This window comes from Populus nigra, chromosome 4 (assembly GCF_951802175.1).
Source record: "Populus nigra chromosome 4, ddPopNigr1.1, whole genome shotgun sequence".
NCBI classification, from domain to species: domain Eukaryota; kingdom Viridiplantae; phylum Streptophyta; class Magnoliopsida; order Malpighiales; family Salicaceae; genus Populus; species Populus nigra.
The window spans coordinates 4,897,364-4,969,452 of NC_084855.1; the positions used below are offsets into that span (position 1 = coordinate 4,897,364).

Consider the following 72,089-nt stretch of genomic DNA (forward strand, 5'->3'; position numbering starts at 1 on the left):
AAGTGAATGCAGACATGTTAAAATTGTCTCTTATCTGAAAACTGTTGCCTTATAACTAGAATTAACTTGCAGCAATTTGAGTAACCATTACAGGATATAGTATATATCAACTAAGGCTTTGTATATTATTGCAGCATATGTCTCATTTTTTAGCTGCACAAAAATGTTGCAGATCACTTGACCGTTCACTTTCTTGTCAATTCAGTAAATTTGAGTGTCAGATGCGGTTTGTGCATGTGTATCCACTTATTTTTTTTTTTAAGAGATAAAACATATATTCTAATGAGCTTTGCAATGCATGATTGTTGGTTTGTTCCACCAAGCAATCCTTCATAAACAATTTACTTTTGGATCTCGTTGTTCAGCCTTGTGGTGTTCCATTAAGAAGATGTAGCAACCCTCTCAATTCTTGAATGCTGACTTCTGATACTTCTTTGTACTGCTGATGCATTTGGTGTTTATGATGGAACTAAATATCTTAGTGTAAAACCCACAATCTGATAGTCAGATGAAGTTGCTGGCTGTTACTGAATGTAGAAGCTGTGCTGATTTACTATATTAAAGGTTAACGTAATTTAGTTTAGAGAAGCTTAGTTTAGAGCTTCTCTTTGCAGTGCTTGTAGGAATTTTTTTTTTAAAAAAATCATATCAATGGAGTTTTTGAAATTAAATTCCTCTCCATTCCTGACTTATCGAGGAGATCTTGCTCCTCTTCTTGTCTCTAAGCTTTTGCTTTGCTGTCACCATTTGACTACTGTAGACTCCCAAATCTTAAACTTGCCCAATCCTTTTCTATTGCATGGGTTTTTATTCTCTGCATTTGTTTCACTAAACAATGAATAAAATATTCTGACTATTCTCTCTGGAAACACAGGGTTCATGGTCTGGTTCTTCACATCCTCGTTCATCTATAGATAAAGCATTAGCAGCTGGTGCAAAACCTGGAGATTGGGAAATAGATAGAAGGTTATTGAAGATAGGAGAAAACATTGCATCTGGTTCTTCTGGAGATTTGTGAGTTGGGCTTTTCAGATTTAACTACTTTTCTTCAAGTCTATTTTTTGGTTGTCGTCTCTTTCTCATAAGTTATCTTCTGATAATTTGAAGGTACCGTGGAGTTTACCTTGGTCAAGATGTTGCCATTAAAATTTTTAGATCTGAGCAATTAAATGATACTCAAGAAGAAGAGTTTGCACAAGAAGTGGCAATTCTAAGGTGAATAGGCGGAAACTGTAATATTGAAGTTCACTTTGTGCCTTTTAAATTGATTCTTGCTAAATACATCATGTAAAAATGCTTAAGAATTTGACTTCACACTTCAATCATGCCAACTCAATTATCTTCCTTAAAGATTCTTTAAATCAAGTTTTATTAATAGAGAGAGCGAAAGTCATTGAACTTTGCTGTATGGGTTGTCCACTCATTCATCAACTCTCATGTGTCTGTCATGTTAACCTTTATATTTGCAAGGATACCTGAGAATGACATAATCTGACACCAATGAAGCTGCCAATAATATTACACTTGGTTTTATGTAATGTGCTTGAGAGCACATCTTTGCTAGTCTGTCTTAGTAATTAAAATTTGGCTTATGTTTTATTGTTTTTTAATAATTTATTCACTGAGAAATTTGCAAAACAAAATCCAGTGGAACTTTTCTTATTTTTTTTCTTTTTGCATTATTTTTTTTCAATGCTAGATATGCTGGAGGCGAAATGTCATTGAAAATTAAAATAGAGTATATATCATGCGCTTTGAAGTCTCCATTTTCTTTTCCTCTTTCCTTTTCTTAAACATGCATTTCCAAGTGAAGTGCATTTTTTTGATGCAAGCATTGCACCATGCTGCCGATATAGAAAACAGATTTTGTAGTTAATATGCCCTACTGTATGATTTTGACTTAATTGACACTTAAAACACTTGCATATTTCCTGGAAGAACCTCTACTTTCTATACCAAGTTTGTCACATAAAGGAATATTTTGGCGAGAACATTTTTTTTCAGGAGAACATTTTTTCCAGAATTGACTTGTCCATTATAGCTTTGTTTTTGGATTCTAAAAATTTTGTTTTCTTTGTTAAGGGGTTTGAGATTGTGGTTTTTTACATTAACGACTCTTTAAACTTTCTTTTTGTTGAATGCATTCTTTTTCCGTACAAAGGGCTATTCATATCCTTTTACTCAAAATGCTTTTATTTTATTTGAATTAAAACAAATTATACCAGAAGCATTGGTTCAATCCAGGGATTTTGATCTTCTTCCTGTTCTCATTTTGACTAATCTCTGTTATTTGATTAACCTGTATTTATTTGTCCTTCAAGCAGCCATGGAATCGACTTTTGTTTGACCTTTTCAGTCATTTCTTTATTCATTCAATGCTGTTTTATACAATTTGAACAGTATTGGGGAAAACCATGAAAAAGAGGGATGACATTTAACCCTGTTCTGTGTCCAAAGACATGGCTCTTATTTATACATCCACATGGTAGTTAAGAATTCCTCTTTTCTTTGTAGTGGAAATCTCTTCCCTTTCAGTTTAGTAATGTAATTTAATAGTGTAGTCTGAAAGTTCTGGCACTTAATTGAGCATGAATTTCTTTTCAACTAGTCCATTTGAGTTAATATTCTGATTGTTCTACCTTACCGTCATTCAAAGCATTTTTATTGTTTAATTGTTTTACATTTGTACCTGAATAGCTATCCAAATTAAATATCTTCTTTTGGGATTTTCTTGATGCAGGGAAGTCCAGCATAGAAATGTTGTTCGTTTTATTGGTGCATGCACAAAATCACCGCATTTGTGTATAGTAACAGGTACAGAACTCTACAGCAAGCAATATTCCCTTCACCTTTCTTTCCTTTTTCCAGTTTTATTTGATCATGAAAACATAGAAGAAGAAAACAAATATTCTCTCTTACTTTTACATTGATCAATCTATCCCTTGTATACAAGATAGGAACCCTATATAGGAAAGTAGACTAATTAGAATCCTTACAATTAGGACCCTATATTAGGAAAGTAGACTAATTAGAATCCCTACAATTAGGCTCTACATTACTTCCTAATTATGTGCTATTTACAACCTGTAACACTCCCCCTCAAGCTGGAGCATAGATATTTATCATGCCTTGTTTAGAGCTTTCGTGAAAAAATCCCCCAATTGTTGTATTTTCACATACCCTGTGGAAATCAAACCTTGCTGTATTTTCTCACGGATGAAATGACAATCAATTTCAATATGCTTAGTTCATTCATGGAAAACAGGATTAGATGCAATATAAAGAGCTGCTGGGTTATCACACCACAATTTTGCTGGTACTGAAGCCTTGAGACCTACTTCAGTCAAGAGCTGATACATCCACATTATTTCACACAGATTGTGCCATGGCACTGTATTCTGATTTTGCACTTGATCGTGACACGACATTTTGCTTCTTTCTTTTCCACGAAACCAAATTGCCTCCAACAAAGACACAATAACCTGATGTGGATCTTCTATCTACCTAGGAACCTGCCCAATCTGCATCTGAAAAATATTCAATATGAGCGTGTTCATGATTTTCATACAAGATACCACGTCTAGGTGCTCCTTTTAAGTAACACAAAATCTGTTCTAAAGCTGCCCAATGGTGAACTGTTGGGGATGACATAAATTGACTTACAACATCGACAAAATAAGCAATATCTGGACGAGTCACTGGAAGATAATTCAACTTCCCAAGCAGTCTTCTATATATCTCTAGATCTTCAAATAATTCACCATCTTTTGTAAGTTGCGAGTTAGGAATCATCGGGACGCTACATGGTTTTGCCTCTAATTTCCCTGTCTCGGTTAATAAGTCAAGCACATATTTCTTCTGAGATAGGAAGATACCTCTTTTGCTCTTATTTACTTCAACACCCAAGAAATACTTTAGCATCCCTAAATCTTTCGTGTGAAACTGAGGGTGAAGAAAGGACTTAAGAGATGAGATTCCTGTAATATCACTTCCAGTTATGACAATGTCATTTACATACACAATTAAAAGAATGATGTCAGCTTCAAATTGTTTGTAGAAAACAGAGTGGTCAGACTTACTTTTTGTCATGCCAAACTTTTCAACTGCCTGACTAAATTTTTCAAACCAAGCACGAGGACTTTGTTTCAAACCATACAAAGATTTGCGAAGAAGAAGTTGAGGGGAAGATACACTGCCCTAAAGAGAACTTAAGGAACTTAAGGCTTTGCTCTTCTATTTAATGATTGTGCTTCTTTATGGTGCTCTCTCTTTTAAGTAATTGATACGAATCTCTGTGTCATTTTCTTTTCCAAATTAGAAGCTGGAAACCTCTGGGGCTTATTATGAGTATCAAGTACCAGTGCAAATCTATTTTTGACTATTAGTAGTTGATGAGACCACAAAGTGGATTGTGGAGGGTTTGCTTTCGTGGCATACCTACAATATTATGTATTGTTGTGAAATAATGTTAGGTTTTATGCTAGGGTTTAAGTTCCTCAAGTTGTTTTGGCTGGGAATATTTTTACTGTCATTTCATTAAGTTAATATCTAAGGCATAGGCCTCTGTACCCATCCTCTTTGTGGGAGTCTACTAAAGTTGAAGATCGTGCTCATACTTGTGTTAATATCTAACATGGGATACAAAATATCAATTTTCATCTTTGTTCCTTTGGCATACATGACTTCATTTTTGTAATGGAGTCAAATGCAATTGTAATTGGGTCTGTATTTGTTTGTTTGCCTGTTTTCTGTTTCATTGAATCCTCTGTAAGGATGATGTTCTTGCTTGCAGAGTTTATGCCTGGAGGAAGTCTCTATGATTACTTGCATAAGAACCATAATATATTGGAGCTCCCTCAATTGCTGAAGTTTGTGATTGATGTTTGCAAAGGAATGGAGTATTTGCATCAAAACAACATCATTCATAGGGATTTGAAGACAGCAAATTTGCTCATGGATACTCAAAACGTACGAGTTCTTATTTTGATTGATTGAAGTGAGATCGTATTGTTGTGGACCTCGTAAACATAAATTATTTAAAAATGTTCATCATATTCTAATGTTATTAATTCTTCTTCTTCTTCCCTTCTGTTTGGCTGCGATTGAAGAGTTTGCTTTTCAATCCTTCTTAGTTTAAGGAGTTCAAGTTTGTTGTAAAAATGTTATTAATCTGTATGTGGCACCATCTAGAAACTCCTTTTATGTATGGGTCACACAGTTAATGGATGGAGCATGAAGATCCGATGTTGTTATATTTTCTTCTGCTGAGTAGTGGCTAATTTGGGTTATAAATCATCAATTTAGTCGACTATAAATGTGATAGGCTGTCATTCCAGTTTGCATCTTTATTCAACTTGTATTATTCAGGATAGATTGACCAAGTCTTGTGTTAATAATTCAAATTCAATATAAAAATCTTAATTCAACTTATTGTCATTTTTTCCTCAAGGTTGTCAAGGTAGCAGATTTTGGGGTTGCTCGGTTCCAGAATCAAGGGGGAGTAATGACAGCAGAGACTGGAACCTACAGATGGATGGCACCTGAGGTTTGAATTTTTTAACTTGGCTGTGTGGTCTTGCTTCATTACTATAAAGAGATACAAGCTGTCAATTGCCACCGGTTCTTCAACTCAACTCCTTAATTGATTAGCTGCTTATTAAAAAGAACTGTCACTATCCGCAATTCTTTGGCAGAGATCGTGTTGTAACTTTTCTTTTAGGTGAATTGTTGAGAATTCAGACTTGGTAAATCTGACAGCCATAACTATAGATCAGTGTTTTCCCTTCCAGGAAGAAATGCAAATGTTCTTTTTCTAAACTTTCCAGTTACTGTACTCTCGCTCCTCAGCTGTACTGAACATTAGATTGAAAGATATACATCCACTTTTTCATCCTCTTTTAAGACAAAAGAAATGGACCCGGGTTTTGTATGTTTTTCTTAAGTTCATGTTCCTTGTGAACTTTTTCATCTTCTGTGCAACATCATGGGCTCTATTCTTTTTGAACTTGCATCTGATTGATTTTCTTATACTGTAATTTGTCTGATACAAGGTCATAAACCATCTGCCATATGATCAGAAAGCAGATGTATTCAGCTTTGCTATTGTGTTGTGGGAGCTAGTAACTGCAAAGGTATTTCCTAAACTTACTCCTAGCACTCGTGCTTTTACAAAAAGAATCAAAGTTACAAATAGATAAAAAAAAAAAAAATTGGCAGTGAAGATAATCCTCACGAGACATTTTTATTGGTGTTGTAGGTTCCATATGATAGCATGACTCCACTACAAGCTGCCCTGGGAGTGAGACAGGCATGAATTCTACATACTGTTTTATATTCGAAATATATTATTCTAGGCTGCCTTTGAATTGGATGTAGAAGGACACAGTAATCGTCTTTGTATCCTTGTTCTGTGATATGTCCCATCTTGCGCATTTTTACACTGTAATTGCGAGTGTCAGTGTTCTGGAAAGGAGTGTGGCATTAGGAGCTTTCTGGATTGCGTTACAGATTTGCTGCATTCAATTCTAGTATGATGAAAGCTGCTTCTCAGTGTTTATGTCCTGTTACTGAAATTGCCAGTTACAAAGTAACTTAAAATAGTTTCAAGATTGCATTTCCAAGTCACAGAGTAACTAGTTTGTGCCAGATCGACAGTGCTTTCTCTATTGCATTGTTAAAGCATTCTAGGTTTGACATGCAATAAAAGCTTGTGTAGTTAATAGTTCCACAAATTTTGTGTAATATTTTCCAGGGGCTGCGTCCTGATCTCCCTCAGAATGCACATCCGAAACTATTAGACTTGATGCAAAGATGTTGGGAAACAGTTCCAGACAAGCGGCCATCCTTTTCTGAGATAACAGTTGAACTTGAAACACTTCTGCAAGAAAGTCAGGTGGGTTTCTAAACACTTCTTTTCCTCCTTGGTTAATACAGAAAACCATTGCCTAACTCAATGATAGACCTGTCAGGAATCTGCGGAAGCAGATAACAGGAACTGACTATTTCCGCACGCAACATTCTAACAGGCGCGTTTTGATGATTTGCTCATTTGTTGTTCCTTCTTCAACATACTTGTGGTAAAGATTAAAAAAAAGAAAACATAGCTATTGAGGTTTTATTGTACAACCGAGGGAAAATGATTTTAGGCTATCCGTTACAACACAAAAGAAACAAAGAGTAAGGTTTAGTTATTCTTCTGGGTCCAATGTTTATAGAAGGATTACAACTGAGTTTGTAAAGCATTTAAGTAGCAAAATGTGTATACTGTCCTCCATATATCTGTTAGTTCTTATTAACCATGCTTGATATTTGTTGTCTATGTCGATACGCCAATTTTTTTTTTTTTCCAAAACATGAATTACGAAGATTGTAGCCATTATACATTATACAAGACTCTAAAACGCTTATGGAAATTACTGTGAACGCTCACGGATCACTAGATTTTAACAGTGAAATTATTTTTTTGTCCTTGTAGATAAAATTTGATGCCTTTGGTTCGAGAGACTTTTTCAATGAGGATTATTCAAGATATACATGTTGTTTCAGTAAAATGTTTTTAGTTATCTTATAATTTTAAAAAATAGAACCGTTCTGAATTATTTTTTTTCAAAACAATCAAATGGCATTTTTGGCTCTTGATTATAAAAGAAAGGCCATGCACACGAGGATATTTTTATCCTTTCATAAAGTTCTTTTTAATATAAATTCTAGATCAATTAAGGTTATTTTAGTATTTTTATTGCTAGATAAATTAATATTTAATTTTAAAAAGCTAATGGTGTGTGGGGTTTACGCGGCGTCTTTAGTTCGACAAACTTTGCTTTACCATCGAGTCTTTGAAAGTGTTATCATGTGTTTCTTTATCCTGTACGGTGCGTGTCGGCGGATGATGGTTTGTTTGTTGTCGGTGATTATTTATTTATTCTCTCTTTTCTTTCGCCAACAAAAAATGTATGTTGATCCTCTTTGTTTTTTGAGTTTCAATTTTAGTCTTTATTGATATGTAATTTTTTTTCTTGGTTATTTTTTTTAAAAAATTATTTGTTTTTTATTTAGTTTTCCAATTACAATTTGTCTTATGTTATCCTTTTTAATTCGTTCTTTATTATTTTGATTCATAATTTCTTTTCTTTACTTTTTTGTTAAAGTTTTATTAGTTTTCAATTTCATCATTCAATCAAAGTTATGGTTTATTTTTCTTTAATTTCTTCCTCGTTCTTTTTAATTTTTTTATAAAGTTATTTTTCTTTTTAATTTAACTCCCTAATTAAAAAATTTTTGATTCCCTCTGAATTTTTATTTTTATTTTATTTTCACCCCATTCTTTAAATTAAATATATTTAAAAATGACCAATGGATGGTGTGGGAAATATTATACTGCCCCTTATAAAAAAGGTTGATTTTTTTATGAAATATAATACCAACCCCTTATAGCAGGGTTGATAAAGTGAAGTTGAAAAAAAGAAGACACATGACACTATTCTAACGAGTTGTGTTTTATGGGTGTGATGGCAATGACTTAACCATACCTTTTAGTGTTTTGTAGATTCAAGAAATAACATATACTTATCTTCTTTTTTTACTTGAATTGATGACGTAATTGTATGCGTTTTAAATTTAAAAATCAAACTGTATCTAATTACTTCTTTAAAGGTTGCACGAGTAAAACATAACAATATGGTAAATTTCTTATTTATTGAAGGACTTGTTTGCACAATTATAAACTCTTAGGACTTGTTACTTACGTTTGTGTAACAAAAAAGTTGAAGTGAGTAATTGCTCCATACTATGCTAACAACGACCCAACTTTTTCATCTCTTTTCTAGCAGCAATCGCAGACCATGCATGACAGAATAAAGAATCTAAGGAGCGGCTAATGATGTGTTTCATAGCGATGTAGCGTTTTTTTTAAGTGTTTTGTTATTTAAAAATATATTAAAATAATACTAATTTTTTTTTAAGTTTAATATATCAAAACAATTTAAAAATATAAAAAAATATATAAAATATTATTTGAACCGGGTTTACCAACGGTGCAAAAAATAATATATCCAAGCGACACGAAGTCAATGTGTTGCCAGAGTTGACGGATGCTATTCATATGATTAAAGACAGCGTATATTATGTACGTTGACGACGACGATGATGAAGGTACATTCCCCGGGGAAAGGAATAGAAAACCAGAAAGACACGTGATCAAGTGACGCGGAATGTTGAAAAACTTGTGTGTGTTCCCCACCACTCACCCCTCCAGCGAAAAATCTGTCTTGTTCGTAATTTCCATTTTATGTTTTAATTTTATAATTAATTAAATGGGACCATTTTCTTTTTTTCCGTCGTTACATGTGCCATTTCAACGGAGACCCAGCAGTCAGACACTTGCATGTGGGAGCCAGTTCACTGATTGCATGCTGGGGATTAAAAGAACAAAGGCAAAAACATAATCCATCTATGCTTTATAATATTTTTTAAAATTTATTTTTTATATTAATATGTTAAGACGATTCAAAAAAATATTTATTTTTTAATTTAAAATAAAAAAATTATTTTCATACAAGAAAAAATCTCACAATGTGTTGAGGAATACTGTATGTATAACCATGTCAACCCCCAAAAAAAAAAAAAGGTAATATGTATCCTATATATCATTATTCGGTCTAGATTCAGTTTTGTATATAAAAACGATAGCCATTCCAATACGCATCTTATCGTCTATTATCCTACCAATTTCACAATCTTCATTATTTCCCTCACATTCCACGGTAGTGTTTGTTTCTTTGCGTGTCACCGTACTATTAAAATAACTAGATTTTTTTTAATTTATATTTTTAATTTACTTTAACATGTTAATTGTCAAAATAAATCTTATAACATAAAAAATACTATTTTAATACATTTTAAAATAAAAATTATTTTAAATGACAATCTTAATCACAATTCTGAGCTAAATAGTGGTAATTGCGATATAATAAAGTTAACAGACATTGACCTGTTCTTAACAAAATCTCGATCTACCTAATCCACGTTATAATATAATAGAATAATACATCTTGTAATATTTTAATTAAATTACGCAATAGATTCTCGAATGCGATGCATTGAGAGGCTGCTACACGAATATTTAAGTAACGTCTTGTCATATTGTCATATTCCAGGGATAGTTATTAATATAAATGTAATAACGATTATTTTTTAAAATATTTTTATTTAAAATTATATTAAAATAATATTTTTTTATTTTTTAAAAATTATTTTTGATATCAACACATTAAAATAATCTAAAAATATAAAAAAATATTAATTTTAAGTTAAAAAAAAATTTACTTATAAAATACTTTTAATTTTAAAAAATAAACAGACAATAATAGAAAATTAATAGGAAACCAGGTCTTCATTCGAGTAACCATATTAACTCTAAGGGGTGTAGCTTACTGGTCAGGCCCTAGATTTGTTTTCTAGAGTTCACCTGTTCGAGTCTCACAAATCTCAGGGCCACTGGAAGCTTACATTATCGTTAACTTCAAGATCCGTGGGATTAGTCGAGATATGCACAAACTAACCCGGACACCCATATTAATAAAAAAAAAAGTGAAAATTAAGTACATTGGGTGAATTAACCTAAAATTAGAATTAAAAAAAATAATCGAGTCTTTCGTTCGACCTCTTCGCAAAACTTTATGAAATTATCAACAAAATTTAATGGCTTGGATCCAACAGCTTCATAAGCTTTTATGTTTGCGCTTATTTTTCTTTATCCATGGTTTATTAATTTGTGGCCATTCTACCATCTATTATTAATCTTAAGTTAATAGCGTTAAAATTAAGCACATCCATCAATGAATAAATAGCTCAAAAGGGTTACAATGAGACGATTTGAATGGTTATCTCTCAACCTTAATTCATACATGGAAGAGATGACAATTAATTAAGAAACAATGTCAAACAAGGAAACAAATTGTAATGGACAACTAAAAAGAAGATTGACAAAGTATGATGATGACAAATTTTCTTTGAATATTTGTGGGGATGCTGCTGGGGATGGTGAAATTAGCTTTTCGCTATTTACGCGCAATATAATCAAGGTGGTGATATCGAGTACAGATAACAATAAATAAAAATTGGGGGACGGCTAGCTGAAAAGAATTTTTGTCAAATATGACAGCCAGCAAAGAGCTAATTAAGTTGGTACATGTGGAGTTGGAGGGGGCACTGATATTCAATCAGTTTGTCTCTGATTTAAGGATTTATTTATTTCTGGATCCGTTTCTTCATATTTCCAGGATTTTGCTTTTAGGTGAAGAAACCAGGCCAGATATACGATTATCTTCTTCTTTTTTTATTTCTTTTTCAGTGGATATTAGAATAGATTCCCAACAAGGCCACCGTATCGAGTCTTCTCCTGCGCACATGCCTTTATCATTGCAAGTTGCTGAAGAGACAGTGACTAATGCCGGAAGAAAAGTTTGAACCTGCTGCCTGGCCCATTCAAGATCGTACGGTTTTTTACTTATTTCATTTAGCATTGCTTACTGGTATTAATCGGATTTAATTATACGTCTTTTCTTCAATTATCTGGCTAGAAAAACTCGTAATCTTCCCAAAAAAAACTGAGCAGAGGTAGCTATCTGATTTCAGTGACTGAGATTAGTTAGTTAATTCTGAGAGAGAGAGAGAGAGAGATGATAATCTGCATGCATATTCTTTAAGAAAATAATTCATTTCAAGTATACTCTTAAAACCCTTTTAACAGTATTGCCGCTCTAAAACTTCGTTCCTGTATATAATTTGGTGGAACATCGCTCTCATGCTTTAATCAATGATTCGAGGTTGAACCCCACTATATCAGATAATGTCCTCATTCCATGCTTCATGATTACAAGCTTTTTTATATCAGAAAAGAAAAAATAGAGTAGAAGCAGTAAGGGTTTACCAACTTAACGTACTTTTTGCATTATGGATCCCATCCTATACATAATATATTAGGTGGTCTCTCTATTGTCTTATTATATTATAGCAGGTAACCAGAGCTCGTCCTTTCCGAGGCATTCAATATAAAGTGGACCAACAGTACTATCAATAGTAGTGTTCTGTCGGCACGTAGCTCGGATTCCACGCCATGGTCCTTGATATACATATATGACCAATTCATTTCGGTATTCACCCGAGCTACTTTATTCTATCTAACATTCCAGCCATGTTTGCTGGTCATTATAGACAGTTTGATTCATGGCATGATTCACTCTCCCTTTCAGTTTAGCTTATGGTTATCGTGCAATCCATAGTTCTTTCCATATGTATCGCTTATGAATAAATTACGTTGTTGCAAAGCAGAATGTATACAGAACAGATAGCTGAATCTACGCTGCAAATCAATGCCAAGAAACTAAACCTAAAATAATGATGTCAATATTATATGCATAGCTGTGCGAGAGAGCAGAAATAAAAGGAAATCTCACTAGATCTAGCTGAATGATAATTAATGGCTGATACCATCAGTGATCTGTCATGATCTCCAACTCCAGTGACATGCATGTAGTGTTTTACGGGTGTAAGAGGTCGATTTTTATTGCTCTTGAAATTATGGCATGCATGCCTCTTTAGAAACCTGCAGTTTTAGCCGATTTTAGTGATACGAAATAAAACATAGGGCATTAGGTTACTTACTGCATTTCAGAAATCGAAGAAAGGTTCATAGCTTATACACGGGGGGAGGGGGGGGGGAATGAAAGAAAGAAAGAAAAGAAAGATATGTACACATCTATATCAATGTAAAAGCAACATATTAGCACTTGATAGCATTACTAAACAGAGTATTTGCGATGAAGAGCATTAATTAGAAGACAAAATTAAAATTCAGGGTGATATATGCCATTAATTAACTCGAAGCAAGACATGATATATATATGCATCAGATAAGAATCAGTAGATTGCAAAACTTCTCCCTGTGTGGACGAATATCCGTTTTTATCTTTCCGTAATTTGGGCTGTTGCAAGTTGCAAACAAGGAAGTCTACTAATGCATGGTTGCTTTATTTGCTAGCTAGACAGCACTTGCCTTTCCAGCTTACCCCTTTCATCTTGTCTTGATTACCAAAAAAGATAATGACATTAGTTAATATAATCTTCATCGATCCTTGTAAGAAAAAGATGTATGAAGAGATCAGGAAAAACTCCTTAAAAAGAGAAACGGTAAGTACCCGATGAATTATTTGGGAACTCTTACTCTTGCATTATCAAATAGCATGTGAACGCATATAGAGAAGAGTGTGCGCAAAATTTGTCCTTTGCGCTTCTCAGTTTTGACATTTTTATTCCTTCAGTGCGGACTTTCTAGAACTAAATCACTGGTTTTATTTATTAAATATTTTCCATAACTTAATTTCCATTCATATTTTGGCAACTTGAACTATATATAAAAAGAAAAGAAAAGAAAATCACTATACTGAGATTCTTATTACTGAATGCAAGTCTGGGATTACATAAATTTTTGCTGTCAATTAGTAGTGGGGAATTGCTGGCAAGAGGTATTGTTATGAAAAATGAAAAGCTACTGCAGAAAGATTATTTAGCAACATATACGTAACTGAAACAAGTGATCAAAATAATAGCAAGCTGGATGAATCTAATTTATATCCAGAAAATGCTTGTCAGATGTCTAGCTAGTGAACCAAAAAAAACTCCACCGCGTACCTAACGCGGCCTAGGCGAGTCCATTAATTGTTCAAGAATTCTACCAAGGGTCCTGGGAAAAATAACGGTTTTGTTTGTTTTTTGGCCTTTTTTGGTTTTTTCATGCAACGAATCTGCAAAGCGCCGCGCCTTATGGCCAATTTCAATGACTTTAAATACCCAAATCTTTCTTCTTCTTCTTCTTTGTTTCAAGGATACTAGCTCTTCTTTCTGTACTGGCTAGCTAGTCAAGAATGCCAATTTTACAAAGTAGTAGATGTTTGTTACACTTAAACGAAACTGCAGTGACTAAAATAAAAATATGCTAATAAAAAGAAGTGAAGCGTAACCTTCTGTTTTGGTTAAAGATTATTTTATTAATTTTACTACTTCATATGAACAACCATGCATGCAACAGCACACAAAAGGTTGAAAATCACATACATATATATAAGCTACTTTTCGACAAACCAAATAAGCAAACCGATCACCGGAACTCTGTAATAGTACATGAAAATGAGGAAATTCTACTACACGTATTTTTATTCATCTTCTAAATAAAACACAGATTGCTCCGTTAAACGCATTAGCTATCCTTTCCTTCCTTGCAAGGCTAGCTCTGCTCGCAATATCCTTTTCCTTATTGCATGATACTCTTCCCTTTACCTGTAAAAACATATACATTGGATCTCTGTCAATACTGGTGCATCTTTAATGATAAATATTAATTTTTGTGTGAAAAAAAACCAAGTAATCAATTAATTCAATGCAATGCTGCACTGAAATATTTTGACCTAAAATTATGTTTTCAGAGACTTATTAATTGAGATATATATACTTGGCATTGTCAAAATAATCGTACGTGCATGTACCTTGAAACTATGAGCGCCATGATCTAGTAATGGTGAGGTGGAGGGGGTGATTTGTAAATGTAATGAGGTGGTGGAGGAGACTTGTGTACTGGTGGTGGTGGAGGAGACTTGTACTTGTAAACTGGAGTAGGAGGTGGTGGAGATTTATATTTGTATGGCTTCTTGTGAGGAGGAGGAGGAGGTGGTGACTTGTAAACTGGAGGTGGTGGGGGAGACTTATACTTGTAGGGTTTCTTTGGTGGTAGGGGTGGTGACTTGTGAACTGGTGGAGGTGGTGGGGGAGACTTATACTTGTAGGGCTTCTTGGGTGGTAGGGGTGGTGACTTGTGAACTGGCGGAGGTGGTGGGGGAGACTTGTACTTGTAAACTGGCGATGGAGGAGGAGGAGACTTATACTTGTAGGGTTTCTTTGGTGGTAGGGGTGGTGACTTGTGAACTGGTGGAGGTGGTGGGGGAGACTTATACTTGTAGGGCTTCTTGGGTGGTAGGGGTGGTGACTTGTGAACTGGCGGAGGTGGTGGGGGAGACTTGTACTTGTAAACTGGCGATGGAGGAGGGGGTGGAGAATGCACTGGAGGAGGCGGTGGAGACTTGTACTTGTAAGGGTGCGTTGGTGGTGGTGGAGAGTGCACTGGAGGAGGTGGTGGGGACTTGTACTTGTAAGGGTGCGTTGGTGGTGGTGGTGGAGGAGAATGAACTGGTGGAGGAGGTGGTGGGGACTTGTACTTGTAAGGGTGCGTTGGTGGTGGAGGTGGAGGCTTATGCACTGGTGGAGGAGGTGGTGGGGACTTGTACTTGTAAGGGTGCGTTGGTGGAGGTTTATGCACTGGTGGAGGAGGTGGTGGTGACTTGTACTTGTAAGGGTGCGTTGGTGGTGGTGGAGGAGGAGAATGCACTGGTGGAGGAGGTGGTGGGGACTTGTACTTGTAAGGGTGCGTTGGTGGAGGTTTATGCACTGGTGGAGGAGGTGGTGGGGATTTGTAGTGATAAGGAGGAGGTGGTGGTGGAGGGGATTTCTTAGGAGGTGGAGGAGAGGAGTACTTGTAGGTTGCTGTGCTTTCTGATGGCAAGCTGAGAGAGATTGTTGCCACTAAAAGAGCGGCAAGGAGAGAGGCCATTGGAGACCCCATTTTTGCCAACTTCACTACAAAATTGATCTTGTTCTGCTTCTTAGGCAATCCTCACTTCTCTTTATATAGATTTGGTTTTTACCCTTGAACACGAAGCATACCAATCATGGTAAAATATACTTTGGAGAAGTTTATAACCTTAGTGAAAGTAATGGAAATAGAATAACTAATTCATGTACTATATGTGTTCCCTTGAAACAATGTTACTATATATGAATATTGAATAGATTTTGTTTAATCATTGTGTTTGCCTTCACTGAGGTCGATCACAACTCAGCAGGAATATTTAAGTGAAGACTACGTACATTGGCCTGGCTCGGTCTGCGGACCAACCAAATAATTTACCTAAAATCAGAAAAAAATAAAAAAAAAAAGGTTAACTCTTGATGACTAGCTAGCTCGGGACTTCACCTAAAATCATGAGTAAATGGAAAGACATGTTTTTTTTTTTATCAAAACAGTGTAGTTTTAGTTTTTTTATTTATTTTAAAATTAAAAAGGCAGAGTGTAAGCACTGATATATGACTCAGATCTTGAGCCAAATTAATCATGAATAGAGTCTTATAATTGTACTATATCCATATGTCCTTTGTTTCTTAGCCATTGTAGCTTCTAAATCAATTTCTCAACCAGAAGCTAGCTATAAAAAAGAAAAAAAAAATGGCCTAACTTCTCATGACTTTTTTTTTCTTCTCACTGAGGGACCAGGCGGCTACATTAGATCTCTCTCTCGTAGTTGGAAGTAAAAAAAAAAAAAGTACTTTCTCCAGTCTAATCTGTCCCCACATTTTGATTTTTGCATGCCTTTAACGAGCTTAGAAATTACTAGATTGTTACTTCACGCTGTATCGTTTGCCGCCTCAGTTTTTTTTAGCCTAAAAAAAATATTAAGGCGATGCAATCATTTTAGAGAAAACAAAAAAAAATTGAATTATTAATTTAATAATTTCATTTAATTTAATAATATAAATAAAAAAGTACAGCTATGGTAAATGAAGTGAAAAACAATGACAAAAAAAAAACCAACTCGATCTTATCTAGGATAGCATATCAAATATGCAACTTATTTGTGACATTAGTGTAACTTCATTAAAAATAAATTGAATAAAATCATGAATTTTTATAAAACAATCTAATATTAAAGAGTGAAACTGGAAAAAAATTATTTTCTTAAAAAGAGCAATGAAAAAATAAACTTGAGTCAAACCATACTAACACATTAACCCCACAATCATGAGTATAAGATTTAGATAACCTTGTATAAAAAAGAACAAAAACAAATTTACAAAGATTAATTTTCAATCAATCAAATACTAAAAAATAAAATTAAAAAAAATTATTTTTTTAAAATCAAATGTTGAAGTATTTAATCTGATAAGGACGGAAAAAAATTAAATGAAAATGCGATAACCACATACAAAGTAAGATGAAAGAAATTTGAAGCTTAATTTACAGCAAGAAAATATTGAAATATAAAATTGAAGAGAAAAATATAATTTTAAAAAATAAAAATAAAAACCCCAAACTCAGTCCCACCTAGGTCAGCATAAAAAAAATTTCAATTTAGCTCTGATATTAGAGTAACCCATTAAAAGAACAAATTAAATAAAACTATAAAGCTTAAATAAAAAGAACTCAACATTAAAGGGTAAGATAACCTAGATAATTTTCAAAATAAAAAAATCTAATGGAAAACAAAAAAAATATTGTAGAGCTTAATCTCCAATAAAATATTTTTTTAAGGATGAAATTAAAAAAATATTAGTTTTAAAAATAAAAAATAAAAAAACAATTCAAGAAGGATGAAATTAAAAAAAAAATCTAAAAAATAGCAATAAGAATAATAGGGACTAAATATGACATATAAAAAAAATATGAACGAAATTTTTTTAAAAAATCAATTTTCATAAATTATTTCATATAAAATAAATAATAATTAAAAAATAAAAAGAAAAAAAAAGTCAATTTGATAGAATCTTGAATCGTGCTGGAAAATGTGATAAGATTAATTCATCCAAATATATTTAAAAATGATCAATAAATTATGTGAAAAATATCATATTACCTCTTATGCCAGGCCAAGGTTGTTGGGTTTTTTTTAAAAGAAAATAATCATTTTATTTTTGTAATCCATGTCTTGGTGTATAATAGAAGATTTTTTATTATTATTTCACATGACAATAGCTACCCAGAGAATAAACACGCGTTCCCTTCCGACCAGGTTTCATACTTGTGTGTATGTGTGAGAGATCAATGGGTAAATGCAAAAGTAAAATCCGTTATGGATTAATTAATGTGTTACCAAACTGTAACCCAATTTAAAATTGTTGCCATGACCATGTTCAAGATTTGATTAGTCTCATTCAGTTCTCTAGTTGAATTATTTTAATCACCGACTCTTAAAATACTACTCGATCCAAGTACCTAAGCAATGCTAACTAATCAAGAAAAAAAGTATTAACTTCGGATTAGATTAATTCGCAATTTTGACCATTTTAATATATTGGAGTCCAAAATTTAAGATAATTAAAGACTGCTTTCAATTAATTTTATCTCTCAAATAACAACAAGATGCAATATTATTGTTATTCCATGTACCCATGACACCATTCTACGTAAAATATTTTTTAATATTTATTTTAAAAATTAAATTCTTATAAAATATTTTTTTAATGATAATAAAGCAAGAGAAGATAGTGGTGAAATAATATATAGTAATGATGAAAAAAAAGAGTGATAATCATGATGAATGAGAAGGCTCTGGAGAAGGAAGAGGTAATACTGGTGATGCTGATAAAAATAATTAAATGATATTATAAGTAAATTATTATTTATAAAATATTTTATAGAATTTTATAAATTAAAATTATTTTTACGAAAACAAATTATGTTTGAAAACTGATTATAAAATATTTTTTATTGATTATTTTTTATGTAAAATATTTTAAGAGAAATAAATATAAATAAATATTTTTTATAAATAAATATAAAATGTTTTATGCAAAATAAATTGATCAAAATATTTAAAAGAATAAATGTAGAAAATGTTTACCTTTAAAAGATGCGTGAATTAAAGGAGGCCCGATACATGTGTGACGGTCCTTCGCGAGGAAAGTTATTAAACTCCACGACTTCATCTCACGTGCCTTTGAGCAAGTAAACACCAGATCTGCACGGAAGGGTTGGTGAAAGACTGAACTAACGCCTGCGGAGGAGAAATGGAGCGCGTGACGTTTTGTGAATAAAAAATAAATAAGTTCAAAATGTACGTTCGTGTTCTGGGAAGATGAAACGCAGATTACCCCCAAGTTGGTATTGCGTTTTCATACAGTTAAGTAAAATTTAAGATTTATTTTTGTTTAATTTTTTATATATTTTTAAATTATTTTAATATATTAATATTAAAAATAATTTTAAAAAATTAAAAAATATTATTTTAATATATTTACGAATAAAACACACTTCACAAAATAATCATTACCATACTTTAAAACACTCAATATAAATCACATAATTTATTTTTCCAAAAGCTAAAATGATTATACATTTCTCCATATCTGCACAATCTAAATTTTTTTTTATTAACATAAGTATATAAATATTTGAATTAACTTATACATACCTTAATTAATTTTATAAATTTTAAAATTAATAATTATATAAATTTTTAATAATTATTATATTAATAATTACATTACTCAAACTGAAAATTAAAAGCAAACCACTTGCACAACCTGCGCTATTCACTGTACAGGACGCGGGGGGTTTTCTTATCTACCTTTATGGTCTGGTTTCTAGCAGCTGAATCATACTTCCAAAAGCTTAGTAATTTCTTGCGCTTCTTTTCTCCAAATTACTGTTAATAATATGATTGTGGCTTATTAAAAAACAATAATCATGTTTAAATTGTGTTTAGTTATTATTATTATTAGTATTATTATTATCTATAAAAAAGATAAAGACAATTAAGATGAAAGGGATATACACTACAAAATTATTTCAAAAGCATATTTATTTTAATATTTTTATTTCTACTATCCTCTTTCTATATTTTTTTTATTTTAAAATACGAACAGAGCACGTTTCTTGTGTTCATAATATGATAAATGCCTTCAATGCCAAGACTTTTCTTCTTCTCCTGTTTTCTTTCTCTTGAGAATAATGTCGAGACTTTAACGGGTTATTGAACGAGTCAATATTCATTTTCAAATTAAGAATGCAATTTCATCTTATCCCTGCAGGCTGCAGCTTGTAAATATAATATCGAAATTGTTAATGATTCACAGCACATTACCTAAACCATGACTATTTCGTTAATTAGACCATTATGACTAAAAAGGACTCCACAAAACAGCCTGGAGTCTATCTTGAAACCTAATTAATTAAGTTCAGACTCCAAAATTCCAAATTCGCACCAAAGGGTCGTGGAAATTAAACTCTATGAAAGTGTTAATTGCCAATTAATTAATCAAATACCTTGAATTATTTCAACTAATGCGTTCATCGTCATAATATAGATATAATAGTAATAATTACGATCACCCTGTATTCAACATGAAAATGATGACATGAAAGCGATCGATTGTGACTTTGGGAGCAATTGAGTCCATGACGTAACTTAATGGGGATCAGTTTCTGGCTTGGTACGTGGCCATAATTTGCCAGTGAGGCTCCTTTTATTGCTGGTAGACATAGCAGTTCAAACTCCTCGATACAGGACTTGATATGGCAATTACATTGTTCTAAACCAGTGAAATAATACAACCACATGCCCATAGATTGCTCCCAAAAAGAAAAACAAGAAGAAGAAAAGGGCATGCATAGAATCAAGCGTAGATAATTAAGCAACAGAGAAGGCGGAAAAAATCAAGTGTTTTTGAGAAAATTATTTTCCTTTATAAGCTTGTAAAAGAACTTTTACCAATGAAAAGAGCTATCATCTTCTATAACAAGACTCTTCTTCTTCTTCTTCTGTAAAAATAGACTGCATGATGGAACTAGGTTGCTACTGTGCCCTCTAAAAATAGAATAAGAAACGAACAAATTAAGCATACTGTTTCTCCCTTCTTAATTTGTAATTTCTTCTTCGCATAGAGACGTCGCCTCACAGGCAGACACGTAAAGTGATTACGAAAGAACAATTAATGGATTGATTCTCTTTATCTGATTGCCATGTCGACCCTTCGGGATGGAGAGAGAGCATTTTCATTCACACGTTTAGGAATTAGGTTTAACCACCAGAGTTCGAACAGAGATACAGTACTGTCATGACATGAAAACAATTTAATCGCTCTCGGTTTTCTCTCGCAAGGAAAGAAAACTTATCCGTTGATGTAACACATTTAATATAATATTTTTGATTAATCAACAGATTTAACACCTGGTTAGGCATATATGCTTTCGAAAAATGAAGATTCAATGCATACATGGAAACGTGTCTTTGTTTTATTGTTGATGGATTACGCATTTTGGCGCTTTATATGAAAATATTGTAAAGGCAAGGGTGATAAATCATTAATAGGTGGGAAGGGATTGATTGTATCCGTATCCATTTGGATTTTAAGATTTTTTCTTTTATTTATTGTAATTTTTATATATATAAAATTACTGATTTTATTATTTAAATGTCTGTGAATCCCACCAAACTACTACTAATCATCCACTCTCTTAATTCAGAAGAATAAAATATTAACATGAAAATATAATTATTCATTATTCAAGTAGAAAAAACTTCATTCTAACATATTGTATTTTAGAACATCGTAATTATGTATTTGTAATACTCTTACCAAATTATCCTTTCGAGGCCGAGGATTAATTGGAAGGTTAAGATAATGCCTGGTTAGGCAAATAGCTAGGAATACACCTTCATCTAGAAGGTTTAATTTGATTAATTAACTAAATTCCCAAGATACCCAAATCCTAAACCACATTAACGTTATCTTGAAAGTGGATTTTGTCTCCTTGCATACACTAATACAAACCCGAGGGTGGTAATTAATTGTCGACTCAGGAAAAAAAAAACGCAAACCATATTTTTTTACTTCCTGGCCTCTCCTTTCAGCATGCAGACCTCGGTCTTTTGTGCGTCGGTTTATTGGATCCCAATAAACGAGGATGGGCCTGGGAGGCAAAATCGGCAATATTTGGGTAATGGGTTCCATTGCTTAGGTGAGCACAGGCCCTGAGTGCGGACAAAGACTTGCAATTGAGTTGAAATTTTGGAATTTACAAACATGAAATAGAGATGGACTAGTACAATGGCTCGGTTCGTAGATCGGATAACTAAAAAGAAATATAACCATTAGCAACGTATTTCTTTAGCAATAATTTTTAATTTTTCATTATGAGTAAAAAAAAATTATCGGGAGCCAAAAGCATTATGAAGGGCTGCAAAAACATCGGATAAAAGAAATAATTTTCATCAAACAAGAAAGAAAATAGTGATAGAATAAAATCTAAAAAAATAATCATGAAGAGTTGTAAAAATAAGCGCTTGCTAATATAAAGAAAAGAGTTATTCGTAAAAAAAAAGAGGATTTCAATGGTATTTAATAAACAATTTCAAACTATTTTTTAGTCGATCTGTAAAATTTAGGGGGAGAATAGGAATAAAAAAAAAAATAGGTTGGGCAGAGGCGTGCCACGTGGCCCTGCGCGCATGGCCTATATTTGTATGCCAAGCCTTTCAATTTTATCATACTAACAGGAAAATGCCATGCCATGCATCCTTAATTTGTTTTTTAAAAAAAAGGTATAAATGATGCATCTTTTGTTGGCTCAGTTTTCAACTATTGAAGGATCATTGGAAAGTCAGACCATGAATATTTTTTGGCCTAAAAATTTGATTTTCAACCAACTTTGACTCAAAAACATTTGGAAAACATATTATATACTTTGATAAACCAATTTATAACCTTAAATAACCTTAGAATTAGTTTAAAATCTCAAAATCAATTAAAATTCAAAAACCTTTTCAAGCTCATATCTACAATTTTAAGCAATGAAAATGCTAAAAAACACCATAGTGAAACTTTCTTTGTCAAATGAATTTTGCCAATACAAAGATTAAAGCTTTTTCATAGCTAGAATCAATGTTAATCGAGATTTTTTTTTTAATTGAAATCTAGCGATCTCTCTCCACTCTCAAACGGAGGACTAGAGAATAACAAAAATGAAATCTTAGATTAAAATTGAATTTTTAAAAATTAAAGGAACCAAAAAAAATTTTCAATTGGAAAAGTAAGAAGATCAAAGTGAACTTTCCATGAAAATTTAGAAATAGCCACCCATTTTCTATGCTTTTTTCTCCACTTTAATCCTTATCTTTGAATCTTACCCTCTCTAAAGAAATTGAATTAACTCAGCCATCGATTTGGTCTTATAAAGGGCGAAATAAAAAATAAAATTTGGAGAATAAAAAAAAAGAGAGCACTATTGTAATCCATATCCATAGTGCTATGGGCCTTGTAAAAACATGTCTTCTAGTTTTTGTTAACGAGCAAGTGGTCAATAATCCTGATGAGGGCGTTGGCTGTGTAAGTTATTTGCTCGGACTCATTTATGGATATCAGATATTTGGACTTGTCAAATTTAAGATTTTAGAAGAGAGACACAGCTTGGAAGTATTTAAATTATGGATGCAGCAGCGATCACAGGGGTTCGTAAGGTTGAAGTGGAGCAATCCCTAATGATAGGGTCTAAACTACCGATTGGCTGCTGCCATTACAGGGGAGGAGAGGGAAACGAACCCTTTAGATGACGGGGGGAAAAAGAAGTTCTCGTTGCGGGAAGGAAAAGGCAAGCTGCATAGCAGGTGAGGCCACCCTAGCAGGAGATCTAGATTATTTCACTTCACACAAAAATATACAGAAATTCTTGGAGACCAGTTATTTTTCTTGATATGAAGCTAGCCCACAATTCCCACTCCAAATATCATTAATTCATGCGCGAATTAATTCTAAAAGTAAACCCAAATTCATTTCAATAAGGTTTTAGATGAATTTAATCCAACGGGATGGCGTTAAAAATTTTGCGGCCAGTTGTTTCTTCTTCTCGTTCCTCCTTTTTTCATCTACGGCGTAGACATTAAAAATTTTAAAAACACACACAATGCCGCGACGGCACAGGTAACTGCGAACCACAACTGCCGTGTTCAGAGTTCTGGCGGAGTCGGACTTTATTTCATACTCGTACCCATGCAGACACCACAGGTAATTGGGGAAAGCCGAGCATCATAGGGTATCAGTTCTGAATCATTCCATCTCTGCCGGATGCAAAATGCTCTAATTATTGAAGCGAAGTGACAGTGTAGACAGGAAGGCGAAAAAGCGTGTGCTTAACTGTCCAGGGAAAGATAGCGAACCTATGATGCAATGCCGGTCAATGCAGTTCCAAACGAACAGATGAACAAAGTTCATCAGTCTGTCATGCAGATAAACATGAAGAGAGATGAAACACAAACAGAAAAGATCTCTCTTCCACAACTTGCTAGACGAGCTTGTCCAAAGCAAGGGCCAGCAGATCAACAAGCATAAAAAGAAGAATACAAACAGTAAATAGCCTTACCAAAAAAAAAAAAGATGTTGAACTTACCCAAACGACTGCACCAATAAGATAGGATAGCTATGCAACGGTTGCAACTTCTCAGCAAACAATGCATTTATCGTAAAAACACAGCAAATTAGCAGCCATGAAACCTGAAACCACATTCATGCAAGTCTCTAGAAGTTCTAAAGTTAATTATTTTTTTAAAAAAAAGATTTTAGTTAAAGCATTTCCTAATTGAAAACTCGTCATCTTTTGTCACATGAGTAGCATGCTTAAATTATCCCCAGAAGGATCTTCAATCAATTGCACCACACAAGGATTACATGGAATCATAATGCGAAAGCCAAGTATTTAAACATTCCAACTATTAGAATCAAAACGCTAGAAAATAACTCCCAACACCAAAGGTAAATGACTTGAGATTCAACAATCATCACACAACATTTTCTGCTAAATAAAATCGGTAAACTACCAAGTCATTTCCTGCAATTAATTGAACCCTCATTATTTTGGTAGATCAAGATTATACATAACTAGTACAGCCAGGATGAGCAATCTAGCTTTGCAAGTTCTAGATTATAGATTGTTAAATAAACACTCTGAAAAGGTGGGATGAATGCAAACTGAGAAACTGTTTTGCATTGAAAGCTAGGTGTTCCTGCAACAAGGATTTTCACCTCCTTCCACGGCTTATAGGGCCAGATCTTGGGCCTGGGTGTCGAGAAAACTGCAGCCTCAAATACCTAGAATCAGGATCATGTTCATCAACTTTATAACCTGCGGATTACATCCATGCAGTTAGCATCTCCAGACATTTCAAACAAGTATGGGTAAATTGCTATCATGGAATGACTTTTATTTGCAATTACAATTCTTATTGTGGCAAGATAGATGATGAAAATCCCCCCCCCAACCCATCTACAGGAAAGAAAAAAAGCAAAGCCATGGTACATATCATTCTCGTGCAATTCTTCAGAACCAACTTAGTAATAGGAATATGTAAATTGGTGCACAGCCAGAAAAAAATGTTAATAAGATCAGTTTTACACACGCAAACCCATATACAAAAGTGTAAAGTAGAATAGCAGCCGACATTATTGCATTAAGAAAGCCTCCAACCCCTAGCATCAGTTTCACTATAGATAGATAAAAAGACAAAATCATCACCTTGCAAGGCACTCATCGCAGTTGCTGCACATTCTGGATTTACAAAATCAACAAAACAAAGGATGATAGGATCTCCACCACGCTGCATTCAATGAAAGACTAGTCACACTTCCCAACAAGCCAGTTTGAGCATCAGATTACTAAACCAAGTATGAGAAGGTACTCTAAATCATCCACTTACTTGTCTTGCTTCTTTGCTCACAAGTCTAACTTCTTTATATCCCACAAAAGGTCGAAATATATCTATCACATCCAGTAAAGGAACATAAATAATAGTTGGAAAAAAAGCCTTGGTAACTATTAAAAAGAGCAAGACAAAGGGTATCATCATTGTTCAACATCACTACAACATTAAAAGGATACGAGCTACTTCCCTCCTTGAGCAGTCAGGAGGAAATCCTTCAACATATAAAGTGTTGGAAGCATCTGGAGGTAGATGTGCCATTTCACGATCTGACCTAGCAATTCTATCCTCTGGTCGCTGACGAACAAAACCAACATCTCTACCATTCGATGCCAGGTCCAGACCAGCAGACCGAGGGCGAGTCATTACAGCAGAATCAGCTATCGGAAGACCACTCATTCCACCACCAATACCCCTTCCAAACCCAGCTCCTCCCAATGCACTGGCTTCTCTAGAAGCAAAAGTAGGAGCTTGCTTCACAAAAAGGACGAGTAGATCAGCAAATACACAGGGGTAACAAAACAACAATATATAGGGTTTGAAAAGAAGCATACCGCATTCTGAAGGTAGCGGTCATATGCTGATCCTATAGACTTGCTGTCCTTGACAGTTTCATACCTGGTGCGATCATCATCAACATCTCGCGGATAATAGTTCTGCATCTCATAGCTCGAAGGCATATCTGCAAGACCCCCAAAATCAAATCCGTTCAGACTTCTATCTATATCTTACTTCTCAACAACATACAAATTATCGAACCAAACAACCAAGCAGTAGCAACAGCAGGCACCACCTCTATTAATTTTATTTTTTTAAATTCAACCAATAGTTCCAACATACTTCATTGTAACAGTAATTTATGGATCTAATTCCAACAAAAAGATACAGTAATCCTAATCTGCCGCTCTAAATTTTGCATATTACAAAAGGAAGGGAGAGAAGAACGTACCGTAGTCGGAACGAGGTCGTTTTAGCATGCCGCTGGAAGGGACATTGGAAGGCTGTTGCCGATTCCAGTAACCGTCTGTCATTGTTAATGTGCAGAAAGTGAGAAAGAGAAGAGTTCTTGTGGTTTTCTTAATCAGACAGGGTAGGTTTTGGCTTGGATTTCTTTGCAATTTTGAGATTTTTGTCAAAACCCTACAATTGGTCTCGAGGGGGAGAGGAAAAAAAAAACAGAATTAACTTCGTCTGTCTTTCCTTTTGTTTTGTTTTTTTTTTTTATATATTCACTAGGTCTCTCTGTCTGGTGGGGGAACGTGGATCATTAATCCTACCTACGGGGCCCAACGATTGTAGATTCGGGCCGACTATCCCAATAGCCCGCTACATGTGTTGTGGCCGGGCCTTACTTCTCCAAAGATTATGTAGTATTATTAAGTAAAACTCCAAAGAATTATTTGATAATGTAGTAAACGATCGTGGTTTAAAATATTTTTTAAAATATTTTTTATTTATAAATGTATTAAAATAATATTTTTTTATTTTTTAAAAATTATTTTTGACATCATTACATCAAAACGATATAAAAATATTAAAAATATATAATTTTAAGCAAAAATAAATCTCAAATTGTGGTGGAACACAGTTTGAACCATTTTCTTAAATGAAGCCCAGACCTTGTGTATTTATATTGTATGTATATTCTGGACCAAGACATGATAGATACATTCTATCATGGACTTGCACGATAGAACTTTGCAACTCTAAGGTTTAGGATGGGTTGTTTTTTTTTCTATTAATTTATTTGTTATTTTATAGGGTAATGGGAGGCATTGTAGTAATTTTACATTGATTTTAACCATGAAAAGTAAATAGTCATAGCTTTTGGCCCAGGGCCTTATAGTTATTTTGTTTATCGTTGAACAATATAACTACTCCATTATCCATTACTTTCAAATTTTTATAGCATTGGCTTTAGATGTTTGATTGTAATTTCATAATGATTTATTTTTTGTTATTATTATTTAGTTCTAAGAGCATTTTTGATTTTATACCAAAAAAAAATATAGTTGTTGACGCATACCTCAGACGTGTTAGCTGCTCCATTGCTTTCAGATGATGTATGTGGCTGACTCTAGTCGTTTTAATCATGCTCCCGTCATGTCATTTGATTCATCTCGACGTCCTCTTTCTTTCTTAGCAGCATGTGCATGGCGGTTCGGCTGGGTTGGGTTTGATGCTAATTTACTTTTCTTTTCCTTCTCTTTCTTTTTTCGGGTTGCGTGTTGACCATGCAAAAAATTAAACCAGCACCTTATTTCCCTTTTATTTTTATTCACTCCATTTTCTTTTAATTGCAATTGTTCCAATTACATTAATTTTTTTTTTCATCTCATCCCTAATAATTCTTTTAATTGCTATTTTTTTATTCATTTTCTTAATTGATTTGTTTTTTTTCAATTATATCCCCAATCATTTAATTTCATTTCATTTTTCCCCAAACATTTAATTTCAGTTAATTTTTATGTCGAATTCAGTCACGATTCTTTTAATTGTTATTTATTTTGTTTTGCATTTTTTATTTTATTCACCCGGTTTCATATGTATTTTTATTTCCGTTGTCTATTATTGATTTTACTAAACAAGTTTAGTTGATACAAGCGAGTAAATGTCTTAATTTGTGAGATCAAATATCTTGATACAAGTCTATCTTTTAATTTTTTCACTTTCTATTTTAGTTATTATTAACAAATTTTTTTTATCTACATAGATAATTATTAGATGTTTGGATATACTTTTTGATTTACACTTATAATTTTATTATGTAAAAAAAAATATCAAAATAGTCTATATACTTAAGTTTTTTTCTTTAAAAAAAAAATTACAGCCCGCTGCAGAGAGCGAGTCAAATAAAATCTTTATTTGCCCTCTAATGAATTGTTTTTTCTCCCTCATTTTTTTGGATGCTTTTATGTAATTGATTTATTTTTTCATGATTTCATCATTTGACATTTAATTTATTGGAGATATGGCTTCGTACGATCTTATTATTCTGCATTTGTTTTTTTAAAAGAAAATATTGGTTTTGTGATTATCTTTAATTTTTTTCTATGAGTTTGTCCCGATCTAATGATTCAAGAAATGAGTTTTGCATGTCATTTTTTAATATAATTTTTTTTAGAATTGTTTATTGATTTTTCAAGATATTATTCTAATTCATTTATATTATTTTTTTGGTTTTATAAAATGAATTTTATTTTTCAAAATAAAAATATTCATTTTTGAATAATATTGATGATGTGTTCGGCCTTGTGTAATTTTTTTAGGACGGGTTTATCCAATTAATTTTATTTGTGTTTATTTTTTATGTCATGAGTTTTTAGGGTGTATATCTATTTTTTATTGTTTTAAGTAAACAAGTTTAGTAAATATAATTTGATGAATGTTTTATTTTATATTATTAAATATCTTAATTCGCATTCATTTTTTAATCTTTTTAATTTTTCTTTTGCTTATTGCTAACGATTGTTTTTATTTATTTTCATAAATGATTTTATTTAACTATATGTTTTCACAAACTTTTTAATTTATATTTTAATTTTTTTATGTTAAAAAACACTTTAAAACAACATGCATACCCAGTGTGTGTGTGTGTATATCCCACGGCAAATCACGAGTATCTAAATACGAACAAACTGGCCTGGGATGATTTTTTTTAATTTTCCTTTTAATCCGATCAATTAACCGAGCTCAAAATCCTCCTCACAAAACTAATGCACTCAAACATTAGATAAGTTTTCTTATCGGTTCTGAGAAGTGAAAATAGAATAAAAATCTTTCATTTGTCAAGAAAGGGTAGTCTATAATTGCATCCACACAATATTGATGTCGAATAAACATTAAGTTATAAAAGGGTATCCATTAAATTAAAATTCGAAAATAGACAAGGGTAATTGTCGATATGCATGGAAATGATAGCAGTTCTCGGTAGGAGGAAATTAATAGGCAAATTTGCGTCAACTCCAGAGCGTTTAAGGTTTTAACAAGTAGAAACAAGTTTGGTTCTTTTTGGACAGTTCAGTTAGACTAATGTCCAATCCTCGATTCAACCTTACAGTTACTAAGGAGCCAAAATCACGAGGATCTCCATGTTACAGTGAAGTCTGAAAATGGGTCTGCCGCTGATAATAATTCCATCACTGGATTGCATAATATATATGCAGAACAAGATTGGCTTTTATCCAATCCATCATTGAACAACTTGCTAGATCTTGTTCGCCATGAGAGACAAAATGGAAGCTAGCAATGAGCAGTGATATGTAAGCCCCCTATTGATGTTGCCAACTCAAAGCTAACAAGTTTCTTTTGGTATTTTACAGTGTGAGAGACTCGCTGCTACTCTGCTACCATTTTACTCGTCGGAACAAGAAGCCTAGCCCATGCATGTCGGGATATGATGTAGACCCGACATATACGATCCCACAAACAAACACTGAACTTACCTTTTCTTTTCTTCATTTCTTTTTTCACTTTATCCATGTTGTGGTATCTGTGTCTCCTGCCACATGCATGCATGTCAGAGTTTATTTCATATATATCTGGGAATTTTTTTTTTCTCTTTAATTTATTGATTTCAAGTCTTCAATTTAGTATTTTATACTGTAATGCATTATTTTGAACTTATTACCATTGATGTTGATTTTAAAACTATTTAAAAAATAAATTGAATCTTCAAACGTAAAGAAATAATAATTTGAGATCTATAGTTAATTAAAGAAACTTGGAGAAAAGTTAATATAACCAGGAAAATGTAGTTTTCCTCTATAGGTAAAATTAATAACCAGGAAAATGGCATTGCATACAAGGTGTGGTTTCTCACATTTATTTTTAAAAAGTGTTTGGTAATATAGTGATGATTGCTTTTTTAAAATGTATTTTATTAAAAAATACATCAAAATAATATATTTTTTATTTTAAAAAAATTATTTAAAACAGTAAAAAATAATTTGAAACAAAAAAATAAAAATAAAAAACATTTTTTTCATCAAGAAACGTAACATGTGGTTATAGATTTAATTTAATTTAACATGCAACCATTTGTTCATGCTAAAGGAAAACTTGTTTATTATGTATTGTCTGATTTTTGGCGAAAACACTTATCAATTTCGGCAATTGAGTATTTTTTTTTTATCTGCACTGTTACACGTTAAAAATCCTTCTGTTAGAGGTCGAGGTCAATGACAATGAAGGTTAATTTTGACTTTAAAATCACACGTGTCATGTTTCAAGCAGGTAATAGGTTGACATGGATTGAAGAGAATATCACTTGCCACGCCCATAATTTTAAAGGTCCATCATAGAGGAGGATCATGCGACACTTCGGCGAAGAAATGACATGTCATCCGTCCCCCCATGAGCAGAGGTATTAACATTGTTTAATAAAAAATTCTCAGTTTAATATTAAAAATCCCAATTCTCGGTTTAAAAACGAGGGTAGGAAGCCGTCTGGATGTAGGTAATTCAAGTGGGACGATGATGTTATTTGTGGAAGGGCAAGAGATATAATCCATGTTTTGAAAAAATTCAAAGGAGATTGATTAATGTATATTTGATATCGTGGAGTGATTTTTAAAAATAATTTTTAATTAAAACTATATTAAAACTATATTTTTTTATATCAATACATTAAAATTATCAAAAATACACACCTAAAAATCATTAATTTAATATTTTTTAGACAGAAAACTATTTCAAAGGCAGAAATTAATACAATATATCATGCGCCACCCAAGTTTTAATTAAGAGCATACATTGTCAATTTGATAGATAGCTTAAAGAGTGTGCTGGGTGTACTTGTTATTTTAGGCATATCATTAAATCGTTTAATTTGGAAACATAAAAAAAACTAAGTCAATAGATCCAAAACAAAACAGGTGAATTTGTTTTGTGAAGTATGAGAATTGGCAAATTCATTTAAAAAATAAAAAGAGAAGGAAGAGAAAGAAGGAAAGAAATATGAAATTAAAACTAATGCCTTCACGATACCCAGTTTACTTGCGCATGTCCAGCATCTCACGCAAGAATTTAAGTTATCCAGGCCCGTCCACTAGTAGATTCTTCACGGGTCCTTGAATCCCCATTGATGTAGCTAGGAGAGGAGACTATCTATCTATATATTGGATCCAAAGTACTTTCGAAATTAGATTTTCCCCTTCGTCTTTGCAGTAGTGACTAGTGAGTGCACAATTTACTATTCCCACGTGAACACCTCGGCTCCTATTCGTACAAGTTTGAGCAATCAGTTCACCTATATGCATGTGTTGCGTAGTTTATAATTTATATTCCATGAATGCATATTTCCAGCATTTTTTTTATTTAGGAAAAAAAAAACGAAACGCAAGGAGGACAAGGGAAACGCCAAGCCCGTAACCGCGACCCAATTCCAAAATCCGAATTCTCCAATAGTTCGGCTGCGTTTATAAAATATTTAAGCTTATAATAGAATAAATGAGAGAGAATTGGAAGAGAGAATTATCTCCACAAATTAATAATATATATAAATCTGTCTACGTACTTTAAAAGTTATGCCATTTGAGAAATGAAAACTATGTATTTCCCTTGTGATTTCAGAAAAGAGCTATAAGTTATTGTGATTAGATTTGACTCAAGTAACAGTTTCCACAAACTGGGTTGGTGAGATAACTTGTATTTACCTCTTATACTAATTCCTATGAAGGGAAAAATGACTAGGAGCTAGTGTGTTAATTTTAGCTTGATATTGTTCATGTTTTTCGACAATGGAATAACGAGTCACATTGTCACCATTAATGATTACAAGCATTATCCATAACTGTGACGGATGGCACTGGTAGCACCGTGTTCTTCTTAAAAGCGCAAGAAAAATACCCTGCTTTGGTTTCCATTAGTGAGTAGAAAAGGTATTCATGCTTCGAATGATGTAGACATGACAAATTTCCGGGCCCTGGATAATTAATGCTTTGATAACATGTAGGATGATGACCCCTTTTTTATTTTGTTTTGCTCAATCTGCTGGAAAACATATTTTGTCTTCCCTGCCTATGATTGCAACATGCTCCTCGCCTGCGTGCTCCTAAAGTACCATGCAGGCATGCAGGATTAGCAATTAACTGTAGAGAAACTCGAGTGTGGGTCCAGGCTAAAATGGAAGGAGGAAACTCGATCGGCTATTTTCAGTTCATAACACTGAGAAGGGTTTTCAGCTCATAACTCGATCGGCTAAAATGGAAGTACCGGAAGGAAGGAAGAAGGATAAAGAAAAAACAAAAGAAATGATAAATAAAATAAAATAATTTGTTTTCATGAAAGTTGATTAATCAGGCACTTCTTTCACACGGGGAAGAAAAAGATATCGCAACAAAGTAGATCCAATCACGTCAGCATTAGCCATTGAGCCGGGGGGTGGGGGCGGCATATTCACCTCCTCTACGAACAATGGAATCCGTTCTGTGACTTCTTTTCCACAAAACGTTACTTTATATCTGTGAACGTAATAAACGCAGGGGTATGACTTGAATTAATTGGAAACATTAGGTCGCCATGCCAAACAATTTTTTTATATTAAATTTCATAACTTCAAGATGAAGAGGGATTTCACTGCAACAAAAGAAAAAAACATTAGAAGCCAATTAAGTAAATTTTGCTTTAGTGGTATGTTAGCCATTTTAGTATTTTGAAAAAAATGAGAAGACTAAAAGGTTTCAATACGTCAGTTTAGGTTTTTTGCTTTCAAGGATAGTTAAATAAACCGATTTACCCCAAATTAATTTTATAGTGTCGAATAAATCCAGTAAAAAAACTATTTTACCTTCCAAATCTCGCTTCATTGGTTGTTACTATGAAGAGCAAAATATTCATTTCATTATGAGAATTAGCAGTCAAATCGTGAGTGTTTCTTGTCTCTTTAATATTTTTTTTAATAAATATATCAAACCCCTCTATTGTACCTTAAAATGCAAATGGCCCCATATGCAAAACAAGAGGCCGACCAGGCTATGTAGGCTGTGTAATTGTATGAAATCGAGCGGTCCCTCGCTTTACAATTTTGGCTTCTTGTCCCCAAAGTTAGCCTTCGGAAGTAGCCTTCTCTTGTTCAACTTCCCCTTTCTCATCATTTATGCTTCATTTCACTTGCCTCAAGATTCTCACTGCCCCCATCAAAATTATTGCAATAAGGCGGCTTTCAAGGTCTTTATCACGTTGCTACTATAATAAGCGCATCATTAGTAGTTTAGCACCATTATTCTAATCACTAATCCAACCCATCATCACCGAGAAACTTTTTCAACTTTTGACATTTTTTCTAAAATTTGATGTCGCCGTATAACCCTTGTATGGAAATGGAGGAATTGGCTTGCTGTTGATTCACAATCATATTTACATTTCGTCTCAAAATGTCTTCTCAGAACAGAAATGTCTGCAAACTGATGAAAAGAAGAAAATGATGGCAACCAAACTGGACCTAAGGTACCATGTCTAGTTATTCAAGCTTTTGGAAAGAATTTAGCAGTACAGAATTTCGTGCTGAAAATCTTAGCAGCTTGTGAATGTAAGTGACAGAACACAGAGAAAGAGGGTGAAATGGGATCGCTTCCATGGCAAAACCTATTTTCTTCTGATACAGAACAAAGCAACCGGTGGCTTAAAAACAAAACATAAAGTGGATTGATTAACTGGGCTAACTACATATTGTTAAGCTGTTTTGTCCTGGAACCATACTTAGTTGATGGAGGGCCATAAAATTAGGTTAACAACTGAATGCGAACGTGCTCGTGGTGGTTAATTCCCAACCACGTCAAAGATTACAATGCAAGCACAGGTGGGATTGAAGAAATTTATTTTCATAATTAATTGATGATTGCCGAGCTATGAAACCAACCTCTTGATGCGAGATAATTCTTTGTTATTGCTCCGTAGGAGTCGCTTTTACAAACGATAAGGGGCAACGTTCACCCTTTCGTATAGTTTCTAGTGGTCGGAAAGAGTTTTAAATTAGGTTTTTTTATATTTTTAAATTAATTTGATGTGTTAATGTTAAAAATAAAAATAAAAATATTATTTTAATTTATTTTTAAATAAAAAATATTTTAAAAAACAACCACTATTACAATATTAAACTAGCTCTAAATAAAAAAAACATGTCTTTAAATATTTTAATGCCATGATTGAATGAAAACTTTATTTTAACGGTTTTGGCCAACTGCCATAGAAACTCAAGAAATCAACACACACAAATATGCTTATATTTAGACTGGTGGAGTAAATTAGTAAAATATTAATTGTAGGCAAAGGAGACGCTTTTATCGAATTGAAAATGTAGTCTTTATGAGATTTCAATTCGATGTTACCCACGCTAATCACTTATCTTAAAAGTGAGAGTAATCAACCTCCTAATTTTGACATTTTGTGTGTGGCGTAACAAAGGGTTTTCCCGCTACATATCAGCCCTTCCTCCGACATGAAAGCCGAATTTCCAACCACTAAGAAAAGGCTTCAGATTATTTAGCGATGGGCAGTGTGTATAGTGTATACTCGTGAGGTCAGTCAAATTTGCAATAGGATATTGAGAGGATCCATGCTGATGGCATCCCAAGTTGCCCCTTGCTGTGCTTTGATCAGCTACTTTCGTCCTTAATTGGAGTCTAGGAGACCTGGACATTGGAACATTTCTCATGCTCTGTCTCAAGGTGGGAAGATTGAAACTTTGCTGCGCAGATTAGACACTTTCCCATTCCAATCGGTTTCTTATGGGAAAAAAAAAACTCATAATTTTACCTAATTATATATAATTAAAAAGATTGACTTGTTGTAAACGGTTGAGAATTTAGTTTCCTGGTACAAATAGTAACATTATCTAACCCACTCTTCAACATGGTGTTTTCATTCCCTGTAAAAAAAATGATCATGATAATCACTTTTTAGTGGAGAACTCTTAAATCTCATGATAATGTTAGGAAAATTACATGCTTCCACTCTCAAAATAACCTATAATCACTTAGAAATTTTTAAATATAAGTTCACCCTTATTGGGTTCCACATAATCATTTAGAAATTTGTATAGATAATGGGCATAACACCATCAATCTCTTAGAAGTTTTGCAAGTACAGATTTTTAGTCTCTTATATTTGAAAAAATTTCTTTCAATCCAAATACATATTTCTCTACATTTTTCCCGGCTTACCTCATTTTATACAAGTAAAACTCATCCCTCTACCCAAACTAGGAGATTAATTAAAATCTTTGTATATTATTATATTGCAAAGATTACGAGGCTACTGATGAACTAATATTTTATTAGTATATTTGTATGCATCTTTACCGGTAAATGTCGAACCAAGAAAAACATACAAGCATAAATTTTTTTAAATTCTAGGGTGTGTTGGGCTAGCACGTGTCAGCACCAAACACATCTTAGTAGAGACGCTTTAGGTCTGGTGTTAACCAAACCCAACCACAATTAGGCTTGGTAGTTTGCCAAGCGCAGCCTCGGGTGGGCTTGGTGGTGTGCCAAGCCTAGCCCCAAGTAGTCTTAAATATATTATGACTTGTCATTATTCCATCTTTTAGCTGGTTAAAATGAGTGGAATACAATTCACAATGTAACTCACAATATCATAAAGATAAAATTACACTCTAACCTCTTTTCTCTACAAAAAAAACAAACCTCATGAGCTAAAAATACACCACAGAACCTTTAAAACAAAGGTTCATAATCTTTATTTTTTAATACATATATATTTTCAGAGTATTTTTCTCTAGAATATTATTGTATTTTCTCTTTCTAGAAAGATGTTTATTTAAGTATCGAAGAGTCCCTACCTCTACTAAAGAAGATATTTTATAGTTACTAGTCACAAGTCACCTAGGCCTATCAAACACTAAGTATAAACTATCAATCACCTTAGTCAGTGATAATGAATAAAATTGTTAGGATCAATTGATTAATCAATTATCCAATTCGAGAGCTCTGTTTGTAGGCTACTTGGATTTTTAGAATTTTATAAGAAGAATTCCAATACAATAATATAATTATGCTCCAACTACTTCTCAAATATTTGTTCAATCTATGTCATTATTTCAAAAAATATAACAACCTGTATTATTTTTTTTAAAAAAAAATTTGCATAAAGAAACCGAAACGAGAGCAACAATACTTGTCTATTCAAAGAAGGGTTATCCTAACCCCATGCTAAAGACCATATCTTCTTAGAATAATTCTATTTATACTTTTTTTTAATTAAAATGAAAGTTCAAACCAGTTTGCGCACATCTCGACTAATCACACGAGTCCCTGAAATTAACGACCATGTAAGCCTCTAGTGGCCATCATATTAGCAACCACAGGGCTCGAACCTGAAATCACAGGAAAAGCAAACCATTTATTAGTCTCAAATTCTTATCACTGGACAACCTAATATATGATTACAATTGCATTTATACTTATCTAGATCATTAGTAGATTCAGCAAGAGAAACAACCATTCGAAGAAGGCTACCATATCAACTCATCATCATCATCAATCTGAGAATAGACGACGGAAGCAAGTTGTCAAATAAGCTTCACCTCCATTTACCCTGATCAGTAGCAAAGTCCCTAAGACTAACATGGATCAGATGAATTGGTTATCAGAGGATCTAAGAGACCATCTATCCAAGAATCAACCCGAAATCGATCCAAGAGAACATCTTCCAAACCACAAGGCTAAACGAAGCACAACGAATTCGGTCTGGCATAGAGAGCAGGAATTATGTCCTCACAAACCATACACTTACTCCTTAAAACCTCAACCCATAAATTACTTTTCGAGCCAGCAGACCCAACCAAATTTCATCAACATGACAATATTCATAGTGACTAAATATTTCAGCCAACTTCTTCGCGCCTGTTTGGTTGACAAATTTGAAAAAAAAAAAAAAAAAGATTTTTCATGATTTTGATATTATCATAAAATTACAGTAGAAATAGGAAATTTTTATGGTACTAGTCCTATTAGTTATTTTCTAAATTTATTTTAAAAAAAAGTAAAATCAAAGGAAAAGAAAAAATAAAACTTAGAACCAAAAAAATAAGGATATTTACATCTATTATTTTTTTATTGTATCTATTTTTTTTAAAATAAATCTAAAAATTAACTAATAAAATAATACTAATTACTCTTTATATATCATAAAATTTCTAAAAAAATATATCTTTAAAATATCTAAACAACATTATCAAGCCGTGAGTAAAATACAACTGGAAGTTGAGAGTTCTTGAAACGGGAACGCCAATGGAGACCGACCGACGTTCCAAGGCCGATTTCATTGTGTATCCCTTCCCATCACATGACAGAAATTTGAATGATGGAAACTTGAACAAGTCTACGGAATAGGCGGCTAAGATAGTCGTCAAATAATCCGCCCTTTTTTAAGAAAAAAGATTAATAACCGCCGCAAAGAAAAAAAAAGAAAAGGGAAAGAATTAGGTGATCTCCTTTTAATTACAAGTGTGTTTGAATTTGAATTTTCTTTATTTAGATTATTTGATATATTATATTAAAAATAATTTTAAAAAATATAAAAAATATTATTTTTATATATTTAAAAACAAAAAATACTTTTAAAACAAAGACTATTCCCACTTAAAAACTAAAAAGACAATCTCCGGTAATCAGACAGTGGGTCCTGTGAGAATGCAGCAAAGACATCATCAAATAAACATGGTCGCTCACCTACCAAATCAAAAGACACGGCTTCGGAAAGGGAGAAGCTAGCCCCAGATGCGAGAGGGTGTTTCTTGTCATTTGAAAAAGGGCCCCCCCTCAAAAGCAAAGAAAACGCACACACAGCAACACTAAGCTTTTTAAAAATAAATTAAAAATGTCACCATCCCTCGATTTCCGAAAAGCTTCGAGATGAACAGGAATCAAAATCATGAAGACGATCCATCCACACACGGGTTTTGTCACTTTTTGTTTCGTTCTGGTGTTCCCTTGACTACCAAGCCTCCTCATCTCTCTTTATAATCAAGTGCTGATTGGACTGTGGTAGATTATCCAATCTGACGTGATCTTTTTTTCTTATTCAATTAGTTTGTTTTTGCGGTTTGAGAGGATTTTTATAAAAAAGTAATTTTTTAAAATTAATATTTTTTATGTTTTTATATAGTTTTGAAGTATCAAAGTTAAAAATAACTTTTAAAATAATAAAAAAATATTTTAATATATTTTTAAGTAAAATACACTTTAAAAAACAACAATTAACATAATAACAATCAAGATCTAAATATCAAACTTAGCCATCACCTTCCCACAAAAAAACAAGAATGATGGTGTAATAATCCTGAGAGGTGTAGCTCAACTGGTTAGGTCCTGAGTTTACTCCCTAAAAGTTATCAATTCGAGTCCCATAAATTTTAAGGCCACTTGAGACTTATATAGTCGTTAATTTCAGAGCTCATGAGATTAGTTGATGTGCTCATAAACTGGTTGAAACACCCACATTAATAATAATAATAAAAAAAAAAGTGGTGTAACAATTCAGCTCAATGGGACCTCAAAAGGCCCTTAACAGTGCTGCAACCCGACTGCCTTTTCACTATTCAATCCCACATGTTGGTATGAATCTCACCTAAAAGAGAGAGTTGATGCAGAACTTTGGTTCAATCCCGGCGGATTGGTCTAAAGATGATCTCAGAAGACTAAGTAAGATGTTATAAAGTTAAGCAACCATTAAAGAACTTGAATTCATTCGTCATTTTCATTTGATGATTGAGGGCATAAAGTGCAGATTGACGGTATTTGCTTACCGAAAAGAAATTTCTGCCATTCAACCCCGAATAAAAGATTTATTACAAGCCAAGCAGCAGCTCACCATACATACACCAGTAAATTCTATTGGGAAAAGAAACGCAGGAGACCAGTCAATGTTTCTCCACGTAATACCATCTCTTCAGCATTTTCTCTACTCGCTCGCTTTTGCCGTGAAAAGTTTCATTTGGTAGGCCAAAAAAATTAACCCAGCTTTTCCATCCATGTCTCGGTTAAGGTATTGTCGCTGACCATTTTTGGTGTCCCAATAGTCAAATCATATGCCATCGTTTCCTGAAGAGTTGAAGATTATAAAATAGAGAGAGAGAGAGAGAGAGGAAATAAACTATAAAAAATAAATAACCACAGTATAAGCAAACCTTCGAAAGCAGATGATGAGACACTTCAATTCTGATTTTCCATCTCTCAAATGGAAGTGAAGAAGATGAAAAGAGAGGGATTAGAATAAAATTTAGGGTTATTCTTAATTCGAGGTTTCTTTTGTATATTATATATATAATAATTTAGTTATTTTATCATACCTAATTTTTTTCTAACCTTGTTATAATGGATAATTGCAATTCGTACACTAAATGTAATTTTCTCAAAATAAAATTTAAAATCACTATACTGAATCAAGAATGTATGAATGATATACATCTCGGTATTTATTAGAGTTTAATAACATATTGACATGTATTTATGTCATAAAAGCTTTTTTAAAAAATAATTTTACAAAACAAACCTGTGTTAGCCTCTTCTGTAGGCATGGTCAAGGGTTGAAATAATATTCTTCAAAATATTCTCATATACATGATGACAATAAAGTTTTAGGAATAATTTTTATGAAATTGCCTCTTAGAGATATAAAAATAATTTATAAAGTTTTATGAATAATTTTATCAAGTTGCCTCTTTTCATTATCAGCAGGAGATATCGGAAGTATTAATAAATGACTCGGAGTGGCATGGAGCAAAAACCAGGGATACGATTTTATTATTTGATGAATTCCAATGTGATTTTCTTATTGTTATTCTCGTGTATGTGTTTTTCTTTCTTTATAGTTGTTGATGGCTTTTAAGCTTTTTTCAGATCCTTAACAGTAAAAATAGAAGTCAATTGTTTGCAGTTTTATATACTCGTAAATATGCTTATAATGAAAAAAAAAGCAAGAATATTGATGAGTTTTAAAATTCAAAATACATAGAAACAAAGCTGATGTGTTGGACAATTAATTGATTTTTTAATTTAAATAATTTAATTTATTTTCTATAGTTAAAGTATCTGATAATTTTATATGGAAAGCTTAGAGGGTTGATAACTGGTAACAATTGATACTTGATAGATTAGGTAATCAATAGTTATAATAGTAGTAGGTAGTGCCTGGTAAGTCAAGAGATCGATAGCTGTGATAGTAGCAGATGTTGTATGGCAAGTCAAGTGATCAGTAACTGGTATCTACAAAAACTCGCATTCGATAGACGTTGAGATTATTTGATGGTAAAGTCAGTAACTTTGCAGAGAGAAAATGTACAATGTTATTTTATAAAGATAGATTTTGAAATATATATGCTGAAAATATTGAAAATAAAGAGATTGTGAACCTTTAACTTAAAAGATTCATAATATATTTATAACCCATGAATCTTATTGTTTTGTGAATTTTTAAGGGGGTCTGAGTTGAAAATCTATCTTCCAATATGTTTTTATTCGAAAACACATAATAAAAACCATACAAACTACCATAAACTATCTAACAACCTAGAATCACATGTAAAAACAAAAATCAATCGAATTATCAGAGCCTAAACTTTTTTTTGAGGTGCGTTTATAAACATAACTCATAACAGTCGAACTCCTATCATCGATTGAAACTCTTTGACACAAAAAACAAAGAGTTTCGTTACTAAAAAGTGGTTAGATAAAACTTTTCATTTTTCTTGCTATTTTTAGATGAATTTGTCTCTTTTCTCTCTAACTTAAAAGCTAAAAATTAAAAAATTAAACTTTTTGATTAAAATAGAAATCGTTGCCAGTATAAAGCTAGCCATATATAAATATATTCTAGTCTTTTGTTTTTGTTTTATTTTGTATTTTTACCATAATTCTAAGTCTAATTTATTTTAACAAGGTTATAAAAAGATTTGATTGAAAGAAAAAGATATTAGAATTGAAAAAAAACCCAGTTATTTTCAATGTTCACATTAAAAGCAAACCAATTCCATTTGTTTAGCTGTTTTATTAATAATATTTATTTATTAATTATGAAAAACAAATTTTAAAAACCATGATATAGAATGTAAAATTTTCAAGAGTTTTTATATAACCCTGCAGTTCATCCCTCTGTCTTCGAACGCGAGAGATCTCTATAACTCAAATCACGATAGTTAATGAAAAGAAGAGTTTTTCAAAGAGTTTTTATGCAAAAGCTTGAAAAGACCCGAGCCATTACACTGTTAACCTAACTACCATATGGATTCCCTCTTAACACCTGACAAAGAATCGTTAACTCTCTACCCACGGGACATATCTATAAGACCTCGGCTTTTAGGGACAACCTAAATATCGGCACAACCTAAATATCGTGTATTATCCTAATTCCCTATATTTCGTGCATCTAGGCATCTGGTTTGATTTAAGATTGCTTATGATAATACAACTGAAGTTATATTTTAAAGTGTTTTTTATTTTGTAATGTATTAAAATAATATATATATTTTTTTAAAAATTATTTTTAACATTAATGCTAAAAATATTAATTTAAAATAAAAAAATATTTTTAATTTTTTTTAAAAACACAAAAACCAACTGTCCTAAGCAATTCAATACATTCTCCTCGTTGGTCTCCAAAAATCTGAGCGGCATAAACGGCACCGTATCCTGGGACCCATGCAGGACTTCTCTTTTAATGGCTCGACACAATACCCTTGCTCTCTTTTTCATCGAAACGGAAGTTACCTACCCTACCCCTGCGCTAGCTTGGACTAAAGTACACACCGCCGCTTTTTTTACCACCACGTCACTCTCCATCATAGGCATTTTCGTCACTTAAATGTACCAAGGCAAACGTTAACCTTCTCGATGTGTTACGTGTCCGTTACCTTAACACCCCACTACCTCTACGTGCGCCCCCCGCCCAGCCTCAAAGCAGAAAGTCCAACATAACACAAGAGCGTTAACTCTTCACAACTCCCGATAACTAGGACCTGTTTGGCTACCTCTCAATCCCTCTCCCCCCGCCTTTTCCTTTATGTTTTCCCCTCTCTTTCTTTTTCTAAAGAAAAAATATTAGGAAGTTCATTACCTTCTATAGGAGGGGCAAGAAAGTTTTGAAAGCTCTTAATGTTACCCAAGATTTGAAATAATAATAATTATTATCTAGATTTTTAAACCATCTCTTATGATAACAAATAAATTATACTTATTTTTAAATAATAGTTTGAACAACAAGTTTTATTTTCTAGAAAAATCAAGTTTTTATATAAAATCATGATAATTAAACTCAGCATATTTTAAATTGGATTCGATTTTTAATTGAATAGACAAGTACATTAACTTGGAAAAATTCATTTGACTAAATCACGATAAATAAAATCTGATTGGTTACAAATTCATTTTAAAAAATAATAAAATATAACATCTCGACATAAATATTAACCCAAATTAATCCAATTACAAAGCAAACTACTCCCATCACGTTCTTAACACACTTTATTTGAAAGAAATCAAGGGAAGAAGAGAACTATTTTCACGAATAATCTTGGCAACATACCCCTTACTCATTGATCTTTCTAAGAACTAATTCAAATGATGCACCAAACAACAAGTACTTTAGAAAAGTAAAAAAATGAAAAAAGAAGAAGTAATACTATCATAGACCTTTTCTAATAACCAAGTAAAATAAAATAAGAAGGGCAATAATGGTGGCTTAGCTTTCTTTTTTGTTTATTCTCTCCGGAGAATTCATGCTCTCACAACAACTAAAACCTCCCCATCCCCCATTTTAATTTAATATTAATTTAGTTTTTAACACAAGTTCCCTTTTGTTATCTCGGCTTCGACTCTCTCCGTACTTGTATTTTATCTTTACAAAAAAACAACCGAGGAGTCTCTCATCCCTTCCGTTTCTCTCCCCGACACCGCCACTTTCTCTCGCCGGAATCCTCTCTATCTGCCACAAAACCGACTTCTTTCACCGTGGGAACCGCTCTTCGCTCTTTAATCTTCTTAGTCAACAGTGGCGATCACCGGCTTTGACTTGATTTTTTTGGTGGTTTTCGAGAGAATTATAGATCTGTAAAGAGCTGATTTTTTTGCTAGAGAGAGCGAGGGGTATTGATGTGAAGAGGAAGTAGATGGTATATGATGAACGGAGCTCCGGTGAGCGATCGGAGAGGGAGGTTGTCTTTTCGTAAATATCTTCACATGGAATGGCAGATCTTGTTAGCTACGGTAATGCCGAACGTGACATCGAGCAGGTACCATCCTCTCCCTCTACCCACGCGTGCGTTTAATTAGTGTCAAAGTTGGGATTTTTTTTTGAAAATTTTTGGGTTTAATTTTTGTTGCTTTTTTTTTTTAATCTATTTATTTAGGTGGGAAATGCCTTTGAATTTTGCGTGAATCTATTGTTATTATTATTTGTAATTTTCTTCTATTCGTGGAGAAATGAAATGGAAATTTGTTTCACCTTGACAAATTTTGAAAGAAAAAGTGCTTAATTTGAGGGTTTTTTTTTTAGGTTTTTGAATTCAATTTAAAAAATTGCATGGAATCGGGTTGGCCTATTTTAAAGGAGGAGAAATTAAAGGAAATTGTTTCTCTTGCTTTTAGTTATCCATTCTCCGAGTGAAAATAGGATACATCGTTCTTCTTTATCTTCTTTCTTTTTGGTTATGTCTGGAGTAGAGTCTTAACGGTCCATAAAATGCCTTATGTTTTCACTACCATTTTCATCCATTTTTCTTTTTGAAACTTTTAGTTGGCTATGGCTATTTTTAGCAATTGAAGTTGGGGTTTAAAGGTGCATTTTAGAGGGAACAAGTGTTTATGCCTCTACTTAATACTAGAACACTATATTGTATGCCAAGAACAATATTGACCATTATTTTTGGAGTTATGATGGGATCACTCAACAATAGCTTTCATCATATGTAATGACCCAAATTTGGCATACTTTCAATGCCAATACTTGAAGGTTGGTTCTTTCATTTTTTTTTTTTTTTGCGAACTTGTTAAAGGATAAGATCAATTTATAAGATGGGGTGTGGGATAGTATCTCTTTCAAGCAGATCCAATAACGAGTTATGATTATAACAAGCAATAATGTGCCTCTGATAATTATACGTTTTAGAAATCTTTGTTGTCTTGATAATCTTAACAAGCATGTTGTGCCAAAACATGTTTTAAATAATTAACTAAATTCAAAGCTGGCACCTTTTTCTTTTTTTGATTGACTGAATAATATAATGTCCACATGCCAAAGGTATTATCCCAATGGTAGTAAATTATCTTTCTGCATCTTGCAGGCATTGATTGCTCTGAAGAAGGGTTCTCAACTTCTGAAATATGGTCGTAAGGGAAAGCCTAAGTTTTGTCCGTTTAGACTTTCTAATGTAAGTTTGATTCTTGTGCATTTGACCAAGGATACTTTCAGTTGTTACTGCACTCATTTTCAGTTTTAAATGTTTAGGGTAATGACTTTTTCATAAAACAAATGATCCTCTTCAGTGTGATTTGCAGTCGAACTGTTGTTTATAGTGATTATTATAACCATCTGAGGATGTATAGATATGGTCATACAATGGCATGCATATGTAATAAACTATGAAAATTATATATAACATATCATTTATGGGATTGTTCGATGTACATCAAATTGCTCGTTATTGTTTTGCCCAAAACCTGGTACCCTGTCCACTGCAGTTTGTTATCGGTCAGTAGATTATCTACGAGGTGTTTCAGTGAGCATCTATATTGCCTTTAGTGAATAACTTAACGAACTGGTCAGTGTGTTTCGTGAAGAATCCCATATCATCTTTAATACAAGTCATCTTATTTGTTCTACATGTGCTCATCTAGTGTGTTATCTTCTACTGTTTGATTGTTTCTTTCTTAGGTAAATATGATATAATCTGTGGCCTTGTCATTCAGCATGCAGATTGCCCACTCCTCTCTTCTCTCTCCCCTCCTTCCCTTTTTAACACTCTACTTTTCTTATGTTAAAAATCACAGGATGAAACGACTTTGATCTGGATTTCAAGCAGTGGTGAAAGAAGTTTGAAGTTAGCCTCGGTCTCTAAAATTATTCCTGGACAAAGAACTGTGAGATTTGCCATCTCTTTCTTATCTGTTTTTATGTTTTTAGCATAGCATGGTATATTTAATGATTCTGTTCTTGTATATAGTATATAAACTCGTTCTATTTGTTTTCTCTTAATGTGCTACCAGGCTGTTTTTCAACGATATCTCCGCCCTGAAAAGGACTATTTATCATTTTCTCTTATATACAACAACGGGAAGCGGTCCCTCGATCTGGTATGGGATGAAGCTGTGAAGTTGTGTTTTTCTTCTTTATCTGCTTAAATTGTGAATCTTATATGTCATGTTTTCAGATTTGCAAGGACAAAGTTGAGGCGGAGGTGTGGATTGCCGGCTTGAAGGCATTAATAATCTCTGGTCAAGGTGGGCGCTCCAAAATCGATGGATGGAGTGATGGGGGCCTCTATCTTGATGTAATTCTACTACCTGATGAAACTTTAGTTAATTTTCACCTCACACTTCCTCCTCTTCCTCTTTTCCTTCCCTGTACCCTATTTTGACTCTGGAGTTCTGTCTTGTTTTCTTTGTTCATTACATTAGCGATGCTATATTCTTGTATCAGTTCCAAGTACAATGTTGTTTCCTAATTATGCTGCTGTGTATTGTTTGTCATGAAAATTTCTGATTTCAGGATGGCAGAGATTTAACCCCGAACAGTGCTAGTGACAGTTCTGTTAGTATTTCACGAGATATTAGCTCTCCAGAGGTTTCTGTCAGTTTCAACCCAAATACTTCTCCGAAGAATTTTCAGCCTGAGAGTTCTCCACATTCTGATCGGTCACATGTAGCATCAGAAAACACAAATATGCAAGTCAAAGGTTCTGGTTCAGATGCTTTTAGAGTTAGTGTTTCCAGTGCTCCCAGCACTTCCAGTCATGGTTCTGCACCAGATGACTGTGATGCCTTAGGTGATGTATATGTATGGGGTGAGATTATATGTGATAATGCTGTCAAGGTTGGGGCTGATAAGAATGCCACATATTTGAGCACTAGAGCTGATGTGCTTCTTCCCAGGCCCTTAGAATCTAATGTAGTTTTAGATGTACATCATATTGCCTGTGGATTCAGACATGCTGCAATGGTCACAAGGCAGGGTGAAGTTTTTACATGGGGTGAAGAATCTGGTGGAAGGCTTGGCCATGGTGTTGGGAAAGATGTTATCCAACCTCGCCTGGTTGAGTCTTTGGCAATGACTACTGTTGACTTTATAGCATGTGGAGAATTCCATACTTGTGCTGTTACAATGGCTGGGGAAATCTATACATGGGGAGATGGGATGCACTATGCGGGGCTTCTTGGTCATGGCACTGATATTAGTCACTGGATACCCAAGAGAATCTCTGGTCCTCTTGAGGGTCTTCAAGTTGCTTCTGTAACATGTGGTCCGTGGCATACAGCCTTGGTGACGTCAACAGGGCAGCTTTTTACATTCGGTGATGGAACGTTTGGTGTCTTGGGACACGGAAACAGAGAAAATATTGCCTATCCTAGAGAAGTTGAATCACTCGCTGGGTTGAGGACTATTGCTGTCGCTTGTGGTGTGTGGCATACCGCTGCTGTGGTGGAGGTTATTGTAAAGCAGTCAAGTTCCAGTGTGTCATCTGGAAAATTATTTACCTGGGGTGATGGAGACAAAAATCGTCTTGGACATGGAGACAAAGAACCTAAGCTTAAACCCACATGTGTGCCAGCATTAATTGATTACAATTTTCACAAAATTGCTTGTGGACATAGTTTAACTGTTGGCTTGACCACATCGGGACATGTATTCACAATGGGCAGTACTGTTTATGGTCAACTTGGAAATCCTTATGCTGATGGAAAGGTACCCTGCTTGGTAGAAGATAAGCTTTCTGGAGAATCTGTTGAAGAAATTGCTTGTGGTGCATATCATGTAGCGGTTTTGACATCCAGAAATGAGGTTTATACCTGGGGAAAGGGTGCCAATGGCAGGTTGGGTCATGGAGATGGTGAAGATCGAAAAACACCTACTTTAGTTGAAGCTTTGAAGGATAAACATGTGAAATATATTGCATGCGGTGCAAACTATTCTGCAGCTATATGCCTCCATAAATGGGTATCTGGTTCTGAGCAATCTCAATGTTCATCCTGCAGACAGGCTTTTGGGTTCACACGTAAAAGGCATAACTGCTATAACTGTGGACTTGTTCACTGCCATTCATGCAGTTCCAGAAAAGCAACAAGAGCAGCCTTAGCTCCTAATCCCAGCAAACCATATCGTGTCTGTGATTCCTGTTTTACCAAACTAAATAAGGTGTCGGATGCTAGTAATACTAACAGAAGAAATGCTGGACCTCGCCTTTCAGGTGAAAACAAGGACAGGTTGGACAAGGCTGATTTAAGGTTGTTGAAATTAACACTGCCTTCAAATCTGGATTTGATTAAGCAATTAGATAGCAAAGCAGCCAAACAAGGAAAGAAAGCTGATACGTTTTCTCTTGTTTGGTCTTCTCAAGCACCTTCTTTGTTACAGCTGAAAGATGTTGTTTTGTCTACCACTATTGATCTGCGACCAAAGGTTCCCAAACCTGTTCTTACACCATCTGGAGTAAGTTCCAGATCCGTGTCGCCCTTCTCAAGGAGACCTAGCCCCCCACGTTCTGCAACGCCTGTTCCAACGACTTCAGGACTTTCCTTTTCCAAAAGTATAGCTGATAGTTTGAAGAAAACAAACGAACTTTTGAATCAAGAAGTGCTTAAGCTGCGTACACAGGTATGCTGGCTGAGTTTTCTGCAAAAATTAATCACTTGTTTCTGAATGAATTAAGTCAGGTTTTTTTGTTTTGGGCCGGGTATGATCATTGATGGGTATCGATCTTGTTTAGGTTGAGAGCCTAAGACAGAGATGTGAATTCCAAGAATCAGAGCTCCAGAAATCCGCTAAGAAGGTACAAGAAGCTATGGCAGTAGCCGCCGAAGAATCAGCTAAGTCCAAAGCTGCAAAAGATGTTATAAAGTCACTTACTGCACAGGTAAGTCTGCTTTGCCCACTGATCATTGGTTCCGTGTTAATGAATTTTGGAAATTTTTGTTTGATCTCCTCTGCACCATGATTATGATGTATGTCACGATATGCACGATATGCATCCACCCCATAAAATCTATATGAATTTGATAGCATAGATTTCTGAAGGAATGAAACACTGGTTGCCATTAATTTAGGTAGCTAACATTCCCATTATAGCCATTAGAGAATATCCTTGTCTTTTGTATTGTTGTTAGAAATTTTCCTGTCTTTTTCTTGACTTACTCTTGTTTTGTACTAATGATTTCTACGCTATCAATTCCAGCTCAAGGATATGGCTGAGAGGCTGCCGCCTGGGGTCTATGACACTGAGAGCATGAGACCAGCTTACGTACCGAATGGTTTGGAGACAAATGGCATTCATTTTCCTGATGCAAATGGAGAACGGCATTCAAGATCTGATTCTATCAGTGGAACTTCCTTGGCTTCGCCAACAAGGATTGACGCCATTTCAATAAATGGAACTCTAGGTATCACTCAGTCACTCCGGGATTCACCTGGAGCCAATGGGAGGGATGACCATCCAGATGTGAGACTGTCCAATGATGGAGGGGCTCAGCCAAGTTGTAATACTGTGTCAGAGGCTGTTGCTGGGAAGGAACCTCGGTCTCCTCAAGATGGCGAGAATGGTATGAAATCGAGGGATTCATCATTGGTTGCTAATGGTAATCATGTTGAGGCTGAGTGGATTGAACAGTATGAGCCTGGAGTGTATATCACTCTTGTTTCCCTGCGCGATGGAACTAGAGATCTCAAACGAGTGCGCTTCAGGTACTTCTTTATTTCATTTTATTTTAGATATTAATGACTCACTCATTTTGTATGGCATAGAGGTAGAAGAAATCTAAACAATTGGTTAACATGATGTTGAGATGGGCATTTTTATAAATTCAAGATTGCATTTTTATAAACAATCGTAGACTATTCTGAACATGAGCTTTGATGGTATTACATCAACGTTTCACCTTGCAAAGGTTTGAAATCATCTTAATCAGAGCTGATTTGATTTGGTAATTGTTTCATTTATGTCTGTTACTATTAATTTATCCGCAGTCGGAGAAGATTTGGGGAGCACCAAGCAGAAACTTGGTGGTCGGAGAATCGTGAAAAATTGTATGAGAAGTACAATGTTAGAGGTTCAGACAAATCATCAGTTAGTGGCCAGGCAGCTCGCAGATCAGAGGGAGGCATGTCTTCTGCTTCTCTACCTTAGCAACAGAATGCTGGAGGGGGGAGTCTGTTTGCACATCTTGCACCTTCGAAAACAAACGGTTTTAAGGTTAAGCAAAAGATGAAGGAAAGCCAATAGCCCTCTCTCTGTCCTCTTTTCTTTTGATTGATGTTCTCCTCCTCAATTTATTTCTTCCATTTAATTCTGCTGGGGTATCTAACCCTTTTATATCTATTGTATTGTAGTGTATATAAAAAGCATCAATTGCGACAATCCAGGCAAGAAAGTTTTTGTTCCTGGCTTTCCAGCCATCCATACTGAGTTTTTGGGTCCCTTTTATATCAATCCTCTTTGTTATGGGTAGGTTTATTTGCAGGATTTTCCCTGAATACCTGACCTGCATTTCATTGTTTTAGACGAGTTTAAATCAGATCATAGACAACACAGCAAATGCCAATCAGCTGTAGCTGCGCCGTACAAGGGTTTCAAATTGTGTGGTTTTGGCTAGTGTTTTTAAACTCGGCCCGGTGGCCGACCCGGCTCAAGGCTCGGGTCACGGGTTTTGACCAGGTCAGCAGTCAACCAGCCGGGTCGGCTGGGTTTTTAACTACCTCTATTTTTTTTTTATAAACCTGTCCTGGTTCTAGTCTCGGGTTAGTCGAGTTGCAGATCGACTTGTTGGGTTGGGTTAGGTCAGGTTTTAAAATTATGATTTTAGCCATGAAATACTGAGGCATTTGGTAGTTAAAATAATCAATCAAGTAATATTACTTCCTTCCCTTTTCATTTTAGTTTTAATGAAAATAATTTCTTGTATCACCCTTGATGTAGCAACTATTTTGTACTTTCAATTTCTGGATCTGTTGTCTCGACCACATCTCGCATCCTAGCCTGATCTCACATGGTTGTAACAATATCGTCTCGGATCGTCGGGTACTGTGGAAAACCTTTTGAATAGTAAGGAATTTTAATTTTTTTGAAAATAACGTAATTGTGTGAGCATAATTTCCAATATTAATTGTGTAAAAGCACTATTGAGAATTGGTTGAAGTGTTTGTCTCGTGATGTTTTCTCTTCTTTTAAAAAATTAATTTCATCAAAAGTTACTTTAAAATTTTATGAAAATTCAATGATTAAAAGATAAGATTTAATATGGATAAGGAGATAAGAAGGTAAAGTGATGTTGGTACTAAAGAAAAATAAAGTAAGAAAAAAAATAGATCATTAAAAATAAATGAAAAGAAGAAAATAGATCGGATTTGTTTTTGATATATTTGATATTATTAGAAAGGATTTGTTTTTGATATATTTGATATTGTTAGAAAGATATTGATAAGATAATTTTAATTATATTTTAAAAAATTACTAAATAAGATTATAATTAATCCTAAATTAATTAAGAACAAAACTCATGTTTTATAGTTTTTAAAAATTTGATTAGAATCGTGTTTTAAGGTGTGTCAAAAACAAAGTTATAATATATTCTTGGTGAACTATTTTTATTTTGCTATTAAATTTAAGTGTCAAATTTTATTTTTCTAACATTTCATGAAAATTTGAATAAATTTCTTTTTATAAATGAATAGCATTTGTGTTTAAACTATTATATTTTACAAATAATTTTCTAAAACGAATGATTTCTCTCTAAACTTTTTTTTAAACTGTGGTAAGAATTATAAAACATGTATAAATGTAGTTTTTAAACCCGGTTCAAGGCTCGGGTTCTAATTAGGTTGCTGAGTCGTCTGGATTAATTTTTATTAAAAAAAATCAAAATAATGTTGTTTTAATAAAAAAACAAAAATTAATGAGTTGTAATTAAATTTTTAATGGGTTAACCCGTCAAGTCAACCATATCATATCATATTATAATTTTTTTTTTATTTTTTTTTAACCCGTTCTAATTGTATTCTCGGATCAACTGTATTCAGGAATGACCTGCCACATCCAGCCGGATTTAAAAATTATCCCTATAAAGTTACGTGTGGGTTCCAGCACTGAACGAGTATCATAAATGCTCAGAGCAGACCTTTGTACATCCTTTGGTGTCGCTTCCGTCATCACTGTAACAAGGTTTCTTACTTTAAAGTCTTTGCTTGTAGCTTAATGTCTACCTGCCAGCCGGAAGCCCGTAACACTAGCAGCCGGCCTTGAGATAAAGCAAAAAGTTTATCCAGTGAAATATGCATGGTTGAGGTTGATGAGATGGTAATGGTTACGTTTATAAATATTGTTTTTTAAATTGTTTTTTATTTAAAAATATATTAAAAAAATATATATTTTTTTATTTTTTTAAAATTATTTTTGATATTAGTGTATTAAAATAATCTGAAAATATATAAAAAAACATTAATTTAAAATAAAAAAATATTTTTTTTTAATATTTTTAAAAACACTTTTAAAACATAAAAATAACTTAATCACCACCATTCCTTACAAATAGAAACCATGGCGTTATGGTATAAAACCATAATTTATATTTAAATAATTTTTTTTTATTTTTAAAAATATATTTTTAATATTAACTAAAAATATTAAAATATATTAATTAAAAAAAAATTAAAATTTTATAAAAAACAACCACAAATACCCCCATCAACACCCAATCGAGTACTAAATGTAATATCAGATCAATCAAAAGGTACTAAATGTTATATCAGATCAATCAAAAGGAAAGGAACATGGTACCACCATTGTCCCTCCTTTGCATAGCTCATGAGTGTGTGTAAGGTCACTTTGATCAACTGTTTATTTCTTGCACGCATTCACAGTTCAGGTCAGCATTGCTAAAATTAATCATGAGAATCCGCCGAGCCCATTAATTATACAGTACGAGTAGAATAACAGCAGCATCGACTTTGCAAAATGGGTTGGATCATATATATCAGAAGAACAATTACATGTCACGAATGATGAAGTAACAAAATAATGAAATTCAACAAGGTCTAAAATCCAAGAATGCCTCAGCAATTCTAAACTTGGCAAGATAAGAAGCTATATAGGCAGGCAGGCAGGACGAAAAGAATACAGCAAGTTTGTTACAAATATTTATAGCATGTGTTTACAAAAAAAATATTTTCCCTTCAGTTTTGTCTCTGTCATTCTATTCCAACCAGGATCGAGATAAGCAAATACTAGCTATCTTAAAATATCCTTCAAGGGAAGGAAAGTTCATACTAGACGATGCCTCTGTGTAAGCTTGAGTAGCTAATCTTTGCTTTCTCATGATCATGAGATCTTTAACAAAAATAAAAAGTTCTCTCATGAGATGGAGCAAAAAGAAGTTGAACAAATAACCTAATAGCCAGTCCCCATCTAGTGATATACATACCCTGCTTCTATGAGTGGTGAAATAATTGAAAGACACAAGTAATCACTCGAGTCGTGGACTCTTATTCATGGCAATGGCTCGGAACTTTGTAAACCGATGTCATTGTGCTTCTTCGAAGGACCAGATGGGGGGATCGGCATTCCCTTTGGGAAGAACCCCGAAAAAGTACTCGGTGAGGAATTCTGAGAATTGGGCTCAATCATCTTGAAAATCTTAGTCTGCCTCGAGCCACAAGTATGACTAACAAATGGTGCGAGCAAGAGTAACCATAGAACTAGAACCAGATGACTCCTACCCATATAAGCAACCCAAAAACAAACGAAGAGTGTATAGGGAGGGGGAGAGAGAGAGAGTCCGAAAGGAGAGGGAGGGGCCGGTACTAAGCTAGAAGGTTTACGAAGGAAATGACTGATAGCTACAAAAACTCATGCATAGGATATGTACACACACACACCAGTAATAAATAATGAGTTCGGTATGATGGTGGTATTGGAGACCTTGGCTTGTTTGCAAAGGAAATGCATGGATGAAGTGCTAAACAAAATTCGAACAAGGAGGAAATGTGGAAACATGGGGAAGTAAATGCTGGGCCGGCATGTGCTTTTACATTGACCTATTGGGTTGTGTTCTGTTTATTGTGTTTGGAAATTAATAACATGCGATGACTACTTAATGTACAAGACCAAGTAAAATTAATTAATTGTCCTAACAAATAGTCTGCGCATTTAAATTTGTACCGAGAGACCCTTGGATTGAACGGGTCTTTAGGAAGAGTGTCTTGAGTGAACATGTACTCATGAGACATCCAGGCCAAAAGTATATTTACAAAATGGAAGAAAAAGGAGAAAAGATTTGGAGAAAAAGAGGGAGCTGTGTAGCATGGTTAGGTGTCTACATGGGGCCATACCATACTTAATGGCCGACTACAGATTTGAACTGTTGTGTCAGGTTCCTGAACAAAACAACAGCGAAATTTGTCCCATTGCTAATCCGCTTAGGACCCTTTAAAGACCTTTCGAGTACATGGTGTCATCTCCTCTTCCACAACACACCCCCTTTCCCCTAATTTAAAGGAGTGTCTCCCAATCCGCACTGTCGGAAGTGTGAGCAAGACCAAATCTTTAGTTCTCTTTCATTGATATTCCACTTTTTCTTAATAACTTTATTGGATTGTTCTTTTATTTCAATTGCTGTAACAGGGAGGGTACGGATGCTCAATAAATAGGGTTAATAAATGGGTGCGCTAAAAAGAGAGAGGCTGAGTCGAAGAGGCCGATTTTAAGATTGAGGGACAAAAGTGATTAGCATTCTTGTGAAAGCTGAGGGCCGAGCTTGTGGGTTTTCTCTGGAAGGGATATTAGGGAGGGGGTTTTCACTGGATTGAAAGTTCAAGTGACTAGTCTTTGCATGTGGAGTCATTTCTGAACACTAGCTAAGGTTGGGGTTTTTCTTCGATGAATTAAAGTTATCACTTCCTCGATCAAATTCATTTTTTTAATTAAAAAAATGAATTTGTTCCTCCATTGATAAAATATTTCAGAGGAAGGAGTAGGCCAGGTGGGCGAACATCCCTTCTCTTCTTTCTTCTCTTGTCCAATTTTTGGGTAGAAGTTTAGACTCAAATTCTCGAATTTCTTCTAAGATTTGAGAAAAACGTAGACTTTTTCCACTTGAATTAAGTAAACAAAAACAGTTTATTTACCCTTTTATAACATGAAAGTGAAGCCACCAGTAATTTTGAAGCTATTATTATAATAATAATAGGTGAACAAAATCGAGGCTTGTCGAAGTTGATATGTGCTTTTATCGATTTCACGGCGTCCAAGTTATCCTCCTCAAATTTTGCGATGATGCGAAACATTGTCGTCATGTCTATATCCATAGACTCGCAGTCTAGCAATAATATGTACGTAGCTCAAGGCAAAACGTGTCATCTAAAACTCCATTTAGGATTGAAGAATGGCTTATGAAAATCACCAAGAGCCTATTTTTCCAATGCCAATTCAACACCTGCAAGATTAGAATCGCAACTTTTGTGGACAGTTATACTTTGCCAATTCCTTCTTATAAAAAACATAACTTTGCTAATTTCTTCACGTCGTTTCTTCATCGACTTGTAATGTTGAGCTCAGGAAATGGATGGGCCGTTGCGCATTGCCATATCATATCCATTTCGGCTGCATTGCCATGTGTGGCCTGGGCAAGCTAGCTCTTTTCCTTGTTTTCGTATAAATTGTGGGCAGTCTAGCCTTCTATCTATTCTTAAAACTCAAAATCGGTGCTTATATAACCCAGCATTTATTGTTGGAAAGTAGAGCCTAAAGGGAAGGTGGAGTCCAGGAGGGAGATATGACCTTAAAGCATGTTGGGCCTAAGCGTAAGGAAGTTTTAGATTTTTAGGAGGTTGAGACTTGAGAGCTTGGAATTGGACTTTGGAGAGGATGCATATGGTCTAGAATAACTGTTTTTTAGTCATTAATAATTTTAACCACAGTTTAAATTAAATACATAATTTAATACAACACACCATAACTAAAAGTAATTTCATTAAACTAACTTTTTACAAATCATAACGGTAAAAACCACCGGTCTCTCAAACATACCAAACACCTCAAGTGAACTACCAAATCATGATTTTTTTTTTAAAAAAAACCATATCTTATAAAAAGTTTTAAGAATGGGTCAAAAAAATTATATTTATGATCTATCTCACAGCAGAAATATTATGTAAATATACCCAAATTAAGTGGAATGATTAAAACAAATGGATCCCATCACAGGATTTGATTTCCATCTAAAAACAACATTACGGATTAAAAAAAAGTATGATGTAATGGCTTATTTATAGTCTTTAATTTTTTTTCACACGAGACTATATTATCTATATTTAAAAAAAAATAATATGAAACGACCTAAACATTGATGCAAGAGCTTTCTTTATAATATTTATGATATTAGAATTATTTAATTAATCTAGAGATATGTGATTAGTATGTGACTTTTTAAAGTATTTTCTTTGTAAGATAAATAATTTTTCTTGTGTATCAAGACCATGAATCATTTTTCTTCAAGAATTTGTTGTGATTGCTTTCTTATTTTTCTATATATATATATATATATATATATATATATATGAATGTTGATATTCCATACGCATAAGATTTTTCTTAGAGTGTCGAGAGTATTGCACTCAATTTGTTCGAATTAAAGGATTAAAATGTAAATAAGAAACATAAAAGTTAAGCATAAATATGAAACTCGCTTATTGAAATTCGACTCAGCCACACCACACTCACAAGTTTTTTACTCTTTCCTCGAAAAGAAAACGAACAAAACAAAGACATAATTTGATGACACAAGAGAGGTTGTTTTCTGTTTTGGCAGCTGATTATATCATTTAATTTGACTGATTCTACCAGAGCAAACAGATGGTTACGTTGGCCGGCTCATGGCTATCTAACCGTTAAGAAAATTACCAAGTAAAAATGATAAAAGTCTAATTAATTAATCTCTTCTGCATTGCCTTGTTGACATGGGGTCACTGTTCATGGATGGAGGGAAAAAAAAGAATCATAGAAGAGACGGGGACATGGCAGAGAAAATTAAGATCACAACCAACCTGAACAAAATATTAGTGGGGGCAATTGCAAGGATTTTGGAAAAATGCATCATTAAAATCATATTCTTAATTCAGAAGTTTCAATTTTTATTTTCTCTTGTGTAATTAAAATAGAATCAACAAAACAAGCAAACAATTATAATAAATCAACACTGAAATTTTTACATGGAAAACCCTAAAGTAGGAAAAACCACGAGGCAATAGCTCGTTTAAAAAATTTCACTATCAATAACAATATGACGTGGAACATGTTACAACTACATTTATGAATTATATAGACAAGGTCAAGCTTGGAAAGAAATCCATGAAGAAACTATGAAGTTCATGTAAGAACTTCTTCTTCCATATCAACTCTTTCCCTTTCAGTAAGAAAAATGTATTCAATTTCTATAATAAATAACGTAACATATTTTTACAACCTTAATTAGCATAAAATTACCCCCTATAAAGGTCATTAAGTATTCCAATATGAATTTTATAGAATCAACAACACTAGCCATATATGCATTTTTATATTATTCTAGCACAAGTCTACCATTATCAAAATATAAATTAGAACTAGTAGTGCCTTTCAGATATCTGGGTAGCCATTTCATTGTTAGCTAGTGTTATTTACTAGGATTAGAGAGGAACTGACTGGCCACACTAATAACATGACTAAATCATGACATACATCAAGTTACCAATTATGAATGCATAAAGAACCATATTCATCTTTTATTTTTCTTCATCACTTAAAGGATATTGTTTATAATTTAATTTAAAATGGCTTGCAAATGAAGAACAAACAAATTTGAATTTACTCATGTCGAATCTCTCAAGTATTTTTTGAACATATCTCTAATGAGATAGCTAAAGTTTCCCATTCTACATCACTTAAAGGATATTGTTTATAATTTTATTGTTTTACCTGTTTGATAAGTTTGCTTGGCTTGGTATGGTAACCAAAACTAGCTTAATAGATTTGTTAAGGCTGAAGATAGTATAATATCAATAAATAGTCTAAAAAAGAACTGGAAGAAACAAAATTGATAACCATATGTGATTGATTAAAGTAAACAAAAGTTCTCTGGTCTTGTAATGAAAAAAATGTTTGGGACAATACTTTGTTGAGTTTTTATAGGTGCCAGTAGTGATACTCATTAGCTATTATGTCATTTTTTATAACATGCAGATTGTACAAATATATCAACTGGGGAGGAATGTTATATATATATATATAAAAGAAAATCAATCTATACAATTAGGTCTTAATACCATTTTGTTGGGAAAATGCATCAATATAAACAATTTTACAATTCATAAGTCCCAATTCTTTTTTCTTCTTGTGCAATTAAAATAGGTTCAACCAATCAAAAAGAGAGAGAAAAAAAAAAGAAGAAGCAAGCCGTCATAATAAATCAAACCAAAATTCTTATGTCAAAAAAAAACACGAGACCATAATCCAATTAAGAACTTCCACTACCTATAAAAATAATAGGTACAAAAGTGTTTCTTCTCGGTTAAAACTAAAGACTACAACATAAATTATCAAGAATAACTTGTTCTAGAAATACATCAACATTAAAGAGAGAGTGTTGAGAAAATCATCACAAAATTGACAACCATTCTTACGTGGAGAATATACCAACTTAGATACTTTTAGTATCCAATCTAGCCATATAAAATAAAAAGTTATATTTTTATGATATGATGTTAAAAATTTAACTCGACACAATGATAAATTAGTTAATTATCAAAACTTGAACATAAATTGTTCAAGCTGCCATCTTCTCACTCTTTCTCTTTTGTATATGTTGGCACGCAGATTTGAAAATAAGCTAAAGTTGGATTTTTATAATTAGTCGCCAACAGGACCTAACATGCCTCAAGCATTTGTCTATTTTTTCTTGGTTCATACGGGAGAGAATCTCAAAAGAGAAGGAAGAAAACCCAGCAAAGGATTTGAGATTGGATCATCGGAGAAAATCACAGGTAAACCGTAAACAAAACAAGTTAGGTAATCGGTCAACAGTAAGGAAGCACACGAGTGAATGCGTTTTCTTGTCTAACGGAAGGCATTATATTCAAAGTTTCAAACACAACCTACCTCTTTTCTGCATTAAATTTCCTCTTTTGAGTTGAATCCTCTGTGTTCAAAATCTTCATGTACAAGAAACTCACCCACTCATAATTCTAATAATTAATACATATTTGTACCTAAAAAAATATAATAATAAATTAAAACCCAACGCTAAGGGAACACCAAATTGGACTCCACACTGGACTAATGGAAGGTTCAAAAAGTCTACGTGAAATAAGCAATCTTGAGTAGTCGTACATATTTAACACAACTTGACTTTCGTTTAATTCGTGACAGACGCTCTCATGGACCAGAAAAATGTTCATCTCTCACCGTGTTTTCGTCTGGTGGGTGGGATTATTTCTCTTGAAAGAAGAGATTCATCTTTTTAATTTTATTTTTTTAAAATAAGTGAACCGATTCACACTTCAATATCTTTTAGATGATTTCTTTTTTTAATAGAAAAACTAAGTGAAACTTGACCAAGTTATTCTATTCTGCCACGTCCAAGCAATCTTTCAACCATTGAAGATACTTTTGAATAAAAATAAAATCATGCCCTACTTATAAGGAAAATAAATAAAGAAAAGAGGGTGGAAAAATACCTTGAAGTTGGGATAGGGGACCACCAAAGGGAGAAGAGTTCCACCGGTTACGCGGTGCGAACTAATTTTAAAGGATGCTGGGACAGCGACAGAGGTTTTTTTTTTAAAAAAATAAATATATTAAAATATTTTTTAAAAAATAAAAATTAAATTGTTTTTTTTTAATAATTGGATCGCGCACAGTTCAATTCCAGCTCATCCTTTTTATTAAAAATATAAAAACAAATTGAAAATTTGACTCAGAAAAAAAAACGACGTTACACTTTGACTCCTTCCTTCCTTCCCCTACAAAACCCCTCCGTCTCCTGTCCCCAACCTTTGCCTCTCTCTCTGTTTTTTTTTTTTTTTTTCCTTAGAAGAATGGGGAGAGACGAACTCTGCATAACTGTACCCAGCCTCTTTCGCTGTCCGATCTCTCTCGACGTAATGAAGTCTCCCGTAAGTCTCTGCACCGGCGTCACATACGATCGCTCCAGTATTCAACATTGGCTCGACTCCGGTCACGACACCTGTCCCGCCACCATGCAAATCCTCTCCTCCAAGGACTTTGTTCCTAACCTCACTCTCCACCGCCTCATCAACCTCTGGACCACCACAGCCGCCACCAAATCCTCTGCTCTCGCTCCGGCAGTTTCCGAAGAGAAAGTTAGGGTTTGGATTGAAGAAATTAAGAGCGGAAAGATAGAGAGGTGTTTGGATTCGATTGTAGAGTTTGTTAGTTGTGGAGAGGTGAGCCGAAGGTTTTTGGTCAGTTTTGATGGTTTTTTGGAGGCGATCGTGGGTGTTTTGAACACAAATTGCGTGCAAATTCGTGTTCTGGAGTCGGTTATCAGGGTCTTAAGTTCACTTTTGCTTGAAAATGGAGTCAATGAGAAATTGCACAAATTAGTCTTCACATCAAATTCGAATTGCCTGCCTTCCTTTATTTCTGTTTTGCGAAACGGAAGTTTGGAGTACAATATCGCATGCGTCACCGTTTTGGAGTCAATTACAATAAACAACCAGTCAAAACAGCTCGTTGCAGGTACACAGGACGTCTTGCCGGTTCTATTACAACTTATCAAAACTGAAAACGACCATCAGGATTTAAACGAAGTGGTCCTGTCGTTTTTGATTTCGGTGTCTATAACTCGGTCAATCAAGACTCGGCTAGTTCAACTCGGACTGGTTGGAGTTCTATCGAGCATGCTGTTGAGCCAAAACGCTGCCGTTTCTGTCGTGGAAAAGTCACTGAAGGCATTGTCAATGATCTGTACGTGTGCGGATGGACGGTCAGCGATAAGCGTTGACCCGACATGCGCAGGGGCGATAGTGGAGAGATTAATGAAGGTCTCAAAAACGGCAACGGAGGATGCCGTGGTGGTGCTGTGGAGCATGTGTTGTCTGTTTAGGGATGAGAAGGTGCTGGAGAGAGTGGTGAGGAGCAATGGAGTGACAAAAGTCTTGTTGATTATGCAGAGTGAAGTAGGGGAAGGGAATGTAAGGAGGATGTGTGGTGACTTGATCAAGGTTTTAAGACTTGGCTGTAAAAATGGTGGCGGCCTTGGTGGTGCGGTGAGTTACGAGACCAAAACTACTCATATCATGCCTTGTTAAATTCTTGGAGACGCTGAATCTGATGATGCTTTTGTGGAAGATGTGAAATTAGTTTTTTTTTTCTTTTTAACATAAAAACATTAACGTACACATGAAAAGAAGAAAATACTCAATTGTTTTACTCTTGATATCTTGAATGGATTTTGAATTTGTAGCTCAGCTTCCAGTCTAATGAAAATTTATACAATTATATCATTTTATGCTATGTTTTTTTTTCTCACCTTGCAGTATACTAGCTTCTTTTAAGCTTACTTAAAAAATATTTTGATTGTTGAATAAATAAATAAAAAATAGCATCTTCGACGCTAGAATAGACTCGGGTCACAGCATAATATAACTTCTTCCAGCTGAAATGATGAACTTTTTTATACCGTTGGAGATATCTTTGAACAAAGTTTATACATCAGTTAATATTATATCATATTCTTTATGTCATAAATATGAAAAATCATTGGATAAACTTAGTCTATATATCACTAGCAAAGTAGATCAACAAACACACGATAAATGAGCAAATCACAATTATATATCCTCACCATGATAATATATGCATTTTAAAAATATTTTACGCCAGCTGTGAATTTTTTACTCAATAATAAATATGATGTAAATATAAATAAATTCAATCCATAAATACTCATTGCGAGCCCCTAGTAGAGAAACTAAAAAGAGATAAGATAATTATCTAATAGATGATCAAGTGATAAAAACCTAAAATCAAGAGATTTACTTTCCATGTGGTTTCATATTCGAGTTATGTGGTTGCTAATATTGATAACCACTATAGACTTATTTGGTTATTAACTTCAGAATCCGTAAAGATTAATTGAGGTATGCGCAAACTGACCTAGATACCCTATATAAATTAAAACAAAAATAAAATAAAAAGAAATATCGCCAAGCATCTTCAGTCGATTCTTAGTCTTTATTGGTGAACATGTCCGGAGGCCAAAAAAGTCATGAAGTATGTTTTAGATATATGTGGGCAATGCTAAATTTATTAATAATTTTGTTATTCACACCACTTAGATTTTTTTAAAAAAAATAACAATTTTTTTTGTTAATGTTTATTATATTTTAGTTTAATGTACTATCTTCTTTAATGATGACATAAAGAGATTAACAATAGTCGTTTTAAAAGATGTATTTCTTACAATTTAATTTGTGAAGTGCTTGAAAAATGTTATTTTTTTCCCCTTCCTGTGCACAGAATATTCTTCAGGCCAATTTTTGTTAGGATTTTCTTAATACACCATATTCTTTATTCCTCAGCCTGTACACTAATCACGGCGTTCTTTGCTTGTTTGTGATCCCTGACACCATTGCTGTCAATTTTGGGATGACATTACAATGAATAATAATAGTTGACATGATCAATCTATATCTAAATGCGGACACGAGAGTCGTGTCCAATATTATAGAATCTATAAAGTTTTATTGACGAATAAATATTTTGACAAATTAATATTGTTTTTTATTGAACCCAAAATTGTTTCATGCAATTTTTTCTTAAAAAAGATGAAAATTTAGTTTTTTATAGGTTTTTTTTATGGGATTAGTTTCAGATTCAAGACCAAGATTATAGTTTTTAAGGTTAATACGAGTTAATTTTAGTTTTTTTAGGTCATTTTTAAATTTTTTTAAATTTTATTTTTTTGAGAATTGATCTTCGTGTTTTTTTTATTTTTTTATATGATTTATCTTAATTTTATGTCTCATGGTCACAGGGTTGGTAGGTTAACCCGTGTTTACTCAAAAAAAATTGTTGCTTTTATTTTTTTTGTTAATTTTTGTTATTTTATCCTTCAACAATAAGTTATTTGGTAATTGAGTTTTATAATTTTATTTAGTTTACTTTTGAAGAAATTATCCCGGTATCACAGTCATGTTACATATTTAATATGCTAACCTGGATGACATCATGTCAGGTTTTTTAAACATTTTTTGTTTTCAATTTCTTTTAAGTTTATTTATTGTCATTGAATTTTTTGTTTAGATTGGTTAAATTAGTAAAGCTTATTAAATCAAATTAAATCAATGACCCAAGTCTCAATATTTTTATTTTAGCTTGTGTTGACTTAATGTCTTTTTTTTATATTACAAAAAATTAGGTTGATTGCAGCGTCATATGAGTGTTGTTTTTCTTTAGTTTTTTTTTTCAATTTTATCGATCTATATTAGGTTGTTTTAAGAATTAATTTTTTTTATTGGCTTGCATATCAGTCTCATAAATTTAGTTTTTTTTTTCTCGATCTAAACCTTTAACATTAGATTTGTTGAAAGTGAGGTTTAATAGTTTTTTTTGACTTACTTTTTATGAATTTATCATGATCCAAATTGCGTGTTTAATAAGTTAACCCGGGTTGATCTAAGTCGAGTTCTTCTATTCTGCTTTTTCTAATCAATTTTTTTTCGATTTCATCCTTCAATATTAGATTGGTAAGAAATTGAGCTTTGTGAGTTTTTTTAATTTTTTTTATGGGGTTATCTCACATGTATGACTCAGTTCGTGAGTTTGATAAGCTAAGTTTTGTTGACTCTTTTTATTGTTTTGGTATTTTTTTTAATTAAACATGTTTCTAATTGAGCTTTGTATTTTTTTATTTGCTTTTTATGAGATTATCCCGATCTCATAACTAAAGTTGCAAGCTTGATAGGTTGATCCTGATTAACTTGGTTTATTTTTTTGGTTTCTTTTTTAATTAAATATATTTTTTTCAATTTTACCCTCTAATAACTTAATCTTTTATTTTCTTTTCAATTTTCTCCTTCAATATTAGGTTATTTATGAATTGAACTTTGTAATTTGTTTTTTTAATTTGGTTTTGGTAAAGTTATCATAGTCTCACGAATTTTTTTATATTTTTTCTTTGATTCCAACTATCAATATTGGATCTATTGAAAATAAAATTTCATAAATTATTTTATTTTATTTCTATGAAGTTATTCTGATTTTATGAGTCAAGTTGTGATTTTAACAGGTTGACTCAAGTTGATTGAGTTTTTTTTTACCTTTTTTAATTGATTTTTCTATATCATCCCTCAATATTGGTTTAGTTGAAAAGTGAAATTTATATATTTTTTATTTTTTATAAGGTTATCCCGATCTTATAAACTGGATAGCCTTAGCAGGTTAACTCGAATATTTTTTTTTCTTATTTTTTTTTTAATTTTTTCTTTCAATATTTGATTGATTAAGAATTGACTTTTATAATTTATTTCGATTTGCTTTTTATAGGGTTATCACTGTGTTATGATCTAGGTTGTATATTTGACACGTTAACTCGGAATGATCAAATATATCGTCGTTTTAATATTTTTTAAAAACTAACTTCTAATATATCACCGTATCAATATTTAAAAATTATATCATCCAATATATATCATATTAAATTGTTTTTATTCTAAAACATGTTTGCAATACTTAAATATTTTTTTAGTATTAAAAAAAAACTGATCTAATCTATAGCAAGCCAAGAAGCAGATACTTACTATTTGACATTTAACAAGGTTGTGAGGGGTCTTCCCATCTTTGTTTGGAATTGGGGGTGAATATATTTTTCACCAAAATTTGGTTATTTATTTTTGCTTTAAATTAATTTTTTTAGTATTTTTTGATATATTAATATTTAAAATATATTTTTTTAAAAAATATATTATTTTAATATATTTCCAATTAATAACAATTTTGAAAATCAATCTATAACTATTCTCTCAAGCAACGCCGAAAATACAAGAATGGGTGAATATGGTGATGCCTTTCATCACTACCATCTCAAGGAGGTAAGGTACACAATGGTAGTTTACTAGTTTTTGACTTCTTGGTTTGGCCACGTGTTCTAGTGCTGGGCTGTTCCGATTGAACCAAATTTCAGATTACATTTTAAGCGAGGATTCGGCCTTCATCCTCTGCTTGAGGCCTAACAGAGCTGTGGTTAGGCTAGAAATAGAATTCTATCGTGCGACAGGGACGGGTATGTTTGAATCCGTGTAAATGTTTGCCACTTTTTTTTTTTTAATAATATTTATGCTTTGCCACATAGCACAGAAAAATAATAGCTTATTAGGATTAAGAATAAAGTATTTATTGATTGAAATTAGGTACCATCATAATTTCCTCGCCGAACTCCATCTTGATTGTATATAATTGGCATGGCTCGTTGTGTCTTCCTGGGATAATTCAACTGGACCGATTTTCTGAATCCACCCGCTCTGGTTGTTCTATGTGAAGAGCTAGCTTTGCCACAGCCGGAAAAATCACATTTTGCAGCAAAAATTTGCGTTGTTGCTACATGCCATTACAGTTCGGCCCATGGCAGAAAAAAACAAGGCTGCAAATTTTTGTCGCTAGTTTTATTAATTTTTTGTAGGTGCACCATTGGGCCTTGTAGGCTGTGCTGATAGGCTAGAATCCTGCAAAGCCCATGGGCTTGATGCGTATTGGGTTGTGGTTTCCCATTTTATTTTAACAGAACCATTTTCTTCCTGTGCAAACGCGGGCATTTGGACGTCCTGTAAAGTTTCTCTTGACGAAAATGAGACTACGATGTTTTTGAGACCCGTTTGCGTACAAGACTCGTGAAAATTTTATAGTGTTTTGGGAGTAATTAATGATGTCGTATTAATTATATAATGAAATTCACTTAAAGAAAAAGATAAAAAAAAGAGGATATAAAATTTATAATCCACTAAAAGTGGTAAAAATATTTTTAAGTTTTTTTTTTTAGTTATATTTATCTATTTTTTAAAATGAGCTCTAAAAAATAACCAATAAATTATTACTGTAAAATCACTTGTGCATATTTTAATTATTAACCATACCGAAGCAACTAACCACTAACCAAGAGTGACAAATGAAGTAGGATTATCTCAATTTATGTGCCTTTTGTTTGTTTCTTGCACGTAGTTCATCCAAATATATCTTTTGAGATCGGAATCAATTAACAAAAAAGAGCTTTCAACGCCCCTCTTGTTTTACTCTTACCAAAAAATTCTTGAGCGTTTCGTTGCAACTCCCTTGTTGATATGATTTGACTGGACCATAGGCATTTATTGGACTGATATTTTAACAAAACACAGTAAGAGTGTGATGTGATCAAATTAGAACAGGAAAAGATCAATTAATTTGCAAGACTTTTGAACAAAATATTAAGGTATGCTTCTATGGAATATTAGGACCAGAGGCATTTCGGACGTTGATGCAAGATTTGGATTTTTCGTGTCCATGGACTTGTGTAAACCTGGCTGTTCTCTAATATGGGTTCAGGGGCTCATGGGCTAGGTGTTCATGGGTTCATTACTTTAATATTTCAGCCTACCCTAATTTAGTTTTTGAGTTTCTTGAAAAAATATTGCTTAAAAAAAGGTTTATTATGGGGTTTCTCCGGGTCACTTGATTTATAAGTTGATCTAGCAGATCAGGTGAGCCACGCCAAGCTAATAGGAGGTCTGGTTTTTGATAAATTCAGACTTTACCAAAGCCCCGAGTCACCTAGATATTCATGGGTTCATTACTTTAATATTTCAGTTTGCCTGTTAATTGATATAGTTTTTGAATTTCTTGGAAAAATGTTGTCTAGATAAAATAATTATCGGGTTTTTTAGAATCACTCAGATTATAGGTTGACCTAATAGGTGAGGCAGGCTATGCGCAGCAAATTATAAGTCCTGTTCTTGGCAACTTCAGATTTGGCTAGGATTCCAAGTTAATTTGTTGGGTTAGATGTAATAACTATGAACCTGGACTTATGCTATCATCATATTGGCGTCCTTCTTACATTAATTTTTTTTAACTCAACTTATTAAATAGCACAAACAAAAATATCTAGTACAACCAATAAGCTCTGCCTCTTGAATCAGCTCACCCCCACTACTTATGCTGTACCTAACATTTTCTACCTCAGGACTGAAGCCAATAATCTTGGCATCTTTCAAACCTTAGCTCCCCTAACGGGTTCCCTCTCAGAAACGCTTAATCTCCTATCCATTTTCTGTCATGTTGACAGATAACATCCACGTCGACCGCTTTTATTCGTGGAAGCTCGAATCAATTGTGCCATGTCTGAATTTTTTGAATATCCAGAAATTGAGTGGTTGAACAAATTCCTTACATGCTGTCCCTTCTCTAAGGAATCAGACGACGAAGCACCCCTTTCAGCTTTTCTTAAATCACTGCTGCTCAGAAGTAAACTCAACAATTTGATATCATAGCATTGAAACATAACTAAAATGATGGAGAATAAAAAGGTAAGTGATGAGTGTATATTTTTTATTATAGATTTTTATAAATAAAAAGAATATTTAAAATAAAAAGAATTTAATAAATATATCAGATCTAAAAAACTTGAGCTTGATAATTAGTTAAGCCCAATATAGCGCGAGTCTTAAAAACTTATCAGGCCTAGAGGACTTGGGCTTGGCAATCAGTCAAGCCCAAGATAATATAGGTCTGGCAAGCATATCAAACCTAAAGCAGTTAGATTCAATGATTACCAAGTTCTAAAGCTATATGCTTGATCCTAAATGATCTCCTAAATTAAAAGTATTAAACGCATGATAAACTGTCATGCCTCTCCATCTAAGATAATTATATGAGTTCATATTTAATATAATGATTTCCTCATATTTATATGTATACACAGAATTTTTTAAGGGACCTACCATACTTACTATAATATGTAAAAGATATCTATTCCTCGTTAATGTCATGGAAAGCAAATAACTTTTTCAGTCTTTCACTTCTGTAAAAACGATAAGGCTTAGAGAGTATAAATACTACTTGAACTATCCAAGTAAAAGTTCATAACTTTTTATCTCTTACAAATAAATTTATATAGATTTCAGATCATTAACTAACTTAAAACTCGAGAACAAACATTTTTATTCCTTGAATTAAAGTTCTTTTAAGTCATTTATTGTCTTTCCCATAAATATACCGACTTTATCATTGGATAGTCTTTAACTCTCCTTAAATGAGATTATTTTGGCAGGCACTCAAGCTCTTAATATTAGCTTGAAATTTTTAGTCTGAGGTTTATAAAAGTTTTTTTAATTAAAAATATATTAAAATAATATTTTTTTTTAATATTTGATATCAATACATTAAAATTATTCAATAACACATAAAAAGATATTAATTTAAAAAGACACTTAAAAAGACACGAATTTATGATTGAAGTTAGGTTATTCTTCGGCTTTCATTTTTCAAATTAATTAGATAATATGAATTTTGAATGATTTGATGTTAGGGTTTTTGTTGCAATTGTGAACAAGTCTTAAATTTTCTAAACTGAAACCTACTTTAATCTTTATATATATATATATATATATATATATATATATATATATATATATAGCATTAGATTACATTCAATCTTTAATTTGTTTGATGTGGTCATAAATGCAAAAGCAACTACGTAAAATAGTGTCTCGATTGCTTCATCGAAGCTTTCTGGCATATTTTTTAATTGTGAAATTGTTGAAGTGATCTTATAATGAAAATTTAGATCTTGGGATGTCGGTGAAATTGCTGCGTTGGTGACTAGCTCTTCTTCTTTTATAATTTCTATGTTGTTTTGCAAATTGTAATAAATTCAGGTTTGAACAGAAAGATTATGTTTAATTGAGGCCATATGTTAATTTATTTTTAAGTTTCTTCTATATATATATTTGGTTGCTCGTCTTCCGAAATTTGTTCATGTATTATTGGTGTTTGTTTTCTGCATTTTCACCTTTTTTTGTCTTTCCCTATCAAGCATTCCTTATTGAAGAAAATGTTTGTTGCAGTAATCTTTGCTTCCGAATAACCTGTCTCTCCTTTTCTTTTTATTTAATTATGATTGCAGCATGAACACTATTCATCATATTTGCAACTCACAGTTTTTTAATCTTTCTCTTGTCTATATTGATTTGCATGAGGATTCCAGTAAAAAATTCTTTCTGTGGGGAGTGTTCATCAGCCAAAGAAACCTTCGCTTTGGCAATTGATGTTGTTCCTGGAGAAGAACAAGGCATCACGAAGGCCATAACCTGGGAAAGGCGGAGTCCTGCTAGTCCGTCAAAGCAATGGTAGTGATGGTTCTGGCTTGATTTATCGGTCCGCATAATTGATTCTTAATCAGAATTTGTACGTTGATTCCCTTTTGGTTTCTTTCTTAACGACTGAAAGAAAGCAGATGTTTAGCTTGACTACAGAAAGAGGTAGGAAAACATGTATTGGCACACGGAACATGAATTTGACCCTTGATCAAGGAAATACATAGCACCACCAGCTCCAATCCTTTTGCTTTAGAAGAACCGTGCCAGGTTTTTGTTGTTGAAGAGGATGGACTATGGAGATATGAAGATGGTAGTTTTTACATCATTTCGGAGTTTTCAAGGATTATCCTTTTACATGTGCTACTGAGTAATGATGGTATTTATGAATTCATGAGTTCTCATAGTAGGCTGTCAATTTTCATACGCCACACCATGAACTGCTCATGATTTTTACAAAGAATAATTCCAATGTTCCCTCGAAAGTTTTATATTGAATCAACTAATAAAAAAAAAAACTTTATTTTTTAGTCCCCGAGACCTTTGAAATCTGAATATATAAAATCTTGAGATAAAGTTTTCTACTTTCAATTAAAGATCTAAATGACATCATATGCATTTTTTTTTATGTATCGACCAAAAAATACATGTAAATTCTTAAATTATAGAGCTCATTAATTTTATTTTATTTTACTTTATGTAATTTTTTTACGAGGTAAGCATTATATACATCGTATTTGAGTGTCAACATTAATTGATTTTATTAAATATATTGTTGCCTTCTTAATTATTTAACTTTTTAGTTAATTTTTAAGTTACATTCTGCTTTTCTTTATTTTTAATGTAAATCGTATTGAAATATGTATATATATGATTTTGATTTTGTTTGTTATTTTTAAATATGTATATATATGGTATTATTTGGAGCTTTTAATTGAAATAAAAGATTTGATCTCATCGAATCACTTTAAAAAGGTTCTCTTTGATCATATTTCAAAAGTTTATGGCATTGACACCCATTCTTATAATTAATGTTAATTTTTTGGATAATAATTGGAAGGGGTGTTTCTAGATAATTAATTAGATGGAGCTTTCATCATTTAATTAAATCTTAAGTACGCAGTTGATCCACATCTATCTAAATTGAACATAATTCTTTTTGCAGTCTCTTCTATCATTTTACTCACATTAATGTCTTTTCTCTTTTCAAATATAAAACTGCTTTCAATTAATAAGAACATATATACGAATCATCTAACGAGGCTTTTACTTATAAAATGGAAGACGTGCATCATGCAATTATATATATATGCACCAGCTTGCAGTGCTGAAGCCAAATTTTTTTAAACAAGGAGTAAATTACTAACAAATATTTAATATTATATATTATATATACATACATATATGAATTAATTTGAAATATATGTACCAACTCAAGCTAAACAAAATTAATTTAAAAATATTTTTAAAATAAAAAAACTTATGTTATAATTATTTTATTTGAGATTTTATATTTTAAAAATGCTTCATAATGATTTTATTTTTAATCTCATTAAAAATATATTTTTCAATATATACAACAAACTTTCATTTATTTATTTCTGAATCTTCCAAGGATTATGAAAGTTCTTGGCAACAATTCTATGATAATATATGGTACATAACATCTAAAATCATAACTTAAAAGGATTGTTATAAATTAATGATGTTCTTGCTGACTTGTTATTTTGTACAAGTAGATTAAACATAATAATAAATATTTTTTTAATTTATTTATTATGTCCTTAATTTTTTTAATTGTCCTGCATTTTATTTTTTACTTATTAGTAAATTTATTATTATCATTTTTCAAATAAAATTTATAACAAAATACTATAAAACATACGAGTGCTAGAAAAGCCAATTCTTTTCTCAAACCTCTCAGCTGCCTCGTTCTATACCTATATATATATATCTCAAACCATGCAAAGAATTCTTGGGATATTAAAAACAAAAAGGAAAAATGAATTTTCTTTTTGGATCTGATTGGTGTGGGGGGCTTCAATCTGATTGGAGGTGAGGAGGGGGGGAATTGCCTTCTCTTGTCCCTGTATGGCTCCGGCACTGCCAGCTTGGTTACTTTTCGTATGCTCCTTCTCTTACACGGAAGGAAAAATCAAAGAAAACCTCTTCCTCGAGTCATTATTAAAACGAGCAGCTACTGCTAATCATCATAAATTGAGACGTCAAGTGATTTAATTTCGTCTTAAACCTGGAAATAGTCGGGGCACATGCCTAAAAGAAGAGTCAGAGGATTCAATCGGAACGCCAGGGAAATTGGTGACGACTGATCTACTAGACGATTCCATTAATCGTATTGATTATGTCTACAAGCCGTATAAATGATGGTATAAACAAGTGAAAAACGCATATCACAATTATTACCAAGTCCAATTGACAGATTCTCCATTGTAACAGTGCATAACTTGGAATTTAATCTCCAAATGTTTAATTTTACCTGAATGTTTCCATTTTTGTCGGGCTGACAAAAGGTCTGCACAATTATGAATTTAAAATTAGTGCAGCGTGTTAAGGTCATGCCAGCCAGCTTTAATTTGTTTTCACCAATTACAACTTTCCCATATTGATTAGTATAATAATAATAATAATGCTAAGCTGAACCTTTATTGACTGGTTTTTCTTCCTTAATTACTGTTCTTGTTTAACCACTCCCACATAACTTGGCGAATTAGATAAAATAAATACCTTAAAGTTTTGAACTTTAACCACGTGGTAGAGTATAATATTGATTTTTTTGACTTCGTGGCACCAAAAGATATCACCACCGAAAAATTTAAAAAAAAAAACATTATGATTGTCAATGGAAAATATCCCATAGCTGTTTACCAACGAAAACTGTAATGAAAAATTTATGATAGTAATTTTCAACGAAAATGATAATGGAATAAAAAAAATTTCCATTAA

At 33.0% G+C, this 72,089-nt stretch overlaps 5 protein-coding genes across 8 annotated transcripts in view; 3 read left to right on the forward strand and 2 right to left on the reverse strand.

The window, feature by feature from the left end:
- The window catches only part of LOC133692434 (serine/threonine-protein kinase STY46-like), an 11,780-nt gene extending 4,462 nt beyond the window's left edge, over positions 1-7,318 (forward strand). For 3 of the 4 annotated variants that reach the window (XM_062113369.1, XM_062113367.1, XM_062113372.1), the window contains 9 exons: positions 875-1,014; positions 1,108-1,215; positions 2,741-2,814; positions 4,793-4,968; positions 5,450-5,545; positions 6,051-6,131; positions 6,257-6,307; positions 6,752-6,892; positions 6,960-7,318. In XM_062113369.1, coding sequence (XP_061969353.1) covers positions 875-1,014; positions 1,108-1,215; positions 2,741-2,814; positions 4,793-4,968; positions 5,450-5,545; positions 6,051-6,131; positions 6,257-6,307; positions 6,752-6,892; positions 6,960-6,998 — 906 coding nt within the window. In that variant the 3' untranslated portion in view covers positions 6,999-7,318. The remainder of the gene's footprint in view (positions 1-874; positions 1,015-1,107; positions 1,216-2,740; positions 2,815-4,792; positions 4,969-5,449; positions 5,546-6,050; positions 6,132-6,256; positions 6,308-6,751; positions 6,893-6,959) is intronic. The other variant, XM_062113368.1, reaches the window with a different exon arrangement.
- Positions 7,319-14,007: 6,689 nt separating this feature from the next.
- Positions 14,008-15,718, reverse strand: LOC133692553 (extensin). Its single transcript, XM_062113594.1, has 2 exons — positions 14,541-15,718; positions 14,008-14,334 (listed from the first exon to the last, which is right to left on the reverse strand). Exon 1 carries the CDS (start codon positions 15,668-15,670, stop codon positions 14,564-14,566), a length of 1,107 nt encoding a protein of 368 aa, XP_061969578.1. The 5' UTR covers positions 15,671-15,718; the 3' UTR covers positions 14,008-14,334; positions 14,541-14,563.
- Positions 15,719-24,609: 8,891 nt separating this feature from the next.
- LOC133692449 (RNA-binding protein 1-like) lies at positions 24,610-26,765 on the reverse strand. Its single transcript, XM_062113407.1, has 6 exons — positions 26,521-26,765; positions 26,126-26,253; positions 25,751-26,045; positions 25,569-25,630; positions 25,388-25,469; positions 24,610-24,997 (listed from the first exon to the last, which is right to left on the reverse strand). The coding sequence occupies exons 1-6, from the start codon at positions 26,600-26,602 to the stop codon at positions 24,894-24,896; spliced, it is 753 nt and encodes a 250-aa protein (XP_061969391.1). The 5' UTR covers positions 26,603-26,765; the 3' UTR covers positions 24,610-24,893.
- A 16,515-nt stretch (positions 26,766-43,280) lies between these two features.
- On the forward strand, positions 43,281-50,193 carry LOC133692446 (PH, RCC1 and FYVE domains-containing protein 1-like). The gene is made up of 9 exons (XM_062113405.1): positions 43,281-43,818; positions 44,869-44,955; positions 45,575-45,664; positions 45,791-45,877; positions 45,955-46,074; positions 46,293-48,395; positions 48,508-48,654; positions 48,973-49,478; positions 49,761-50,193. Exons 1-9 carry the CDS (start codon positions 43,771-43,773, stop codon positions 49,918-49,920), a joined length of 3,348 nt encoding a protein of 1,115 aa, XP_061969389.1. The 5' UTR covers positions 43,281-43,770; the 3' UTR covers positions 49,921-50,193.
- Positions 50,194-59,809: 9,616 nt separating this feature from the next.
- Positions 59,810-61,296, forward strand: LOC133692448 (U-box domain-containing protein 28-like). Its single transcript, XM_062113406.1, has one exon. It carries the CDS (start codon positions 59,856-59,858, stop codon positions 61,089-61,091), a length of 1,236 nt encoding a protein of 411 aa, XP_061969390.1. The 5' UTR covers positions 59,810-59,855; the 3' UTR covers positions 61,092-61,296.
- Positions 61,297-72,089: the final 10,793 nt, after the last annotated feature.

What these genes read in the sequence shown, in the direction of transcription:
- LOC133692448 (XM_062113406.1), top strand. Translation starts at nt 59,856, where the DNA reads ATGGGGAGAGACGAACTCTGCATAACTGTACCCAGCCTCTTTCGCTGT.
- LOC133692446 (XM_062113405.1), top strand. Translation starts at nt 43,771, where the DNA reads ATGGCAGATCTTGTTAGCTACGGTAATGCCGAACGTGACATCGAGCAG. An exon ending in TTATTCCTGGACAAAGAACT is followed by an intron (nt 45,665 to 45,790) that starts GTGAGATTTGCC and finishes ATGTGCTACCAG; the next exon opens with GCTGTTTTTCAACGATATCT. An exon ending in GGAAGCGGTCCCTCGATCTG is followed by an intron (nt 45,878 to 45,954) that starts GTATGGGATGAA and finishes TCATGTTTTCAG; the next exon opens with ATTTGCAAGGACAAAGTTGA.
- LOC133692449 (XM_062113407.1), bottom strand. Translation starts at nt 26,602, where the DNA reads ATGACAGACGGTTACTGGAATCGGCAACAGCCTTCCAATGTCCCTTCC. An exon ending in ACGACCTCGTTCCGACTACG is followed by an intron (nt 26,254 to 26,520) that starts GTACGTTCTTCT and finishes GGGGTCTTGCAG; the next exon opens with ATATGCCTTCGAGCTATGAG. An exon ending in ACCGCTACCTTCAGAATGCG is followed by an intron (nt 26,046 to 26,125) that starts GTATGCTTCTTT and finishes CTTTTTGTGAAG; the next exon opens with CAAGCTCCTACTTTTGCTTC.
- LOC133692553 (XM_062113594.1), bottom strand. Translation starts at nt 15,670, where the DNA reads ATGGGGTCTCCAATGGCCTCTCTCCTTGCCGCTCTTTTAGTGGCAACA.